The following is a 72,089-nucleotide window of genomic DNA, read 5'->3' as shown; positions in this document are numbered from 1 at the left end:
ATGGTTTTAAATCAGGAACCTCCTTGATTTTATTTATGGAAAGACATTAAAGAGGCTTACTCTTTATTTTGCCACTGTACCCTCAGGACCTTGGGATCTTTTCATCTGACTTGCAGCTGAAGCCTTCCATATATATATATATTTGCCGTTAGATTTTGAGCCTTTTGGGAGTAGGGTCTATCTTATTTTTCTTTTTTGCATTTCTAATGTTTAATACAGTGTTTTGCTTTACATAGACACATACATATATGTAAAGATGCATATATACATATGTGTGTATATATATATACACATATATGAAGCAATTGATCACTAAGCACTTATATGACTGCTATCTGCTGGCACTATGCTAAGTAGTGAACATAGAAATACAAAAAAAGAATAAAAATTGAAATTTGCTTTAAAAATTCAATCTTGAATTTAATTCTATTAACAATTTAAAATAAATTATTTTTATTTAAGTTCTATGCTTAAGAAGCTTACATGCTATCAGGGTAAAAACATGCATATATATTCAATATACATACATGCACATAACAATCTAGATGCATGCATATATTCACCCTCTAAAGCCTCATGTCTGTCTCTCTTACCTAGGCATTTGGATCCCTATTCACTCTCTGAGTTAGCTTACTTACTCCAACTTGCTTTCACACGAGGTTCTCAGTAGTAGACCACCACCATAGGATTAGACTCAAATTCTCTCTGTGTTCTAGAAATAACCCTGTTGAAAGGGAATATAGTCCCCTCACCACTTCAACTCTCAAGCCCCCAGCAATGAATTCTATTTACTCAAACAAGCGAATCAAAATAATTGTACTTTTAGTTCTTAAACATAACCATTTACTTACTTAGCAATAAGGCAAGAGGAATAATAATGACATCACACATACTCATATATTAAAACCAGTGAATGGTAAAACATTTAACAACCTGGATCATTCTCTCTCACCAATAAACTCATTATCTATGAGGTAAGAGTGGGTACATACTCTTAAATCTGGTAGGGATAGACATGAGATGGAGTAAAACTTCCATGCCCTGGGTAACTCCAAATTCTGGTGGGAAGCTTTGATGTCATTTGTGTCCCTTCAAGACTATATCTGCTCCACTTGAAACCAATTTTCTGCCAATTGTTCATCTGTTTGTCCTCTCTGCTCTCCAGCTGGGCCAATCCTCTTCCTTTCTATATTCATACTGTTGTAGCATTTACATGCTCTTTCAATTTACAATCATCCTTAAAAAAAGGGCATTGAAAAAGTGTTAACTAGATAGCAGTTACCTTTAATCCAGATAAAGTTCATTCAACTGGCTATTTCAGGGCACTCTAGATCAGTCCTTCACTCACTAGGAAGCTACTGTGAATCAGAACAGAATCCCCAGCAAACAACTCAGGTTGACTCTTTGCTAAAGGTAAATAAGCTAAGTCAGTTCTTCAGGTATTTTTGCCTTTATGCTTTTATTGGTCGGTTGGGTGGTTGTTGTCCTTAGTGCTCAGAGGGCCAAAATGACACCACTCTGTCAGGGTCAATGTACAGTGTGTCTGACTGGCTGATCAGACCAATATGAGCTTGGAAGGCTCCATCATAGATTGGGCACAAATAGTCTATATGAACATTTGCAGTGGGTATGTGTCTAAATTTGCACATCTTAATGTTTCTTTTGAGCCACAGCAATTCTGCTTTGCTCATAAAGTACTGAACCTTCTTTGACATGGGCATGCCATGCTGGATGGTCCTGTGCCAGTGTCTCCCATGTCTCATTTTTTATATCTCAATGCAGAATGGGAAGAAAAGAACATTACATTTCTCTGAGAGGCTTTAAATTTCTTAAACTCTAGGTGGCAATGAAGATCGCTATTTGAAACTGAAGCTCCTGCCCAATGAGGTTGAGCCTATCTCCAACCAATCAGCAATAATATAACTGAAGCCCTCTGTTATCTAGCTGTGTCTGCTTTTGGTTTCTTCAGATATATCTCAAATGGTTGCTTTTCCTGACCCCCTATTGTTTCCTCTTCCATCATGTTCTTCTGTCTCTTTGATCAATCAATCAATCATTCAATCAACATTTATTAAGCACCTACTATGTGCTAGGCACTGTGCTAAGTGCTGGACTACACTCTCCTGTCTCCTATGCCTTTCAATGGCTTAAATCAGAGATTCCTGGGTCTCCGACTTACCTTTTACTTAAAAGGTTAACAACCAACCAAATTTCCCCTATGAAATTAACCATGATTTTAAAAAAATCATGCCTCAGTCTCCAGATATTTATATGATTTCTTATTTTTTGTTCTACCCTCTTAAATTTTGAAAAGGCTATGTAAAATGGACCAAAGAATCATAATACTCTGCATCTCTAAGTTCCTAACATGGTTCACTAGAAGATTCTTTTGTATCCTTGTGTGTTGAAATTGTATCTTGCTATGGTCCCTCCAACTACTCCACCAGTCAGTATTGTGAATAGGTATATAAGTAAACAGTGTTAGGTAATGATAAATAGGAAATTGAAATTATGACTATAAAAGAGAACATAAAAGGCACTTGATGATGTGCTACCTTAGGAGAAACCAGAAAGGCTGCAACATATTGACACCTCTGTTGCAGTACCAGCCCCTCTGTTAATACGGGAAACCCAAGATGTCCTGGATAAATGTTAGGCAGCCCCCTACCATCAGAACCCTATAAGACCGGGACCCTGAAACCCTGCTCCTTGAGTACTCCTCTACCTGCCACGAGTCCGTGATGCCTGAGTAGTCACAACTCCCATGTACACCTAAGTAATGTATTCCTCTCCATTCCCTGTCTTTTCCTCATGCCATTCCTAAACTGAACCCTGGACATTTGTCTCTACACTCTGTGCCTTATTAAAGAGTGATTGATGTATTACTCCCCTCTTTTTTTTTTTTTAATTTTTGCAGGGCAATGAAGGTTAAGTGACTTGCCCAGGGTCACACAGCTAGTTAAGTGTCAAGTGTCTGAGACTGGATTTGAACTTGGGTACTCCTGAATTCAGGGCCAGTGCTTTATCTGCTGCACCACCTAGCTGCCCTCTATTACTCCCCTCTTGCTGCCAGTGTGATCTTTCCCAGCAAATATTGAAAGAACTGGGTTTGTTTGCTCTGCTCCAACCAGGATCCTGTTGTGTCACCATTTTCTTGAACCACATACTAAGGGCACCTGGGTTGGAACTTTTTGTTTGCAGTTGAACTTCAAAGTAGGTGAGATGAGTACCATGAACTCATTGAGAGAAAGAAAGGGTGGACAAGAAAACCCCATGCCCCACCTCAGATAGAGATCTTCCCTTAAAGTTGGGTCATGATAGAAGACCTTGCAACTATGCTTCTTCATACTCACTTTTTTTCTTCCAGTTTTTAATATTAATCAATCAAAAAACATTGATTAAGAATCTACTATGAGGGCAGCTAGGTGGCACACTGGATAAAACACTGACCCTGGATTCAGGAAGACCTGAGTTCAACTCCAACCTCAGACACATGACACTTACTAGCTGTGTGATTCCGGGCACGTTACTTAACCCTAATTTCCCCGAAAAAAAAAAAAAAAGGACTTGTTATATGCCAGGTTCTGTGATAAGCTCTGGGGATACAAAATGAGGTAAAAATAGTCCCTGCCTTCAAGGAGCTTACATTTTATTTGGGAGACATGTAAATAAATAGAAAGCTAGCTATAAACAGGATAAATAGGAAATAATTAATAGAGACAATGCACTAGAATTATGCAGAGATGGGGAAGGATTCTAGTAAGAGATGGTATTTTAATTGGAATGTAAAGGAGGTTAGGGGGGCCAGTATGTAGTGCAGAGGAGGGAGACCTTTCCAAGCATAGAGGACAGCCAGAAAAAAGCTCAAAGCCAAGAGATCTTTTGGAACATTTTGTTCAAGGAAAAGTGAGGAGACCAGTGTCACTGGATCAAAGATTATATGTTGGGGAGTAAAGTGTAAAACTGTACAGATAGGAAGGGATTAAGTTATGACAGGCTTTAAAAGTCACACAGAGCATTTTATAAATAATACATTTTATAACTAATAATTAAAGGTTCCTTTTTGCCCCATTTAAATGATAAATGTTCATAAAGAAATAAAGCATCATCTCACATTTTTCATAAGATCATTTAAATCTTTATATTTATATCACAGTTTATTTTCTGCCCTGAATCATATAGATGATGATCCAGCAAAGGATACTTGAAAAGGAATGATCAGAAACATAGAAGGAGAACCATGAGAGAATATTGTCAGAAAAACATGGGGAGGAGAAAGAATAGAGGAAGAGAGGATGGTCAATAGCATTAAAAGCAGCAAAAAGGTCAAGAAAGAGGAAGACTGAGAAAAGATCATTTTGAAGGGAGAAGTTTCAATGGAGTGATGAAACTGCACACTAGAATGCTAAGGATTAAGGGATGAGTTAGGGGAGAGGGAATGGAGGAAATAAGCAGAGATGGATTTTTCTAGGAGTTTGGCTGAGTAAAGAAGGAGAGAGAGGTTAATAGACTGAAGTAATGCTAAAGTGTAATGAAAGATTTTTTTTTTGTTGGGGCAATGAGGGTTAAGTGACTTGCCCAGGGTCACACAGCTAGTAAGTGTCAAGTGTCTGAAGCTGGATTTGGACTCAGGTCCTCCTGAGTCCAGGGCCAGTGCTTTATTCACTGTGCCACCTAGCTGCCTTGAAGGATTTTTTTTTTTAATGAGGGAAATTTGGACATTTTTGTGGGAAACTGACTGGTTTAAGGCTTGTTTGTTACCTTCAACCTGTTTTAACTTGTCTGTCAAGATGGTTCTTTATGAAGATGTGGCTATTGTTCATGCTATAGCTTCTCAGTGCCACAGGTGGGAGTTGAGTGCCAGGTGGATACCAAAAGTGGATGAACATTCCTGAAAAATAGTCTGGGAAGTGTTCACACAAGAGATGCTAGTCCTAGTTATGGTCCAGACTTTTTGTTTAAATAATCGACACATTTATGAAAAATGGCAAAATTCAAGGTAAAATCCAATTCATCTGTGATGAAAGCTTCTGTTTGGGCTCTGCCCAAGACATCCTCCATGAAACTAGTGAACATTTTAGCTAAGAATGTATCTCCTTGTTTTATGCCTGGATTGATATTGATATTAATCACACCAATGAACATTATACCTCTATGTTCATATTGATCAGAAAATTCTGCATAGTTCTTACTTGTGTAGCAAATGCTTTGATTGAAGAGAGATTTCAAAATGGTATTGTTTTGAGGAAAAAATTATGGATAAGTGTGTAGTACTTCAAAATTTGCAAGGAACAGGATAGGACTATACCTGTGATTTCATTTATATAGGCAATTCCTAAATGAAAATTTTCCCTCAAAAAATGCAAATCAATACCATTTCCTTAATTTATAGCATAGGAGAGTTGCCTAGGATACTGAGAGATCAAATGACTTGCCCTGAGTCACAAACTCTCTCTCTCATTTACACAAATACACACACATACACACATGCACACACACATATATGTATATGCATATACACATATGTATATATGTAGAAGTTGTATATGTATATAGTGTACATGGATGTAAACATGTATATATGTGTATCTGTGTATGAACACAACCCATATACATGCACACATATACATGTACATATGTATATAGAAACACACATAGACATACGTGCATACATATACATATACAAGGTATATACACATGCTATATATGTATATACACACATACACAACACACATGACACACATACACACATATATATGTACATATATATGTATATATATATATATATATATACATACACACACAAATGTATCCAACTCCTTTCACACACACACACACACATTTAGTTGAATCCAGGTCTTCCAGGCTCTGAGGTCAACTCTCTATTATTTAGTATGTCACACACTCTTTCATAAGTTTTACAAATAATATAAATATATTATATCATTTACACCTTTAAACAACCCTATGAGTCAGATACCACTCACATTTAACCCTTGAAGAAACTGAGACTCAAGTAGTTGAGTGATTTTCTCATGGTAATAGGAACATAAAATGAGAACTGGAAGAGTCCTTCAAGTCCTTCAAGTTAAACCCCCAACCCTCATTTTACAGATGAGGTAGCCAAGGCATAAAAAAACTAAGTGACTTACCCAGGATCACTTGAAGAGTATTTGAGGCTAGATTTGAACTCAGATCTACTTGACCCTAAGTTTGACACTCTATACAGTCAGGATACTATGATGATGCTATCCAGCCACTGATCCTGTATTTGAGAGCCAGACGGCTTGGTAGGTCTTGCCAGAGAATGTGCCTTGCTTGTGCCTTTTATTTCTTTTGGTGCCTCCTGGATTCCATCTGTGGATTCTTGAAAGAAAGAAATCTTTCTTGACATGCAGGTACATGGTTTCTGAGTATCCCACAGGCTCTTTATCACTTTCCTTTTAATCCTGAATTATACTTTCCACAATTCATACTATTCTCTTCTGCCCTTACTTTTACACCACTGTCATTAGTATCAAGGTATACGTTTACTTCATTTATAGATTGTGTCAGGTTCTTCATAGAAATTATCTTCTTTTCCATCACTTGCAACAGATAGTAGAAGATAAGCTTCAGCAAATCTTCATGACAGTCTGTTTGCATTCATCACAGACTCTGCAAGATGGATGAACAAATGTTTTGTGAAGCGATGCTTCTCGTTGCCTTTGGGGACACAATGAAATCAACCCAGATGAATCCATTGGCATGTGTCTAGAGAATCTGTATATATTCCTTTCAGTTAGCCACAAGTCCCTCCTCACCTTTTTCTGTCTTCAGATTTCATTTAAAATGAGAGTGTCCATATGGGCATGATTAAGTTCCTTAATTAGTATATTAGTTCCTAAGTTGTTGGACAAATAGTGTGTACTGAGTACTCACAGAAAACTAAAATGAAAAAAAAAAGTACACACAGCCAAATCTATGTTTGTAGATGTTCAAAGAACCATGGATTTAACACTATTTTCCTCCTTTTCTGCCATGGCCAATGTTGTTATAGAAGAGGAAGGGAACTGCACAGAACTGAGGCCATTTTGTATTTTTATCCAATTCATGGGTTGCCATATCCAAAGAATTCATTGGCTACATTCTGGGACTGAGCCTTTCTGTGCTGAGCCAGGCTGATCCGTTGACAGCAGACAGTCTGTCACTGGGTGTGGACTCAAAGCTTTTCCTATTTTATAGCTCCAGCCAGAGCTTCTGCTCTGTTGGCATAGCCATCAAGGATCACAGGTTACTTTTGAAGCATGGAGAGGCATCAGAGTGGGAAAACATTGTGGAAGAGAGTTAAAAAGAGAGTACCCTACAGGTACCCTACAGGAAGATGGCATGAGAAATTGAAAAAAAAGATGAGACCTCCTTATTTAAATTAGTGGCAGAGCATTATTGACTTTTAAGTTTATTTCAAAAAGAGAGAGAGAAACATTAAAAACCCTTTTCATAAACTGATTTGTTAAAGATTGCATGAATTTGGTACATTTAACTCTGGTCTTAATTATGACCTCTCTCTTCCTCTACATGTACAGGCCTATACATGTATATACACATCTAGTTGAACCACCTTATAACACGACTTGTCATTATAAAAATTCGGGTACACTGAAGTTCAAACAAGTCTCTTGAACCATAAAATATGGATAGATATATAGCATGGTTAGTTTATTAGTTCTACCCTGCAGCTCCAATATTATAAAGAGGTTCTAATATGCTGATGGACACTTGCTGGAACATCACTACGATGCTACACATTATAAAGAAGAATTCACTATAAGGTAGGTCCCGCTTGAACTCCATCCAAGGAGGATTAGTACCCAAAGCTTTTCTAGATGAGGTGATCCCATGTGTCAGAATATACCTGCCAGAAACTGCTGCTTCCCCTACCCACACATCAGTCACCACAGCCAGGTGATCCTAATTATCTGTTACCACCTGTGGGACCCAGCTAATCATGCTGGGATTCATTCCTACCACAACAAAAGCAAGAAAAGCTATCGGCTGCTTCATTTGTTTAGGAGTATAAGTAACAGGACATTGGATCTGTCTTTTACTCTGTCTTTTCAGCACCAGCCTTTCCCCCTCTCCAACTCATGACAATCCCATGGTCTGGCCATTTGATTCATCTTTCACCTGCTTCTCCAGTTTCCCTGCTTGCTTCTTGACCGCCTCCATTTATGGCTATGTCATGTAGACTTCCTGTTGGCCGACTCAGGGTCTGATTCCCTGTTGCTCAGCCTCATTGCCTGAGTTTCTGATCTTGCTTAATTCCGTCTGTCTCTTCAGTTTCCAGATTTACTGACTCACCTGATCCTTGCTACCTGCTCTTTCCTGACTCCTTCAGTTTCTGGCTCAAGGTGTTTCTCCACTGTAGAAGAGAGTAGAGTCACAATGAGAGTCAGCATGATATACTGGACAGAGGGCTGACTTCAAAGTCAAGAACTTGGCTTACAGTCTTGCATCTGACATAGCCTTATCAGTTGACCCTGTTGAAGTGACTTCATGTCTTGGTGTTCTAGGCAATTCTTTAAGATTATATATTTCAAAGAAGGTTCTCACATACATTGTTAGGGGGAGTTTACTCATCTATGAGTTCTCTATGCCAATAAATTCACAGATCCCTATAAATATAGCTACACATATACATATATATACATATATACACCGACTTTTATATATACTATATGTGTATATAGGTATATACATATTTGATATATAGTAATGTTTGATTTATATAGCATTATTGGAGAATGAGGTATTGATCAATTTTGGAAATCATAGCATTAATAATAATATTTATACAGGTTGTCCCCAAAGTCTTAGTACAATTTTAAGCTATTAAAACTTAAAATTATACTGAGAAATTTGGAATACTCTATATAAACTTTATATTTAAAATTTACAAAGCACTTTATACATTATATCATTGAACCTCACAACAACTCTGTGAGTTAGATACTGTAGATATAATTATTTCCATTTTACAGATGACGAAATATGACTTGCCCAGAGTCACCTGGCTATTAAATGTCAAAGGCAGAATTTGAACATTGATCTTCATAACTCCAAATCCTGCATTCTCTCCAAGATTCTAGAAGGACTCCTAGGTGTTATGCTAAAAGTGGTCTCTGAGTATTAGGTGGTTTGAATTCCTGCGTCTGTTATGGGTTAGATAGAAGAGGAGATAGAATTGAGAACACAGGTGGAATGAATAGTCAACCCAAAGAGATAATGCTTCTTAAACTTAATTATCATTTAACAAAAGAAAAAAAAATTATCGTTGACCTTCCCTTCTAAAGAAGCCCTCTGTTAGAAAATTTTTTCAACATATGATTGATATTTGTTCTTACCTCTATTCATATTATTAAAGGAGTTATGTGCTTATAGGTAATCAGCCAACACCTACAAAGAAAAAAACTCATTAGCAAGCAGAAAATCTGCTCTTACCTGATAGTATATTGTTGTTGTTATTATTTCGTCCAACCTTTTAATGGTCATATCTTAATTTTGGGAAATATTATATCATGATAAATAAATGGTAGATAATTGGCAATACCACATATTAATTTAAAATTGAATTTATACCTTGACTGTATTTAAAATAGCCTTAGAATTTAAAATGGGAATTTCATCTTTGAAAACTTTAAGGCATTCTACTACTTTCAGAATTGAAAGTTGGTCAATTTATATGTCCTTTATTTCTCATAATTATATTTGGAAATTTGAAAAGATCAATTCTCTCCTAGAACGAAGCCGCTATCATTAAAAAACACATTTTATATCCAAACCCTAATAATTTTGAATATTTTGCTAATTAAACCTCCACTGGGCTGAAGTTTTTCTGCAATTATCTTTGAAGAAAACGTTGTTAGACAAAACAATAGTGCAAACAGGAGACTTGGCAGTTTAAGGACTTTAGTAACATAATTTGTTTATAATCCACCCCATCCATTTCTTAAAGCAGACCTTAAATTGAAAGAAACTCTTTGACTTTTCAGTTACTTGGACTGCTTTATCCCTCTGTAATCATGTAAAGTACTGAGCTTTTACTGTAACCTGAAAAGTTCAATATGTTTATGCAGGACATAGGAAGATTTAATGGAATTCCATCTCAGATAATTGTATGCATTCTATCCCAGATCCACATATTTCTTGCTTTTCTAGCAATTTCTTGAGTTATAGAAACAAAGTGGTGTGATATAGGGAATAGAGTACTGGACGTGGAACCAGGAGACCTGGGTTCAAATTCTGCTTTAGATGCTCGTAGACATTTTAGATGGGCAAGATAGTCAACTGCACTAAGCTTCAACTTCTTCCTCTGTTCATTGTCTTTGTAAGCCCAAGGCATAACACAGGGGTTGGTACATATTGGTGCACGAAGACTTGTTGGATTGAATCTAATGTAATTTTTCTTTTTTTGGTAAGGCAATTGGGGTTAAGTGACTTGCCCAGGGTCACACAGCTAGTAAGTGTTAACACTTATGTCTGAGGCTGAATTTGAACTCAGGTCCTCCTGACTCCAGGGCCGGTGCTCTATCTACTGTGCCACCTAGCTGCCCCCAATGTAATTTTAAAATACTGACATTACCTATCTAACAAGTTTTCTGTGAGGACAACACTTTTGCAAACCTTAGAGCATTATATAAATTTAAGTTACAATTATTATACTGTTATAGACAAAAAATGGGTTGATTTAAATTAAATTGTGAAATTGTAGAGAATATGCTGACAAAAATTTCAAAAACCAGCCTTTAAACAGGGTTCTGTCCCAATCACTCTGCTGAAACTGCTTTTCCCCAAATCACTTATGAGTTCCTCATAGCTAAATTTAATGGTCTTTTTTTCGATCTATATCTGCCTTGAACTTTTTTGTAGCCTTTAATAGTAGCCGACATTTATATAGTGCTTGAAGTTTCACAAATCACTATACATATATCATTTGATTTCTCCCAACAACCATGAGACATTTTTTTTTAGGCCCCAAGAAGCATTTAATGATAAGTGCTAGAGAATTTAGGCCTGACTTCAAGTCCAGCTAGCTCTCTCGTATACCATCTAGTTCCCTAGTTCATCTAGTCTTGGGCACTGTTGGTCTCACTCTCTGTTTCTATGCCTCTTCTGCCCTTGGCTTCTGTGACTCTCCACTCTCATGATTCTCCTACTTCCTGGATTGTTCTTTCCCTGTATCTGTCCTTCTCTTTATTCCTCCCACACCCAGATGTCCCCAAAGGTTCCTAGGATATTAGATGTAGCATCAGAAAAGACCATAAAGCACATATATTCAAACTCCTTCATTTTATGGAATGAATAAACTGAGATCCAAAGAGGATGAGTGTTTTACTCAAGGTCACATAGGTATAGATTGAAGAGCTGCTATTAGAATCCAGGTCCTCTGACTTAAAATTTAGCATGCTTTCTATTGCACCATCAAGATTCTATCTTTGTTTCTCTTCTCTCTATATTTTCTTCCTTGAAAATTTTATAAATCCCAATGTCTTTAATTAGGATTGTATATAATTGTGATTTTATATATGTATGTATCCATGTGTGTGTGAATATATGTGCTCATACACTTGCTTGTGTATACCTTTCCAGCATGCCTTGTGTGCCTTGGCAACATGGTAATGTTTGCGATTTATTTATTTATTTATTTTTAGTGAGGCAATTGGGGTTAAGTGACTTGCCCAGGGTCACATGGCTAGTAAGTGTTAAGTGTCTGAGGCCGGATTTGAACTCAGGTATTCCTGACTCCAGGGCCGGTGCTCTATCCACTGTGCCACCTAGCTGCCCCATGTTTGCTATTTGTTGATCATAGTAGTTGGGGATTTGTTTGGGGAGAGAGCAAAGGGTCTGTCTGTGATGATGATACAGTCTTTTAAAGATAGTCCTGATTGCTGTTTTTATATAATATTTATTCTAAAACTCTACCCCCTCATTCTAAGGGTTTTTTTGTTTTTGTTTTTGTTTTTTGATGAGGCAATTGGGGTTAAGTGACTTGCCGGGGGTCACACAGCTAGTGTTAAGTGTCCCAGGCTGGATTTAAACTCAGGTCCTCCTGAATCCAGGGCAAGTGCTCTATCCACTGTGCAACCTAGCTGCCCCTAAGAAGGATTTTGAGAGCCAGAAACATAACACTTGGAATGGACCTCACCTTCCAACTTTTGAGTAAATAGCTTCCTTTAGATTCCATCAGGCACCACCTTGTCCAAGGGATCTCATTTCCTTAAGCTAAAAGTGATCTCTCCTTCTTCACATTTGGCCTGGATCTTCCCACTGTATTACCATCCTCTGTCCTGTACTTCACCTGAAGTTGTAGAAAGGGTACTTGATTTGGAGCAAAAGACCTAGGTCCTAGCTCTATGACTTTCCATCTGTGTGATCTTAGACAAATTCCCCTTAACTTTTTGCTGTCAAAAGAGGGGATTGGACTAGGTGAACTTTAAGGTTCACTTTAGATCGATCTAAATTCCACGATTTGTTGTTGTCAGTCATGTCTGACTCTTTGTGACCTCATTTGGGTTTTTCTTGGCAAAGATACAGGAGGGGTTTACCAATTTCCTTCTCCTGCTCAGTTTACAGATGAGGAAACTGAGATAAACAGGACTAAATGACTTACCCAGGGTCACATAGCTAGTAACTATCTGAGGCCAGATTTGAACTTAGGAAGATGAGTCTTCCTGACTCTGGGCCTAGCATTCTATCCACTGCACTACCTAGCTGCCCAAATTCCATGATACCCCATTCATATTGTCAACCCCTTTGAAGGAATAGATTTTATCTTTATATCACAAAGAAGGTATTAAATAAATGTTTGTTGGATCAAATAATTTCTTTTAAAAAAACGTATTCCTATATCTTATTGTTACATCACCTTGAAGTCCCCGTACATTGCTCTCCCTTCCTCACTTCAAGTGTCATCCTTTATAACAAACAATCAAAAAAGAGAGAAAGACAGCAGTTCACAAAACAAATCAACACATCAGCCAAGTCTTATGGTAAACAGTGTACAGCACTTCTGCAAAGGAGGGAGGGAGAAACATTCCTGTATCTTCTCTTCAGTGCCAAGCTTGGTCATTATAATTACAGAGCTCTCAGTTTTAATTTTTGTTGTTGTTTCCACTTACATTGTTATTGAATTTTTTTTTTCAGGACTACTGCTTTACTACTGAGGAAGGAGATAATGAAACACCGAGAAAGAGTAAGAAGCTAGGAAGAAGTTCACAAACTCTGATGATAAGTGGTATAGGTTTAGAATTTTGTAATGCTGTTTTTGAATTTCAGATGCTGCATAGGGGAGGGGGAACATGGGTATTGACAAAATCCACCAAAGGACAACTTGCTTTTAAGTGCACATTAGTGGGGGAGAGATGAAGCATTATGGATAGAACTTCAGAGTTCTTATCCTGGCTTCACCATCTACACATAGAGAGAACACTCAGCCAAGTCATTCTCTTATTACACTTCAGTCTTCTCATCTAAAATGAGTATCATAGGTTCTATCTACCTACCTACCTCACGGACATGTCTTGTAGATTAATGTGATGGTGTTTGAAAGGTACTATTTAAATACAATATACTATTAAAGTATTATCATTCTAGCTGTTGATGATTATACAGAAAGCTCTAAATTACCTGGTTATTTCCGGGACTCAGTTTTCATTTTAGGTTTCTCTTCCCCCCTTTCAAAGGAATAACACTTGTCACCCAACACGGAATTTGTCATTTTGACGTTTTGGGTCATGCTCAAAATGCAGTCTTTCACTACGTTAAGCACCCCAAGGATTGTGGGAGTCTCCAGTACTGGCTTGCTTTGCTGTTTGGGGAGAAGGCTGTCACATGGATTTTGTAACCACACTAGGTAGTTTGAACAGCCATTCACCTGGAATGCTGCATTTTGATGTGTATCAGGACAAAGTGTAAAATTGGGTCAAAGTTAATTTTAAATGTCACATCATCATTTATAATCAGATACTAGGAAATATGAGGACCCAAAGTACAGTTACATCAACTTTCCAGATGGCTTGTCTAGATCTACATGCACTCTTCTAACCACTTAAGGCATTTTATTCATTTTTTTTGGTCACAACCCCCCAGAAGGCTTTCTTTCTTGATTCTTTTTCCTTCCTTGGGTTTCTTCACTTGCCAAGTGTAAGCCAAGTTTACTGTTCCAGAATATTCTACACAATAAAAGGAGGAGGACCTAAGAGACAGGGCATGTCCTTTGCAGTCTGGCATGCAAGGGAATGTTGCTTTTTCCAAACCTCTCCCTTTTCCCTAAATCCCTACTGGTGTGTGTGTGTGTGTGTGTGTGTGTGTGTGTGTGTGTGTGTGTGTGTGTGTGTTTGACACAAAGGAATGTGATTAGCAACCTGTTTACTTTTGGGGATCTGAATTTTTCTAGCTTACTTTACCTATCAGCTTTGCATATCAGTAGACAGCTGGGCTTGGCCCTTTCTACTTTGTGAGGGGAGGGATCAAGTCCGGGAAAAGCAGTAGCAGGCACAGGAATTAGGAATCTTCCTCAAACTTAAAATCCTAGAAAATCAGAGTCACTTTTCCCTTAATATAATGCTATCTAGACATACCTCACAGGATTGTTGTGAGACTCAATTGTGATAATAAGTAAAGAGCTTTGCAAATTTTGAAACATACATAAATATCAGGGCTTTTGTTTTATTTTGTTTTTGGATTAAACCTGTGTTATCATGAATGTAAGGAACGCCCTATTTGGAAACACTCTGTACCAAAGATCAGCAACTACCCCATAGCAAATTGTTTTAAAGAGTTGCCTAGGGTACTCAGAGATTAAATGATTTGCCCAGGCACCTATAGTCTGAGGCCAGATTTAAATATGTTTCTGGTTTTGAGATTTATTCTTTATATACTATATAATACTGTCTCTCAAATGTCTATTATTATTACTATTATTAGTGTTAGTATTATGCACTTGTATAGAGTCAAAAGGACCACATCCTGTTTCATAATATACTGCCCCTCCCCAGTCTAAAGATTACTAGACTCACCAAAAAAAAAAAATCACTGACTAGTTTTCCTTTGTTTTTCGGTTTCTGGGATCTTTTCTGAACCTATAAGCTTTACTTCTTTGTCTAGAATTATACAGTGACTTAGCCAAGGTTTGATAGAGACATCCCAATGACTTCATCTGGGAACTCCATTAAAATTCATTTGCATGGCTGCCCCACTATTCTAAAGACAATTGAAAGTGAATGAATAGAAGTTATTCAGCTGATCTCTAAAAAAATCAAATACCTCCTAATCGCATATATATATATTTTTTTATTCTTCTGGCTCTTTTCTTGTTTTAAGACTTAAAAAAAAACAACCTTTGGTTTTATTAATATTCTCCCATAATATTTAATTTCTTCAGAAGCCCTCCCCTAAACTGAAATTCTAATTAGAAATCTTTGCCTGTTCTAATTAAAATGAAAGAAAAGGAGGGTCATTTTTAAGTAGAAATCAAGTCTGCTTTTATTTACACGATGTTTGGGGCACACAATGCCCCATACAAAGAAAGAGTACAATGACTAATAGTCCAATTTTAACTTCCTTAACTACAGCATACTGTACAATAATTCCCTTCCCTTATCTGCTGGGCAGGGCCTTCCTGTTGGAAATGCTTGCATTTTGTTTCACAGAGAATAGTGGGCATGTACATTAGGTAGTATGTTACTTTCACAGTGCTTCTCAAAAGAACAATAGAACACTGCTTTCTCTCTGTCTGTCTGTCTGTCTGTCTCTCCATTTCTCTCTCTGTCTCTCTCCCCATTTCTTTTTCTTTCTCTCTTTCTGTGTCTCTGTGTCTCTGTGTGCCTCTGTTTCTCGATGTCTCTGTCTCTGTCTTTCTCTCTCTCACCCTCTGTAGATGACTTGAGGGGTTATGGTGGAGGGGTTATTCCCTCAAATCATGTTCTTACCATAGTCATGTTTTCACTTCCCATAGTGAGAAGAAAAGAGAGAAAGCTCTGTATTCCAGCTATTGTTAAGAGGTTTAAAGTGGCTTATAGAGATTAATTTGAAATGACACCGTGGATCTCAACAGTTCATGATGGTTATTTTCATTTATTTGACAATTTTGCATGCTTCTTGCATGAAAAGGCTTTCTTGGGAAATTACTGTTCTATTGATTGTAACTCTAAATGAAATAAGTGTCAGAGCAAATGATGAGTGGACTCTAACTAAAGTATAAATTGCTGTGCAAGAGAAATTCTCAGTAAACAATTACTGGTGAGTGATCAAGAAATACAATCTAATAAATGATGTAATATTTGACTGGTAAATATTTTGCTTTTTCCATTTTTTTCAAACTGTTTTTTCTCTCTCTTCGCATGGAAATAACCATGTCAATGAATTAACACTCGCTATTTGGTTTAATTGGCATGCTCACTTACCAACTGTTGCCCATAAATTAGGGCTCATGGAACATTTCTAAAAAGCTGTCAAACTCTCCACTTTGAGCAGGCAAGAGTTTGTTGAAGCAAACCCGAATGCTCAGTTTACTATACAAGTTCAGACACTGAGAAGCTGGTGCAATGTCATACCAGCTGCTATGGTTTGCTATTTATTAGAAAATTGTTAGGATATGTGTGCTTTTAAAACTGTCTGTTCTTTTCTCAAAATATACTGTGTCTAAAAAAAGAAGTAGTTTATACCCTTGGCGTGAACATTTTGTCATCTTTATGTGTGACAAGCTATAAAATAACTAAATCTACTCTATTTTTCTTCCATGTCCTTGAGTTTCACCTCTCTCTTCTAGTCTATTCAAAACACAGCTTCTGGATTCATGCTCTTCCTCTACTGTTCTGATTACAACTCCACTCAACCCACTTATCCTTTCATGGGTTCCCTTTCGACCTAAAATCTCAAGCATCTCAACGAAAAAGAAAAAAAAAAAGAAATTTGGTCATTTGTCTATTTTGTGTCCATGATGCTTGGATCATACACTTGGTTTTTCATCTGAACATCAGCATCATTCAGTAACATTAAATTAGCACATTCTTTGTGCAGAGTGTTAGGCTAGACAGTATAGCCAGAAGGTAATATAAACATATCTTCACTCATTGCCTCCAAAGGCAGTTGCCATATAGTAGGAAGAGAGTCTGAAGAGCTGGGTTCTAATTCTACCTGGGTTCTAATTACTATCTGCTCAATCTTGGGATGTCATTTAATCTCACTAAGTCTCAGTTTTTTCATCTGTAAAATGGGGGTAATAGTCCTCATTATATTGCCTACCTCAAAGGATTTGGGGGAGAATCAAATGAAATTATAAATGTAAAGGCTTATAACTGTAAGCTCTCAATAAATGTGACCTTTATGATTATTTCTTTGTGGCCTTGATTTTGACTAAAAGTTATTACATCATTATTTTCCTATTTTTTTTCTTATTTCTGCCCCTGTTTTCTTGGATAAAAATAAGAGAACCATTTATTCATCTATCTTTATATCAATAAACCTGCACTGGGTGCAGCATGCTATTGTAGCATGCTACTCCTTACTATATGACCTTGGGAAAGTCATTGAATTTCTGTTGTCTCCATTTTCCTTATTGGTAAAATTGGAAGAGATTCTATCCAATGTCCTTCCAGTTCTAATTTTTTAATTAAAAAAAAAAAAAAGAAACAGCTCACAAGTATATAGCACTTTACTTTTGGAAAGTCACATTGGTCCTGTTAATTGCATTCTCAAACAATCATTATGCATGAGATAGTCTGGGGCTTGTATGTGGGAGCCCATCACTCACATACAAGCTCAAAACTATCTTGTGCATAGTGGTTGTAAGTGTCTGAGTCTGCATTTTGGAGTCTTCCTGATTCCAGGCCTAGTACTCTATCCACTTTGCCATCTAGGTGTTCTCATCTCTAAAAAGTTGGCTCCCTGGTTATGAGGGGTTTTTTTTTAGTCATAGAAATTCATAAAGACCATTTAAGACCATAAGATGATAGATTTTGAGCAGGATGGGCCTCAGAGACCATATCATAGTCCCCTTATGGCTTCATCTTAATGATGAGAAAACTATAGCTTAGAGATTTTAAATAATGTCCTCAGGCTCACACAACTAGTAAGTCATAAACCTAGGATTTAAGCCCTATTAGACAAGGAAGCAGCTACTATGTGCTATGGAATGTGCTAAGCACTGAAGAGCCAAACAAAGCCAAAAGACAGTCTCTGTTCCCAAGGAGCTCACAGTCTAATGGAGGAAGGCAACTTGCAAATAGCAATGTGCGAGCAAGCAATATACAGGATAAATTGGAGATGATCAACAGAGAAAAGGCACTAAAGTCAGAGGAAATCCAGAAAGGTTTTCTGTGAACGGTGGAATTTTATTTGGGATATGAAGGAACCAGAGAAACTAAGAGATGGAGATAAAGAAGGAGGATATTCCAGGCATGGAGGTTGTTCAAATCTACTGAGGCCTAGATGATTAAAATCTATGTTGGTGGAAAGAGTTCACATATATGAAATTGTAGATTTTTTAACTACTAAAGTGCAAATGAAGTATGAACAGGACCAAGTCCTTTAGATAATTTGCCAATAATCTAAAACCATGTTTCAAAATGGCACTTTCTTCATCAAGCCTGGATGGATGTGTCATCTCTCCCTATTAGACTCATCTTCCTGGGGTTAGAGTTAACATCTCATCTAAACTTGGAAGGGTTGAATGGGATAGTGATCATAGTGCTTACTGGCCCTGAATTCGAGAGACCTGGGTTTGAATCTCAGCTCTGATACTACATTGACAAATGAACGTGGGTAAATCATTTGTCCTCTCTGGCCATCTGTTCATTAATTGGTAAAATAGAGATGAATAATATTTGTACTTTCCACTTCATATTGTTATTGTTGGGAAGACACCTTATAAACATTCATATACTACATAAATATTAGTTATTACATATTATAATACTTCAGGTGCTAATCACAGTGCTTTGCTACTTTTTGTTGTTCAGTCATTTCAGACTCTTCATGATCCTGTTTGGAGTTCTCTTGGCAAAGACACTGGAGTAGTTTGCCATTTCCTTCTCCAGCTCATGTTACAGATGAGGAACTAAGGCAAACAGAGTCAAGTGACTTATCCAGGGTCACATAGGTAGTAAGTGTCTGAGGTCAGATTTGAACTCAAGAAGATGAGTCTTCCTGACTTCAGGTGCAGCACGATATCTACTGAGCCACCTAGAAGACACTACAGAAAGATTTGTTGAATTTAATTATTATCTCCCTTAGTACTATCCACGATGCATTGCATGCAGTAGATGTTTAATTATTATATATTGAATTGGATTGATTAAAATTGAATTTCTGATGAATCTTTAGAGTGTTCAATAGGCTCTTGCTAACTGTTGCCCATGGCTGATGAGATATCAATAAATGAATCAATAAGCATTTATAGTATCTATTATGTAACAGACCCTTTCTAGACACTGGAAATATAGAGTCAAAAATGCAACAGTCTCTGGCCTTGAGAAACATAATATGAGGAGACAACATATATACACATAAATACATTTTAAAAGTACAAGAAAATTTATACAAAATAAACATAGGGCAGTTTGTGGGAAAAGGAGGCACAAGCATCTTAGAAGTTCAGGAGAGATCTCATGTAGGAGGTTATATTTGGGGTGAAATTTGAAGGAAACTATGATTCCAAGAGATAGATATGAGAAGGAAGCTTATTTCAGGAGCAGGGAGCAACAGCCTGTTCATTGGCACAGAGATGGGAGAAGAAATGTTACCTCTTAGAAACAACAAGAAGACTGGTTTGACTAGACTGAAGAGTGTGTGGATAGATATTGATATAAATATACATATACACATACACATACATATACATATATATGTACACACAAACATCCATATATCTATCATCTCTATCTATATCACTAGATTGGAGATTGGAGCCAGGTTGTGATGGTCTTTAAATGACTGAGGAGTGAGTATCTGTTCTTGGAGGTGTGGATTATTGATAGAAATAGAGAAATTCCTAAGAGGATGGGGAGTGGGGAAAAGAAAATAAGTTCCGAATAAAAGAGACAAGAAGAAGATTAAGCTTAACACATTCTCGGGTAAAGTTGTCTCCAAATTTAGCTCCTGAGTCAGCAAGAACAGGAACCCACTCAACTAGTCCAATGACGGGATACAGGGAGAAGTGGGTGCTGGGTTAGAATACTTCATGTTAGTGGAACCCCCATCTGATTGGGCTCTGACAGACTACAGAGTTGTTGCAATCTCAGGACAGAGTTCAGCTTCCACCATGCAGTCAAGTCCTCCATGCACTGGTCTTGAAGACATGAAGACTTGAAGTTCAAGTCCTGTTTTAGTCACTAGCTATTTGACTCAGGGCAAGTCACCAAACCTTTCAACCTCAGTTTCTTCATTTGTAAAATGGGAATAATAATAGAAACTACCTCACAGGATGCTTGTGAGAAGGAAAAGAGATACCATATAAAGTTAGCTATTATTTTGGAGCAGTGGGCTTGGAAGTAGGAATACTCATCTTCATGAGTTGAAATCTAGGTTCAGATACTCACTAGCTGTGTGACCTTGGACAAGTCACTTAATCCTGTTTGCCCAGTTTCTCATCTGTTAAATGAGCTGGAGAAGGAAATGGCAAACCCCTCCTGCATCTTTGCCACAAAAACCTCAAATGGGGTGATAAAGAGTCAGACATGACTGAAATGACAGAACAACAGCTATTATTTTAGTTTTGATTATTTAATGTTTGTTTATACCATATAACATTTATTTTAATTAATCATTAATAAAATAATAAATCAGTATTATTATAATTTTTATGAAAATGAGAGAAATCCCATAGTCACCAATTTCTATGCTCCAGGTTACATAGCTTAGGAATTTAACTGTGTACCTGTCAATATTTTATTTAATTTATCTAAATTTCTTTTCTTACAAATTGAGCCCATTTTTCCCCCTTAATCTTTCCTCACTGGGAAGTTGTCATATTAAGCAAGCTTTCATTAGTTTATTGATAGCAAAATTTTTCTGGACATGTTTAGTTACTTTTCTTCTCTGATCTGACCCTCTTCAGTGATTCAAGTAGATTGTGTCAGTGAAAACTGTGAAACACTTGAATATGTTTCTAAGAGACCTGGCAGAATTTCCTCTACTACTCAGTTGCAACCATTGCATAGAATCTCATCTCTCCAGACTGGAGACAGGAGGATTTACTAGATGAGCCAAGCAAGTTTCTTCTGTCTTTGTGATTTTGGCTGCATCTACTTAGGAGGACTTGGGTATGTTACAACCAGTTGTATAATGGTGAATGTTTGGCGACCAGTTCTCTGCTGGGGGTGGGGGTGGGGCAGGGAATGTAAACACAACACACTTTTAAATTTAATCAACAGCATTGACATTCTCTCCATCACTTTTTTAAATTCTAGAAGAGCTACAAAACAATAAACTTTGCTACGATTATAGAACTTGCTTTACCTTAGTTAAAAAAAACAAAACTATTTTATTCTGAACTTAAAAAAAAAAAACAAGCATTTCCATGACATAGTAGAATAGGGGGGAAAAGATAATTGCAATAAAACAGGAAATTGGATCAGATTGTTTCTCAAGATTCCTTCCAGACTGAAGATTTCTATGATGTTCACTTTAAGGATCTGTGACTGTCAGTGCTCAGTATTCCTTCCACTGATGTAGAACCCAATCCCTCTGTGACATGGGAGACCTTTTCTTGAAACCTTTCTTTTAAAAAAATTATTTGTTTAATTTTTAATTTATGGAATGAAACAAGCATTTCCATAACACAGTATAATAAAAAAGATGATTGCACATGAAATTAAAAATCTATTATGTAAAACTTGCTATTAATTTAAAATATTCCTTTTAATAAAATGTTTTCAATAAAATTTAATAAAGTATTCCTTTTAAATATATAATAAAGTTAGCATGTAACTTTATTTCCTCCCTTTTTTCTCCCCTCCCCAAGATGGCAACCATTAGACACAAATATATATACATATATATATATATACACACACACACACACACACATTTTGTATATATACATATACATATATATGTATAGTGTGTGTATATATAAAATCATTCTGTACATACTTCTATTTATCAGTTCTTTCTCTGGATATAGATAGCATCTTCCTCCATATGTCTTTGTAGTTAAATCAGGTAATTTTAATTGTCAAAATGACTTAGTCCCTTAAAGTTGTTCTCAAACCAATTGGTGTTACTATATACAGTGTTCTCTTGGTTCTGCTCATTTCACTCTTCACTATTTTGTGCAAGTCTATCCATGTTTTTCTAAAATCAATGCATACATCATTCCTTATAGCACAGTAGTAGTTCATTATGACCACAACTTGTTCAGCCATCCTCAATTGACTGAGGTATAAATGCTCATACTGAAAATTTAACAAGTGACCCTTGTGAGTTGGTTCAAGCTGCTTCTAGGTCAGAGCCCAACCTAATTGGGCAGCTAGACTGCCCAATTTGAACTGGGTCATTTTAGAGTAAGTCATAAATTTGTATATTTTTGGAGCTAGCTTTAAAAATTATCTGGTCTGAGCAATATCTGACATAGTGAATAGATAGCAAGACTGAGTGGGGAGTACTTACTTGGGTTGAGCGGGGAATACCTGGGTTCCAGTGCTATCTCTGAAACTTCCTAAATCTCTGTCTTCTAGGCAACTTATTCAGACCATAAATTGTGGACCTAATGCCAGACTTACATTGGTAGTGGGAATTTCCTTACTGGGTATTTCCTATGCCAGTGAAATCTCAAGTCCAAAAGTCCCAAAGTAATGATAATAATCACGATAATAAAAACTAGAAAAAAAAAAAGGATCTGTTCCAACTTCCTCATTTTGCTCATGAAAAGGTTGAGGCCCAGAAAGTCCAAAGGTCTTGTCTGAGTTCACACACCAGTTAGGACTCTAATACAAGTTTTTCATCTGCTAATACAGTGCTTTTTTCACTTCTCCAAGATGAATCATGTAGAATACATTTTTCTTTAAAAAGAAAAACACCCTCAACAAACAGAAAACATACTAATCTGTATTCACTCAGGGTCATGGAAATTCTGATCTTTAGAACTATTAGGTTTAGGGATAGACATGCTTGAGCTAACTCTGGCTTTTGAGAACTGATTGTTAAATTTTCAGTGTGAGCATTTATACCTGGGAAATCCACAAACACTGCCAAGCAGGGCTTGATTTATTGTTTTGTTGACTCACTAGATTAAGTGATTGAAAATGTTAATAAAGTGGAATTAATTTAAAAGAGGTGTCCTGTGGTTTTGGAGAGTTGGTTGTTAAAACACATACTAATATAGCACTTATTAGGTAAAAAACATCATCATTATCTGGTGGCAGATTATTTGACTTGTAGGTGCAATAAACAGGGTCTTTTGTAATCACCCTGCATATTGAAACCTCTGTGACTACAAATTTTCAGAGAACCTAATATATCTGTGGCATTTTTTTGGGTCCTCTCCAAAGTAACTTCCAATATCTATTTAAAAAGTGTGGCATCACTAACTAAATGCACTTTAAGAGTTGAGATTTTGTCAGTAATGAGTAAAGGGAATTACTTTGTGAGTCTTATGCATATAAGTGAATCATAAATCTACAAAAATCTCTTCTTATTTGGCTTAATGCCTATTCCCAAAGTAAATGGTAAATTCTTTTAAGCCAACAAAATCGGTATAGCTGAGATTTGACTGCATTCTCATTGGTATCTTATTTATTATAATTGATTGTATTGTCCTATTTTGCTACAGTATGAGGCACAGAAAGCTAATTGGCTCCGGGTTGGAGAATCAACTGGAGCAAGAAGGGAAGTCAATCCAAAAACATGCAAAAGGTGAACCGATATTAAAGGTGAATGGTAATTGATTCAACACTTCATTTTGCTGCATCTTTTTTTTTTCCATCACCTTTTTGCTTCCCACATTGTTCAAAAGGAAGACATCTTTATTCACAGGACATAATGAAAAGCTTCATGAAAGAAATGGCTTTTGAGGTAGGATCTGGAAGGGTTAATTTTGAAATATCCAGGGGAGACTCTCTTAAGACTTTGGACTTTTCAATTCCTTCAGGTTAAGAGAAATGAATGAATGAAAAAGACACAGAATAGATTTCAGAAAACCCTTGTTTTACCATAATGTAAGAGAAAATAACCAATATGATTTTTCATAATTGATATTTCATGGTATCTTAGGTAATATATTTTAAAGCTGAGAAAATTTATGTCCTCTTTCAAAGTGGCCTGCATATGCTTTGAAATCTACATTTTTCATTCTTTTTTTCTTTTAATCTCTTAAAATTAGAATGATTTTGTGAGATTTATTATTAGTAAAATAAAATGAAAATAAAACATTGAAAGAAATTCCCTCTTGATGAATATAGTGCCACAAACCTTGTGATGGAATCAAAAGCACTCAGTTTAGATTTTTGTCTCTGTCACTTACTACCTGTGATACCTCAGGCAAATCACCTCATTTTCTCATCTGTAAAGTGAAGGGGTTGGACTAAATGACCTCTAAAGGTCTCTCCGGCTCAAAAACACTATAAATAGTGATTATGTAGGTTCCAAGTCAATCCTTCTATTTTACACCACAAAGCAATTGTCCCAAGGGTTCATAAATGTTTTATGACTCCATTACTAAATGCCACTTTCCAATTTTTATTTGGTTTTCCATGAATTCACAATTGCCCCCAACAAACATTTTTATGTGCATTTCTTAAAATTCATATTGAGTCTTATTATAATTTTTCATTGAGCATTACAAGTATCAGATAATAGCTGATTCCTATTTATTTTATTTTATAATTGGAAGATAGCCAAATGACTAACAGACCCACCATGAAAGTCCCAGTTTAAAGTTGATTGTTAATGAAAGCTCCTATGCACCTGGTTTTATGGTTGGTAAGAAATGATTTCTCTCTAGGGTACAATTACAATAAACCTCTTTTAAACCAGTAAGAAGATAGGATATGGGCAAAACTCAAATTACACCAAATATTTGGTCTAGAATTTGCTTTTGAAATCTAGTGGAGATTAGGTATAAGAATTTGAAATCCCTTGGGTACAATAGGTTACTATTAAATTTGTAGATGTTTTAAAAGGCCTTAATTCAGGCCAAAGCTTCCTTAATTTTTCAATTTATATAATATACTTAATCCTGAAAAGCTAACTATTCAATGGCAATTTCCCTGACCAATCAGAGAAAAAGGATGGTGTTTTCTTTAGCAAAGTTTAATAATGCTAATGGTTCTTATTCAGAGTGGGATTTAAGAAAAAAGTAATTTAGTTAGTTGTTCAGTAAGCCATTATTCTCTGAATTTTATTTAAAAGGGCCCTGTTTATTGATTTTCCTATAGACACATAGGTGAAAATAAGGCCACACAGGTCCGTATGTTTCAGGAATTAGTCATTGTCATTTTAAAAATAGGTAATTTGTAGCACTGAGTTTAGATTAAGTCCCCACATATTCAGATTTGAATTTGGTTTATTCTGAATTGAGTAGAACTCTGCCTTTGAAATAGAAAAAAAAAATGTTTTGGGAGAAAGACTTGTAAAATTTCTAGCGCAGCCTAAAGAGCAATGTGTGAGGGAATCAGAAACACATGGACTCCAGTTTCCCTGAAAAACACATGGTTATGTGCTAGAGAGAACAATTTGGGGTTTTGCTGAACCCCAACCTTCAGAAAACAGTTTCATATGTCTTGCTAGGCTCACAACAGAGTTCATGTTAATTTATCCCTCTTAGAAATCCTGGTTTGATTGTTTGTAGTTAATACCAGTATACTTAGAGAATAGAGCATGGCGTAAATTTATTTTTTTAGGCTGCATGTTGATGATCGTGTTGATTAGAATTAATATATGTAGCTAAAAGACAAGGTGATTTGAGAGGGAGGGCACAAGTGATTTGAGGAACAAGGAAAGGCTTCATGTAGAAGATGTCCAACAGAGGGACTATAAAGTAGGAATAAGGAGAGAATATATGGGATTTAGAGCATTCTTTGTGAGCATAGGTTTATGTAAGGCTGGTCTGGCTAGACTGTAGAGTACAGGTAGAGAATGTCCTTAGAGTATGGAAAGATAAGCTGAGGAATGTTGGAAATACTTAAACATAAGTATACTTCATTTATCCAGCATGGTTAGGAAATGGAGTGTTAACATGGAAGGGACTATTGCAGAAAATTGACATCCATTTAGATGCCAGATTAGGGCAACACAGTGGATGGAGTGCTAGCCTTGGAGTCAGGAGGAGGACCTGAGTTCAAATCCAGCCTCAGATACTTACTAGCTATGTGATCCTGGACAAATCACTTAACCCTGTTGGTCTCAGTTCCTTATCTATAAAATAAGCTGGAGAAGGAAATGATAAACCATTCCAATATCTTTTTGAAGAAAATCCCAGATGGGGTCATGGAAAGTTGGCCATAACTAACATGAGTCATCAACAACAAAGATACCAATATTAAAAATTATCATTTTTGAATGTAAATCTTTGTAAAATATATTCCATGCATCCATGTTTTTTTTTTTCTTTATTGGGGTATATTAAACAGAACTGAACACAGTGGGTATTATTACCTTATTGTCATGAATTGGAAAATGGTGATGTTCTTAAAGGTTCCTGAGAAGTGAGGTACTTTGAGACTTATTAGGGGCATTGTTGGCCCAAATTTGCTTGATTTTGTAATTCTGATTTTTATAGTTCTTTTGCCTCTCCCCTCTGTTAGTATTTGTGACTTCTCACAACTGTCAGTGTTGCATAATTATCAGTTACGATGCTTGGGACCTTAGTCAAAGGGGGAAAATGTATTCAACTTGGTATGTTTCTTTGATTATGGCCAAAAAACCACCTAGGCTGAGACTAGATGTTCAGAGTATCCTAACTATCTAACTAATCATTGACTGCCTTAAAAAAATTTCTACCTGGCTAATGTGGAAATTTTTTGCATGACTGCTCATGTATAGCTTATACTAAATTGCTTGAGTTCTTGGGGAGGGGAGTGAGGGAAGAAGAGAATTTGGAAAACAAAGTTTTAAAAAATTTTTTCTAAAAACCTTTGGAACTAATTACATAGAGATATTCTATATTTTCAATCTCTTTCACAGAAATTGCTCTCAACAGTTCAACAATTAATGGTTTAATTCACTTTGAAGGTGTAATGTATTTGAAGTTGTAAGGATTGGGAGGAAGAAGATAGTCACTGATGAGACACCAATAAAATACAGTAATGTATGTGATGTTGATCATTGCTATTTTGCATGACAGAATCAGTATTAGGCTAGAATGATGGACTCAAAAAATTGAATTCAGATTTTAACAGGTGTAAGAGGAGGTATCTCACTCAAGTTGGTTTTAATGTGGGAATTAATATTCAGTTTGTATCTCTATTTCACTCTTTATTAACAGAGGAAGAGGGATCACAAATCAAATAGCAAAGTATTAATTGAGACAGAATATCAGGAGGAAAAAACAAGATGAGGAGGGTGAGGAGAAACAAGAAAAAGAAGTATTTTTGGCCTCTGTATATAAATGGATGCAACCCTCTTCCCTTGTCCCCACAATACCCCCCCTCCCACATACATGGTAATTGATCCCTGGAAAACTCATTCTCCCTTCTGCCTTGTGTTATGCCTGTGACAAACTCTCCTTGCCTTTCCTATACTCTTCTGTCTTCTGCCACTGCAGCTAGTGCAAGCCCTCATCACTTCATGTGTGGACTCTTGCTATGGCCTTCTGTTTGGTCTCTATCTGTAAGTCTCTCCCCTTTCCAATACAGACTTTACTTTAAGGTTAGATCACTCTCAAAGTGATCTTCCTAAAGCACAGGTCTGACCTTGTCCACCTCCCTACCTTACCTATTCAATAAACATCAGTGGTTCCCTTTTACCTCTCAGATCAAATACAAGATACTGTTTGATTTTTAAATCCCCATAACCTCACTCCCTTTTACTTTTCCAGTATTCTTATATCTTACTCCCTTTCATCTACTTTATGATCCATCAACATTGGCTTCCTTGCTGTTTCTCACACAAGACATTATCTTCTAGCTCTATTATTTTTCACTGGTTGTTCCCTATGCCTGGGGTTTTCTCCTTCCTCATCTTCACCCCTTAGATTCCAGCTAAAATGCCACTTTTTGTGGGAAACCTTTCCCTATCCCCTTTAATTTTAGTGGCTTCATATTCCAGATATTCACTAACCAAGTGAAATCCCAGGTCCAAAACCATTCTTTTTCTTGTTTTTTCCCCTCTAACATCCATGATCTACTAACCATTTTACTTATTTCAGATTCACATTTGCAAAGTAGGAGCATCATGATGCCTTCTAACTCATGGGTTGCTGTGAGAAATCATTAAGTATGTCTGTGTTTATGCACTTAGCATAGTACCTGGTACATAGTAGGCACTAATAAATGTTGTTGTTGTTGTTGTTGTTGTTGTTGTTTTTAGTGAGGCAATTGGGGTTAAGTGACTTGCCCAAGGTCACACAGCTAGTAAGTGTTAAGTGTCTGAGGCCGGATTTGAGCTCAGGTACTCCTGACTCCAGGACCGGTGCTCTATCCACTGCGCCACCTAGCTGCCCCTCAAATGTTTATTGATTGATTGTAGAAAGCTTCACAGTTCTCATTAGATTATATAAACTGGTAGCATGGACTGTATTTTCCTCATCTTTTTATCCCCAGTAGTGAAAGATTTTAGCTTAAAAAGGCCAAGGTTTCCCAGTGCATCCTGGGCTATCACCAGTTCTCTCTCTCTCTCTCTCTCTCTCTCTCTCTCTCTCTCTCTCTCTCTCTCTCTCTCTCTCTCTCTCTCTCTCTCCTATATATATATATATATATATATATATATATATATATATACTGGACTCCAATGACTCTGGAAGAGAGAGTGGGGCTAATGACTTTGCATAGCTCTGCCTCACTTAAATCCTCACTTGCAAGTCCAGACATCCAATAACACTTGGTGTCATTGGTCTCCAGTAGTACCTAGTCATTTGTACACATTCAAATATTTGTTGATTCAAAGACTTCTTTACCTTATACAAGATGTGTACTCAAAAAATTATTGAATGTATGAAATGATATAGAGATAGGGCAGTATAGTTATGATGAATTTTTCCAAGTAAAGGGAAATTCAATTTGGATGAGAGTCCAACTTGCAACCAGGAGATAAAAATAAGTTTTTTGTTTATTTTTTTGTTTGTTTGTTTTTTTTTAGTGAGGCATTTGGAGTTAAGTGACTTGCCCAGGGTCACACAGCTAGTAAGTGTTAAGTGTCTGAGGCCGGATTGGAACTCAGGTACTCCTGACTCCAGGGCCAGTGCTCTATCCACTGCGCCACCTAGCTGCCCTAAAAATAAGTTTTTTAAATGTCACTACAAACAGCTTTTAGTGGTAGTTAGATAAATTTATTGGAAGCTAAAGTATAACCAAATATTAGGAATTTCATCTGGGTTTGGGCCTAGCTAGGGCCAAACTTTTTCATTCTTTTCATCATATACATAGTGCAAATACATACAGTTGTAGGAAACTATGTCTATGCATGTACAAACTCTTTTCAGCATTGAAATTAGCTTAAATGGGTGAATCAGTTTGTGCATGCAGATCCAGCTTAAGTGAATTTGTTGATGGATTTCATTTACTCTCAAGTGCTTAACAACTGGTTTCCCTGAGTTTCTGATGGAATTGGTCCCAATTTACAGAGACCAGACTTTGAAGTGACCTCATGTATATTGCTATGACTGAGAGATTTAGCAACATTAGGATTTTGAGTTTTGAAATACAACTTAAACATAAAGGACACTTCTCCTATGCAGTCAGTCAGCAATAAGATGAATTTTAGTATCGCTGCTGTAATAGTAGTTGAACTATATCAATTGCTTTTTGGGAAGTGAGGTCATAATGCTGTGGTTCAAAATGTGTCAGAAGAAAAACTATAGGGGATTTTGGGAAGATGAAAAGACTAGACTTCTGATGTGACCTGATGTAGCTGAGTAACTCCCAAAGTCATAAGTCGGTTTCTGACTATAAAAGAGACATCTGATCAGATTGTCATGCTTCATGTTTAATGGAGTGTTACAAGGACTTTGACACAAACCATTACCCACTATTTACTTATTCAAGGCAGAAACCTACTGGAAAATTGAGTGAAATTATCCATACTTTAACAGCTTTGAGCAGATTGCATTATGATCAAAATTTCTAAAACACGCCCTTCTGAACACACAGGTATTAAATACTATTGAGTTCTGTTATTGTAATTTAATCGTCATGTTTTACAAGATCATTTTAAGCTTCAGAATGCTAAGTAACATTGTGTAATCATAGGAGAATTTAGTACTGACAGTTTGGTTTGAGATTTGTCAGAAACTGTACTATTTGGACATATACTGGTAGCCAAGAAAAGAGGTTCATTTCCACACTATTTTTTTCTTTGACAGACCACTGTTTTGTTTTAAAATTTCTACCACTTGTTCTTAATTCTGGTTCCATGTCCAGAGTTCTGACAAAAAAGTATAAATATTAGAAATCAACTTTCATGAGAATCAAAGATTTTGAAAAAAGAAATTGCATTTTAAATAGCACATTCTGTGGAATCATTGACTCATATTATGTGGAAATATCTTCTGCCAATAGCTATTTGTAGACTGTTGTCATTATTGTTGAAATCTATGGACATGTTTGTCTAATGAGGATATCACGAACTCATTGCAGGGAATGAAACAGTAGACAATGTTATTTTATAAGAGAAAAGAAAAAAAAAAGCCTAAGCATCGTATCAGAAAAGCTGCTTTTTTGTGTTCAAGCCAAAAGGACTCAAATGCCCCAATTTACCTTTAACTCTCTACTACATGAGAATTGGTTCCTAATTAACAAGATGGCAATATAACCACAGGTTTTGATAACGATTCAACGTTTATCTTTTAGAGTAATTAAAGCTTGGTGGTTATTTTTCTTTGATTTTATAGATGGCCCAGAAAAGGGTTTTGCTAAATGAATCAATTTACTAATGCAGAGCCACCCAAGTTTTGAGATTAAATAGCCATTTTTAAGTTATTGTCTGTGCCTTGTCCCAGAAAAACCTCTTAATTTTGGAGTTTCCTTATCAGATTAAACTTCATTACAAAGTCAAGGATCAGACTATTTTTTCAATATACAATCTAGCAACATTAAGATGGGACCCACAGGTTAATCACATCAGCCAAATACCCAAACTGAGAAAAAATTCCACTGGAAAGCTCTTTGGATATCAGCAATGACAGTTGAAGTAATTGCACAGCTCAAGTGCCAATTTAAATAAAAAGGCTACCCCCCTCTGTTACATCCCAAATTCAACAGTTTAATAGTATAATGTTTAAAGCATCAATGACTTGTAAGGTGAATTCATAATGTGTTTTGTCAATTGCTCATATGACTATTGAGCTATATAGCTATAGAGGTAGATAGCTATCTCTACTGAATAATGCTATTTTCAATCTCCTATTTCTATGAAAAGGCTATTTCTAAACACTCTGAATCAAAAAATTCTCCACAAGCAACTCCTTTTTAAAATATTGCTTAAGGAGCAGTAAATTCAGTGGGGCCATTAGCTTTGGTTTCAGCCATATATCTTGGTTTCAAAATTATAGGCATAACAAAATTCCTCAAATGAGTTCTACCTAATGAGTCTTCAAATGGTCATTAAAGCCATATTGTGATCCACAATGTTAAGTTCACTTTATCAATTCAGTAGATTAAAAATAGATTACTGTCTTTTATTCTATATATTTATATTAAATTGGACTTGACAGAATGGGAAAGAACTGACTAACTGGATTTGCAGCAGTCTGAGTTTTTTGTATGAGGCAACCTAGTAGTTTATTTATTTATTTTTTAAATGTTTTCGAATCTTTATATAACTATACAAGAATAAAATTGAAGGATGAAATCATTAAAATCCTGGTCATATGTGCACAGAAATGTCATTCCTGTGCCCAAATCTTCCATTTGGAAGTTACTAATGAATTTTGCAGTCTAGCTAGTTAGAATTTGATTCAAGGACGATTATTGGAAGTATATAAGATACTATTACATAGAAGGCAAACCACAAAGCATAGGAGGTTAGGGGAAATGAGATGCAGTGCTTCAAGCATGTTGTTAGAAATGTGTTGTGTAAATATATACCTGTCACTTTGAATATATCTTACATCCCTATCATCACCAGAGGCAGGGAAAGCGCCCTTTCAAATTAAAGCTTATTGGCAAAATCCCTCCCCATCACTGTTGGCACTTGAGTGAGTGTCCTAGGTAAGACACTGGAGAGGCAAAACAATATATTCTAACTTTCAGGAAATTAAAAGGCTTAAAAAAATCTAATTATCACTAAATAATAACTCATTCTAGGAGAGTGACAGGGGCAGTGAGGAGAATCCACACAACTAATACAAGGGTGGAGAGATACTTTAGCAACTTGCTCCTATGCCACTGGGGCCATTTAAGTGGGATCTCTTGGTGTCATGTAGTGCTATAGGATCTAAAGTGGATGACCTCTCAGTTAAATAAATGAAAGCTCAATTTATAGTAATACTTGCTCTCAATAATTTTGCCTACTGTTGAAATCTGAGTTTTAACGTTAAAGTTTTACTTCCTCTCACTCATTAAGAAAAAATAAAATAAATTTTAAAAAATGTATCAAACAGTTCAGAAGCTTAAGGTTGATTTTAGTCTTTTCTTTGTACCCAAGGCTTATTTTAGGGAATCATGTCCGGGTATTGGCTTGTATCTGACCAATGACACTACATATTTTACCTCTTCCACCCAGACTATGCCTTTTAGACACCCCAGATACAATCTAAGTAATCCCTAATATATTCAACATGAAAGATGGGGAGGCACAGATGTGTGACAGAGGCAACATGGTGCATCAGGAAAGTTGCTGAACTTGGAGTCAAAGGAATTGAGTTTTCATCCTGACTCAACCACTCATGAGCTCTGTGACCCTGGGAAAGTTACTTAGCCTTTCTGATTCTCAACTTTTTCTTCTGTAAAATGAGCATGCTCTCTAAGGTCCCTTTCAGCTCTAGATCTATAATCATATGAAAAGAATATAGAGTGACTGTAGACCTCATGAAAAATGTCTGTCACCTAACTCAGAGTGGTGCTTGTGGCACTCAATAACCACTTTATGTTTTGAATGCTTGAGTCATTGTTTCAGGGGAAAGTGAGGAAGAGAAGGGAGGAGCCAAAAGGGGAAGAGGAAAGAATCCCTTTGCCAAACTATCTCCCTGAAAGTATATAGACTCTGGGTATGCAATCTTTTTTAAAAGATTGTCTAATAAAATGACAAACTTGAAGAATGACTAGAAAGAGGGTGTCACCAATATTGATAGAATGCAATGATTATCAGCCATTTTCGACTGAGATATCATTTCTGCAACCGTTTTAAGTCAGTGCTATACATAAGGTGAAACCTCCTATGGAAATAGCTGATAAAGGAATAAACCTGCTATGGAACAAGATTTACAACACTGCCAGGCAATGAACTGAAAGGTCACTACTGAATTAAGTTACCTTTGTATGACTTTTCTGTTCTGGGTATGAAAATATACAGAATGGTGAAACCCATTAAACCAGAGCTGACAGCAGGGGTGGCTCATTAATTCAGCAGTAGGCTAGGTACACCCCTCTACTAAAGCCTCTTGGGAATTATATGAGCATAGCTTAGTCCCTGCAGCCAAATTGACTGAGAAGGCAACACTTTTCTTCTGTATTTGATGGAGCAGAAACTTGGAATTCAGAGCTTCTGCTCTAAGACAATCCATATCTGAAAGGGTCTCTGCAAAGCACATAGGGAGAAAAAGTATTTGTGACACCGAGTCTGGACTTGGATAGGATAATCCAAAGCAGAGATCAGATTTATCCCTTGTTGCCTACATCTTCCTTTCCTTACAACACAGATAAGTTAACTATCAAACAGGCAGAGCTGGAAGAATTAAAATAAGCTTTGTGCTTCAAGAAGTTTCAAACCCTGATTTGTGAATTTTAAAAACAAAACAACACCCAAAACAAAACCCTAGGCTCTGATTTCTGTAGCTGATGAAATTTCATTGGTTGGGTCAAAGGAAGGGCAAAATGTTTGAAAGATATAGTCAATTCAATTTACTAAGACTGGTCCTAATAGCTCTATGACCACTGAAGAATTGGGAAACACTTTATCTGACCCAGCTATTCACAAGGACACCATAATGAAGCTAATTAAATGTGCAGCTCTCCTCCACTGAGCATGGGTAAATGCAGCCACTGTGTAGTCCTGGGGAGGGAGAATCAGGAGGTTTCTCCAGGGCTTTAGCTATTCTTGTCATTGTCTCCTCCTGGTGTTTCATCATGACACAGAGGTGCCAGGACTTCAATTTCCCAAAAGTGATTCCTGCAGAGAGAAAGTTAGCCTTCTTACTCAATCTGACAGTGAAAGAACAAGGATGGAAAGATAGGAATTCCAGTTCTACCAAAACTACTGTTCTCACTTTAATGTTACTAACATCTATGACCTTCAGTTTTCCTATCTGCAAAATTAAAATAATAATACCTTTCCTTCCCTACCTCAGGGGGATATGCTGAGTATTCATAAGATAAAGCCCTATTAAGGAAGGCAAAACACTTTGATATTCTTAGAAAAAAATGAATTATAGTCATCCAGACAAGATAGTATTATTATCATCAATTTGGTTGTTTTTCAAGGAAAGAAACTGTTAGAAACTTACCCTACTCTTTACCTTGGAGAAAAAAGTAAGGCTACTTGAACTGATGGGGGTTGGTGGAATAAATTATACCTCTCTACATTTTGCACTTCTCTTACGTTTTTCTTCTAAAGAAATTAAACGTTTTAGAGGGAATAACACTTTCAATCTCAACATTTCCTTGCTTACAAATATAATAAATATATACTTTGTAGTGTTTCAAAAGATCCATTATTTCATCTATTTGGCTCTCTTTTTCAGTGATGCAGATAGTGACTACCTCTCCACACCTTGGCAAACAATCAGTCAAGAATCATTTATTAAATGCTGACTATCTATTAAGCCCTGTGCTAGGTGTCATGGATATAATAGAAGGCAAAAAATAGTTCCTGCTCTCAAGAAGCTCACAACCTAATGGAGAGACAACATGCAAACAATGATGTATAAACAAGATGCATACAGGATAAATTGTATCTAAGGGGACAGCTAGGTGGCACAGTGGATAAAGCACTGACCCAAGAGTCAGGAGGAGCCAAGTTCAAATATGGCCTCAGACACTTGACACTTACTAGCTGTGTGACCCTGGGCAAGTCACTTAACCCTCATTACTGCTCAAAAAGAAAGAAAGAAAGAAAGAAGGAAAGAAAGAAAGAAAGAAAGAAAGAAAGAAAGAAAGAAAGAAAGAAAGAAAGAAAGAAAGAAAGAAAGAAAGAAAGAAAGAAAGAAAGAAAGAAAGAAAGAAAGAAAAATTGTATCTAGTCAACACAGAGAAGGTACTAGCGTTAAGGTAGACTAGGCAATGTAAAGGCAGGTTTTTAGCTGAGACTTGAAGGAAGCCAGTAAAGTAAGGAAGTAGGGATGAGGAGGGAGAGAATTCTAGATGTGTGGGAGATAGTTTCAGGGGATGCTAAATGGTTCAAAATGGAAATGCCTTCAGTAATTTATTGAAAGGCAACATATATAGTATATAGAACAGGCTCTGGATTTGGAGTTAGAAAGAACTAGGTTCAAATTCCTACTCAGAGATTAGCTGTGCGAGCATTTAATTGCTTTTTCCCTCAGTTTCCTCATCTGTAAACTGAGGAGATTAGATTCAATAGCCTCCACAGTTATTTCCAATTCTAAATACATAATCCTATGATTATATAAATCTAGAATCATGCTAATTGTACACTCTTAAACTGAAATATATCTTTAACATATTGCCTATAAAATATTGTCTATTCTTCTCAACCATCAAAGTTTTGCTTGTTGAGCCAGAAAAACAATTCAGCTTGTTGATGCAGAAAAAAAAAAATGATTTAGACCTTCCGCTGGTGTTATGTTGTTCAATTATAGCCTTGACTTTCTGTCTGTGTCTGGGAATGAATCATGGAAATTGTTTGTTAGACACATGAAGAAAAATAGTAGAGAATTCCCTTACCCCCTAGCTTTAACTGCCCCCACAATTTCCTGTATCCCTAAATTGTGTCAGAGAAACCCCTCGTAGGATAATGGGATCACCAACTGATTATATCACAGTGGAAAAGATGGACCATAAATATGGACAGTCAACCCCTCTTATACTTTGGCATCATGCCCATGTTTCAGTATGGTAATTTTTCCTATCTTATGACACTCAAAACTTGTGTAAAGGGTTAGCTGTCAGGATTTGGGGAACTTAGGTACCCTGCTCTCCAACAGTTCTTTCTTTCTTATTTTATTGGCCTAGATTTTCATCTGTTTGGCATTGATTGGAGGATAAAGGCAGAGGGAACACCTTACCAAAACAACAATGCCTTCCTGAAACGTCACACCGACTTCTGGAATGGTGTTGTTTTGGCCCAACTTGGGGACATTCCATCCTGAAAGGAAGGCAAATCAATGTTTTCAGGGTGCATCCACCTCATTACTGAGCTCAGACACCCAAAAGGATGACTGGAGGTCAACTGCATTTGGAAACTGAAAAAATTGTCCCCTTTGGTGCCAAGTACTAGTTGCTGAACCACATAAGTCGGAGTATTCCTTTACAAGGCTGTTTCCAATTTCTGCATCTCCCTTTACTAGTTTGGTTTTGTTTAGAGAGGGGAAAAAAATGGTTTTAAATATTTTGGACCCTGGGGCTCTTTGTGGTGCTCTTGTGTGTTCTCTCCTTTCACTGAAATAGAAAACAATCCATGATTGTTTGCTTGCACAACTTTTTCTCTGTTTTATAAATGCAGGCAAATAGCACATAATCCAACAAATTGCTTTTCTCCCTGATTCTGTCAGGTTTCTTGTCATGCAGAAGATGTGGTATAGACATGAGAAAATTTCAATTCGATTCTACAAATATTTATAAAGTAACCACTTTGTGCAAGGCCTCCACTGAAGTCTTCCTGTGTTGCCTCATTACGGGTATGGTGATGGTCTTAGGTTCTCAAAATCTATGCGAGCAGTGTACAGGTTCTTGCAAGCCCTATAGATCTAGACAGACTCCAAGTGGACACCCAGACTGCATGTCTACTGTCATGTGATCAGCTAAGCTATGTTCTGAGAGGCTCATCATCGGTTTGTCTGCAGAATGACTAATTTCTCAGTCCCCAAAACTCTGAAAATGTCTACTAAGACATAAGGAGGTGGAATACATGGAAGGATATTTATATATTTATATTTTCTCTGAATCCTTGAAATATTGAAGTGCATAGGGACAAAGCTCCTCATTCATTGGTGGGTAGGTGGGTGAGGGAAGCTGATATAGAAAAAAGGTCACTTCCTAAGATGGACTATCTTGAAGAGCTGGTATGTGAGAAAAAGGACGAGTCATTTGAATGTACAAGTTAGACAAGGTGCAATTAGTGCTAACTCACCTGCCTCCTACAACTGTAATAAGACATGTCTAGTAAACTCTAATTATGCCATGGCTTTAAGGCATTACTGTGTGACTCTCACAAATGGGCCTACTGGTTCTGTCAAAAATCAAATCCAGCCCACATCTCAGGCTGCTCTTTGATCCCACATGCAACCCACACCTATTAAGCACGAGATCAGCATCCTGGTGAAATGGTTCAAAGCCTTTTTCTCTCCCTTTTCCTCCTCACCCCCCTTCTCCCCCTTCACCCACACAAATACACCTGTTGCCCCAACCTATGTCCCCTTGCCTTTGATCTGAAAACATCTTGGAAACTATCAGCTGTGACAGACTTGTGCTAGGCCTCATTGCTTTGGAATGCAAATCTCATGGGCTCTGCTAGTGGAAATTTGATAATGAAGCAGTACAGTTTCCAAGCAGGGCATACTGCAATATGGTGGAATGTTTGAAGGGTCTATGCCAGGATTTTATGCTTCTCCAGGAGGGATGGAGCAGTAGTTAAGTACCAGGCCTGAGCTAGGAAGAGGCAGAAGAGGCTTTCAAAAGCTGGTGTGGAACCCAGTCCCAACCCTGATTGATTAATTTTTGTATATACATATCATTGTTTTTTTCCTCCCTCCAGGGTTCTAAATTGGTAGGATTACCTCCCTTTTGAGCAGGTGGGTGATCTGGAAAAAAGTTAGGGTTCCAGGCACAGTGAAAAGTTAGAAAAAAATGTTGAAAGAGAGAAAGTAATCCATTTGACTCTCCTTTGGACCGAAACTCCTTTAGCATGGAGGGTGGGAATGGGTGGTGTTGAAGGATTTTTCTTTCTTTTTTTTTTTTTTTTTTTTTTAGAATGGGCCACCTAAAATGTGAGCATCGCAGGCCAAAAGCTACATCTGCCTCAAATCAGCCAATCTGTGGTGTGCAGCCCGTGCATGTAAAACAAAATCCAAATGCAAGTATGCATGCTTTTATGTTATTCAACTAAAGCAATCCGTATCTGATTTGTGTTATATCTTTCATGTCTATTATATTATGTCGTCTGAAATGATTACATTGGTTTTATTTAATAAAAGTTTTTTCAAGTCAGTTGAAGAATCTGGAGATGGAAAGGCAAAAGGGAATTGAGTTTTTTCCCCCCACATCTCCACTTTTATGTTAGAAGCCTCTTATGTTTAAGTTCTTAGTCTAAACAATTTACAGTTTTCTGGATTAAGATCATGTGGGAGAAAGATGGAAATCTCCAAGAGTAACATTGCATAAATACTCCTGCTACTCACGGGTAAATAAAACATTTGTGAACTATAACTCCTGGGGACTAAGTGAACTTCATCCATTGGGGGACTGGTGGGAATCTTTAGGGAAGTCACTGGAGGCACACAGATTAAATCTGGGAGACAACCCGAAATGCCCACAGATGCAAATATGGGTCCCGTCCAACAACAAGGAGTGAACAGAGAGCTTTCAAGTTGTCTGAGAGAAAACAAACTTATATAATTGTCCATCTGCTGATAGTGGCTCTGGGAAGAACCTGGGATGCTGACAGAGCAGTTCATGGTTAATTCAATTATTATTTCAGGTCTCTAGCTTTTCCTCTTTGGTGGGAGGATATCAAACATTAAGTCTCTGGCAAAAAACATAGAAAAAAACAAAATTCCCCTGATGTTGTCATGAGCAGATAGTTCCCGACTGTCCTTCCAAATTTCTCGTTCTTGGCATCCATGAACTTTTTGAAGAAGTTAACCCTTATCTCAATGTACTAAAAAAAAAAAACCCAACCCAAAACAAAACTCATAAAACTTAAGAAATGCTGTATATTATAGGCAGTGCCTTAAAAGCAAGGAACTGTTCCAAACCCTTCCCAGGATTTGGAGACAAAAGGATCTGGTTTTGAATGCCAGTTTTACAACTTATTAGCTGTGTGAACTTAAACAAGTCACTTCTCTGAGCCTCAGTTTCCCCATCTATAACATGATGAGGCTGGGCTAGATGACCTCTGAGGTCCTTTAAACCTATGGCTTATGAGTTATGATTTTATTAAGAAATAAACAGACATCTTTACCCTCTGCTAATATCTGGGCATTAACTTTGATTTCCCATAATGACCATGGTAAATCAAATTACCCACACTTTGGGGGAATATGAATTAAATATCTCTTTTAAAACATCTTAGGGGCATGAAGAATATATTGAATATCCTCACTGTACTAAAATCAAGACAGCCCTTTGGCTTTGGCTGGAGCTTCTATACCCTTGCCTTTGTTACTTGTGTTGTTTTATTCATGACATCACCCCCAATGTCATGGTCCTTTTTGAGAATGAAGGACAAACAACAACTTGTGGTGATAATGTGAGAAGAGTCCATGTTATACCCATTTATTTTGCTAAAAAAAAAGTTTTTTGGATTGTCATCTGCTAACTTAGTCTGCCCATGTTATTGCCATGTGAAAATGTGCTAATGTCTCTAATCTAGGAAGAAACTTTAATTAGTCTTTGGAATAGAAGACTAAACAAAAGAAAGACAGTTCATGAATTTGCTAATTTATTTTTTCCTTTTCTCTCTGGGCATATATCTTCAAGCCAGGAAAGGTACACATGGAGTACCTGAGTGAAATGTAAAACTTGTGAAATTCAATGGCATTTCCATTCATTAAGGGCTGTATTCAAAGCAGAAGCCCATGACAATGAGCCTTGAGCATTATTTGCACTTCCCTGAAACACTTTTTATGTATTATTTGGTATTGAATTATATACATCATATTCCCATGGAAGCTTGATGAAGGCAGGCAGAGTACCTGATTCAAATGAGCCTAGTTTCTCCCCTAACACCTAGCACAGTACTTTGTCTATTTACTCTGTAAATATTTTTTGAAAGGCATTGCAATGAATTGAAGGCTAACATAATTCATGAATGTACTATTTGTCTTCCTACGACTGGTTAAAGAAGTATTCGTTCTTTACCCATAAAACACATACCCACAATTTTACTTATTTCTTTCTTCATGATTTAGAGAACTGGTTCAGTGCAAATACCTTTATCATATACTGAATTTCATTCATCTGTCATAGTGTTGTTCAGTTGTTTCAGTTGTGTCTAACTCTTTGTAACCCCATTTTAGTTGTTATTTTTTTTGGCAGAGAATTTGGAGTGGCGTGCCATTTCCTGAAGTTGGGAGGATCTAAATTCAAATCTCATCTCAGATACTTACTAGCTGTGTGACCCTGGACAAGTCACTTAATCCCAATTGCCTTAAACATCCAGGACTATCTTCAGTCATCCTGATCTCTCTGTCTCTCTGTCTTTCTCTCTCTCTCTGGACCTAGATGGCTCTGGAGGAGAGACTGAGGTTGGTGACCTTGCACAGCCCTCCCTCACTTACATCAAATTCAGCGCAAGTCATGACATCACCAATATGTCATGGTCCTCTTCAAGAACGAAGCACAAACAACAACATAGATGAGGCAAACAGGGTTGAGTGACTTGCTCAGGGTCACATAGCTAATAAGTATCTGAGATCAGATTTGAACTCATGAAGACGTCTTCCTGATTCCAGACCTGACACTCTACCCACTGTACCACCTAGCTACCTATCATAGGACTCCATGTACAATATATTCCTTCTAATTACATGCTTGCCTGAGTATTTTAAGATTCCTCTCTATTAGAATGGTATCTTGGTGCACACAGAAGAATATAAGAGTAATGTACTGCTTGCTAACCACACTTCTAGGACAATAAATACCTAGGAAGTTCGCACAAAATTTGTCAATTTCTGTCCACCCCAGTTAGGTTTTCTTATGTTCAGAGGAGGGATGGAGGTTAGTACTAGGGTTCCAAAACCCAACTGTGCCTGCTGTCTGAGAAAAAAAATCTTACTTTCTTCTACGGTTTTTCTTTATATAGCACTTTAAGGAGGGAGAAAATACTATACACATGTTATTTCAAATATGCTTTCAAATTTCTTACCTCTAAATCTTTGTTTATGCATTCCTCTCCTCCTAGAATACCCTCTACCTATTAAAATCCTGTCCATCCTTTAAGACACAGTGTGAATGCCACTTTGTTATGAAACTTTCATTCACAACAACTGGATGTGACCTCTCCCACCTATGAACTACACTGTGTACTTCCCTTATCGTACTTTTTATTCCCCTTGGAACCCCCATATCACTTTGTTTTGCAGCTGTTTTCATGATACTATGTACTGTAGTTAGCTGTGTTTGAATTTGGCTAAGTGAACATCATTTTCACCACTTAATAAGGCCCTTTCTCCATTCCAGCATAGAGGTGCTTAGTGCCTGCTTTTACTCCAACTCATTCCCACAGATTATTAATCCACAAATTCAGCAGATCCTCAATAATAATGAATAAATAAATGAGTGAATGAGTTTTGCAGATTTATACTTATTTTTTTATCTTGGTCTCTTCTCAGTCTTACAGTCATACCGAAGTGATGCATGTGGTTAGCTAGTAGGATCAGGCTTTGAAAATGACTAACTGCTTGGAATTCCATTTTGGTCCCTTCTCTCCCAGAAGAATCAGAAAGTTGTGTAGTACTCTCTATAAAGCAACAGAAGGGGAATGGGGCTGGGAAGGACAGAAAGGTTGAGTGATCAAAAAGGGAAATCCATGGTGTTTCCTTCTTTTTAGCACTCATGAACATGTAGCAAGTCCTATGTGTTTTTTAGGCTCTCTGAAGATTGATGTTGTTTCCCTTTGGCATTTTCTCCCGGGTAGATTGACGAGATGAAGTAAATCTCAGGAGGGAAATCCCCTTAGGATTGCCCAACAGGAGACTCCAACTACCAGGAATTCATGTACCAAATTTTTACATGAAAAGCCTAGCCTTCCAACCTACTCCCCTGTGAGTATCTGTCTATGCCACAGAATTGCCTGCCACCAGCAGCATCTGTGTGATAGGCAAAGAATAAAATAGACCTAAGATTTGTATGAAAAGGCTTGTTTGTATCTCATTTCCATAATCACCAAAGCTTAGAGAAATCGATGGATATAAAGATGGAAATTGTCAAAAACAACCTTGGCTTAAAATTTAGGAAGAAAAAAAGCCCTATCCTTGTGAAACAGTGCTCTGGAGGGTATTTGTCAAGGTTTTTACAGAAACTAAAAACAACAAAAGAAAAAGTGCATGAAGACTTCCCTTTCAATTTCATAAGCTACACATCATACATTATAATTTCCTTAGTGTGATGCCATTTTTTTATCTGAAAATCTTTTTAGTGCTTTCCTTATATTATTCTAAACAGAATAAACAAAATTAGGTCCAGGATGGTTCTGTTGAGGCCTCAATTCATCAAATTCAGTTGATTGCTCTTCATTATAAAAGTATTGGATGGAGACTTGTTAGTATACTGGGGATTGTCACAAATGAGGATTTGGCAGGAAATGCTAAGATTACTAACATTGATTTTAAAAGGTTACTGTGCTTTTAAAAGACCTTTTTTCCTTCTTCAAGCACAGTGATGCCTGTGCTGATGTATTTAGAGGAATCAGTTGCTTTGGCTGCTTCTGACTATGAATGTAATGTTGACCATCCCATATTCATGGGAAAAAATAAAACCATAGGATGGAAGCAGTATTTCTATCTATTTAAGAAACCAAAGATTGCCTCTATATTATCAGTCATAAAGGAAATACTTGGTAAGTAGACTTTTTACTAACCTGGTATTCCTGCTTATATAGTTGGAAGAATCTAATGCAGGGGTGAATGACCTTATATCCAGAGTGGTGAAGGTGAAGATGTCACCAGATTGTGAGAATTTAAAGGAAGAAGTGTGTGATAAGGGAGTAAGTAGCATATATATATATCATGTTCTCAAGTAGTTGACTTTGAAGAGTGGAAGAGAGGTAATAGCTTAGATGAGCTGAAAGAACAAGGGAAGGTTTTGTTTGTTTGTTTGTTTAAATGATTGGGAATACTCAAATATTTTTAGAGGCTGATAGGAAAGGGCCAATAGGGAGAGGATGACAGTCACTGCTCCCATATCCCTTTCCTTTACAATTTGAAATGCCTAGGCCTGCCACTATTACTGACCACCATCATTTCTGCCACTGTCTACACAACCAACCCCTTGAGAGAGTCATCATGATAATAAGTCCTATATTCTTGAGATCCACATTCTATCATCCTTCTTTGGTGCTTTCTAACTTTATGACTCCCCTTGTCTTCTCTCTCTAGTACCCCAAGAACTTAGGATACTAACATTGTAAACAAAAGTCGTATGTATAAGAAAAATATATTTTGAGCAAACCCTTCTCTCTTCCTAAGCCCCATTTGCAGCCTACATTATATATTTTAAAAGAATGGATCTTAGCTGTATTGGGCTTGTAGAAAAACTTTGAGATTTTATGTACTGTAATCAAAGTTATTCGCTTTCTCTTCTATGATCCTTTCTATAGAACTGTAAACTAAGGAGGTAAATAATTGGGGGAAGAGTGGAATAAGTTGTGGTATATGAATGGAATTACTATTGTGGTATTAGAAAGAAGAAAGAGATGGTTTCAAAGGGACTTGGGAAGACTTGTATTAACCAATGAAGAGTGAAGTGAGCAGAATCAGGAGAACAATTTAGGCTATAATATCAATATTGTAAAAATTAACAGCTCTGAAAGGATTAAGAACTCTCATCAACTAAATAATCAGTCATGAAATATGAGAGATTAGTATGCAGAGTAAAATACAAATTTTTGGAAGTGGCAATGTAGGAATTTGTTTTGATTGACTATGTTATAAGACACAAGGGATCTTTTTTTTTTCTTTTCCTACCCTCTCCCCTCCCCATTTCCTTTCAATCACATCTGATGATATTCCAACTTACAGATATGAAAGGGTCAATATATCAAAGTATTAGATTATATTCTTGAGGAGGATCCCAGAAGAGGCTTTGTAGCTGTGCTCCTCCATGGTTGCTTCTCCATCAGTTCTCAAAGTAAGTAAAGAAATGGTGTAGTTTCTTGGCTAGAAGCCTAGAAGAGGCCCGGACCCTAGTATAGTCGACTGTGGCTGCTAGCCTAGCAGGCAGAGGGATGAAGTGCTTCCTGATTTCATATTTCTCCACCACTTTTAGTCAAAAATTTTTATTGTTTATTCACATAGTTGTGTATGACTCTTTGTAACCCCATATGGGGCTTTTTTGGCAAAGAAAGATACTAGAGTGGTTTGCCATTTCCTTTTCCAGTGGATTAAGACAAACAGAGGGTAAGTGACTTGCCAATGGTCACACAGCCAGTGACTCTCTGAGGCCAGATTTGAACTCCTGACTTCAAGCCCAGTGCTCTTTCCTAGTACCTAGCTGCCTTGCCTTCAGTCAAGAATAGTGATGTGCAAAGATATCTGATGATAAAATACTTTCTTTTTCCTTTGTTGGCATCTCTGCATCCTGCTTCTCATCTCTTCTGAGGGTTTGGGAAGCAGAATCTCATTATCTTTATAACCTCTCAAAATCATATAAACTAGCCTTCTGGGTACTTTCTGATATTCCTACAAATCCCTATAGAATTGAGATTAAATGCCTTTCCTTCCCCATTCTCCCCCCAACCCCAATCCTGTGAAATAAGAAAATCTTCCTGTGTCTTTTTCTTAACCTTATAATAGGCCAAGCTCTTGACAAAAAGTCCCAAGTCTGGTTTTGCACTATGGCCCTATGAGTCCAAATTCAGTGCTCTTTCCTATCTCTATTTCTTTCAGTCTCTCATGGTGCTTTGTTTGGATATCTCCCATTATACTTATTGTGATGTAATATCAGTCAAAATTGTTTGGATAATTTTTTTTCTCCCTTATTCGATTGCATTTGTATTTCAATCACTACAAAGAGTTAAGACTAAGTATCCATTCAGGAAAAACCAGTTAGAAGGAAACTAACTGCTGGCTAGTTTCTGCTATGCAGTTGGATAGAAGCCCATCAATATGGCCCATCAGTATATATATCTATAGACACTATTGAGGGACAATGGATTAGAACCAGATTTGAGCAAGGTGGAGAGAGTGGACTAGGTTGCATTTGGGGAATTACACGGCACATCTAATGCTCCCAGGTTTCCTCTAAAACAAAGGTTCATCTGTGTTTCAGGACAAAGTAATCTTCTGGTATACTATATAGCTGTGTCATAGAATACCACAGTCTCTGAAGCATTGAAGTTTCACATGACCTGAAGGATAATAGAGAGATGTATGGTAGGTATAAATAAGATGCAATGTATTACTGACCAAAAATTGAGTGCCAGAAACCATAGCTATATTAAAGATAAATATGTGTGTGTGTTTGTGTATGTGTGTGTATGGGTATACACCTATATATGTGTGTGTGTCTGTGTATGAGAATAGGATTATTATTATATATTGTATAGAAAAAAGCTAGAAAAATTATACTAAAATATATCATACTAGAAAATAAATTATACTAGAAATTATATTATACTAAAAATATATTATACTAGAAAAAAAAGCTATGTTGATTCTTTAAGGAGATCAAGAAATAGTTAATGGGTAGTCTCTGTGTTCCTTTGCTATCCCCATGCTGACGAGAACTAGAAGGGCAATAATACCATGTTGAGTGGACTCATGCTGAATAATTTATTGGGAAACATGGACAAGAGGCTAATAGCATGAGAGCATGGGGATAAGATGAAGTTTAAATAGGAGGAAGAAGTCCCCCATGTCATGATATTCAATCCTTTGGGCATAGAAATTTCAAAATTTCAATATTCCTTCAGGGCATAATTTGCATCTCAATTCAACTTGTAAAGCTATGATTTGACAAGCATAGACCCTCATGTTTATTGGATTGAATTTTAAAATGTAGAAGACATGATTTCCTCTAAAGTAAGGAAATTCAGGGCAGCTAGATGGCGCAGTGGTAAAGCACCGGCCCTGGATTCGGGAGTATCTGAGTTCAAATCTGGCCTCAGACACTTGACACTTACTAGCTGTGTGACCCTGGGCAAGTCACTTAACCCTTGTAGCCCTGCAAAAAAACAAAAACAACAACAACAATAAAGTAAGGAAATTCCTTGCTTTGGAGCAGTTATGACCATTCAAGTTCTGGCACTGATATTTGTATTCTGTGTTACTTAGACAGCCCACCTTACCCTCAGAGGTTCTGATATCTACATATCACAAATGTCAAATTCACTATTGGTTAATTTTCTATGGATCATGTCTGAGCTGGCTTTGTGACTATGTGGGCATCAAAGCCCTAGAGAACTTGTGTTCCTGCTTTTCAGTTCTTTTCTCTTTGCCAGAAACTTCATTGTTATATTGTTTTCTTCTATGTCATGTACTCAGACAACATGGCTTTGATCTCCCTCCCCCCAAAAAAAATCAAAGTGGAGTTAATGAGAATATTGGAGAAGAATGAATATGAATCATATAGTGGGCCAAAAATTAAATATATTATCGATCACTATCTTTTGTTTTAGTTTCACAGGAATCCAGACAGGTAGTCTATATAAAAATGTGGCAAGTAGGTGCTTCTGTTCCCTACAGTGTACTGTGTGATAATGAACATTTTGAAGAAAGCTGAAGTTGAAATTCTATATGTTTCTAACCATACTCCCATATTTGATATTATGTTTGTTTTCAAAATGGACTCGTGCTTTCATTGGTACAGGTATCTCTCCATGAAGAATCTGTTTATATCAGTGCAGCTCCAATGTGTGGACTACAACCTATATGCTTAGAGAGTTTCTTAGGGCACTGAGAGGATAAGTGACTTATCCAGGGATACCAGGTCACTAGGTGTCAAATGTAGGATTTCAACCCAAGTTTTTCTGACTTTGAAGTCAGTTCTAGACTCATTCTACCCCACTGTTTATCTTTGTATTATGAAGACATTAGTTTGGGAGCTGATTTTTAAAAATTGTCTAAATGGCATTTAGACCCAATTCTTCTTCTTTTTTTTTAAGTTTTCTTTTTTATTAGCTGAATATTGTGAATGGGTCAGAGAGGCAGCCTGCGGTACTAGAAATAGGACTGGCCTTAAACTCAGGAGGATCTAAGTTTAGTCTTTCCTTTAACACATGCTATAGTGTTCTATGACCTTAAACCCATCACTTAACCTCATAGTAAGCCAGGAAACTCTCTAAGAATATTAGCTACATGCTAGCTGGTGACTCCATTTAAAAAAATTATTTTATTTGTGATATATAATTATATTTTATCCATACATCAAACATAGGCATAATATACACAGACACACAATGACATATATAATGTAAATTTTCTAAATTATTACATTTAGATATATAGGAAATCATAGAAAGAAGAGATGGATCTACCTAGGAGTTGACATGAAAAAATCTGGTGTGAATAATCCATGTAATTGGGGACCATACAGAACTTTGGAAACCTCAGTGAGCTTCAGGAATGATTCATGAGGCTAGTTTGTGATAAGATTTTTTTTTTGTCCTGTTTCCAGAACTGTTTATCTTCTTCATTTATAAACCCAATTTCCTTAGTAAAATTTCTGGGCCACTGCAGCTGCTCTGAGGTTCAGAACTGAGGTCAAATCCATGATCCTATGACGCACAAAGATGGTTTTCAGTAGATGAATTATAGAAGAATAATACATTCTCTGGTATAGCTGAAATTTGTTTCAGTTAGTTTGGGGCAGAGTAAAAGTAAAAGGGAAAGGGAATGAGAAAGGGAAAGATAAACACAACTGAATGCAAAATTCTAGAGAAGAGCCAGGAGAGATAAGAAGGTTTTCTTAAATGAACAATACAAAGAAATAGAAGAAAACAATAGAATGGGAAAGACAAGAGATCTCTTCTAGAAAATTATATCGGGGCAGCTAGGTGGCACAGTGTATATAAAGCACCGGCTTTGGATTCAGGAGGACCTGAGTTCAAATCCGGCCTCAGACACTTGACACTTACTAGCTGTGTGACCCTGGACAAGTCACTTAACCCTCTTTGCCCCACAAAAAAAGAAAAGAAAAGAAAAGAATATCAAGGGAACATTTCATGAAAAAAAGGTGTGATAAAAGACAAAAACTGTAGGGACTTAACAGAAATAGAAGAGATTAAGAAGAGGTGGCAAGAATATAGAAAAGAACTATGCAAAAAGATCTTAATGTCACCAATAACCAGGATGGTGTGGTTATTGATCTTGAGCCAGGCATCCTGGAGAATGAAGTCAAGTGGACCTTAGAAAACATTGCTAACAATAAGGCTGGTCAAGGTGATAGAATTCCAGTTGAGTTATTTAAAAAATCCTAAAATATGATGCTGTTAAAATGTTGTACTCAATATGCCTGCAAATTTGGAAAACTTAACAGCGGCTACTAGATTGGAAAAGATCAATTTATGTCCCAATCCTAAAGAAGGATAATCCCAAAGAATGTTCAAATTACCGAACAATTAGGCTCATTTCATATACTGACAAGGTTCTGCTTAAGATTCTGCAAGATAGAATTCAGCAATATGTGAACTGAAAATTCCCAGAAGAGCAGGGTGGTTTTCAAAGATGCAGAGGAACTAGAGACCAAATTGCTAACATTTGCTGGTTTATGGAAAAAAAGCAAGGGAATTCCAGAAAAAAAAAATCTGCTTCATTAACTACACTAAAGCCTTTGCCTGCATAGATCACAACAAAATGTGGCAAGTCCTCAAAGAGATGAGAATATTAGATTATCTTACTTGTCTGCTAAGGAACGTGTATGTATGTCAATGAGCAACAGTTAGAACTGAATATGGAACAACTGCTTGGCTTAAGATTAGAAAAGGAATATGACAAGGCTGTATATTGTCACCTTATTTATTTAACTTATATGCAGAGTACATCATGTGAAATGCCAGGTTGGATAAATAAAAACCCTGGAATTAAGATTTCTGGGGGAAATATCACAAATTTCAGATATGTAGATAATACTACTCTCATGGTACAAAGTGAAGGAGAATTAAGAAGCCTCTTGCAAGTGAAAAGGAAGAGTATAAAAACTGGCTTGAAGCTTAGCATAAAAAAAGCTATGATCATAGCTACTGGTCTCATCACTTTCTGGCAAATAGAGGGAGAAGAAATGGAAGCACTGTCAAATTTTATACTCAAGCTCAAAGATCACTGCAAACAATGACCACAGCCATGAAATTAAGACACTTGGGAAGAAAGGTATGATAAATCTGGACAGCAATACTAAAAAACAGAGACATTACTTTGCTCACAAAGGTCTATAAAGTCAAAGCTACCCAGTAACAATGTATGGCTCTGAAAACTGGACTATAGGGAAAGCAGAGTATGGTAGAATGGTAGAATGATTCTTGGGTTTTTTTTTTTGTTGTTTGTTTGTTTTGTTGTTTTGCAGGGTGATGAGGGTTAAGTGACTTGCCCAGGGTCACACAGCTAGTAATTGTCAAGTTTTTGAGGTCATATTTGAACTCAGGTCCTCCTGAATCCAGGGCTGGTGCTTTATCCACTGTGCCACCTAGCCACCCCCAATGGTAGAATGATTTTGAAGAAGACTTTTGAAAGTCCCTTGAGCAACAAGGAGATCAAATCAGTCAATACTTAAATTAACTGAGTCTATTTATTGGAAGGTCAAAAACTGAAACTGAAGCTTAACAACTTTGGCTACATAATGAGAAGACAGGACTCACTAGGAAACACCTTGATGTCATGAAAGATTGAAGGCAAAAGGAGAAGGGTGTAGCAGAGGATGAAATGGATAGACAGTGTCATGAAAGCAATGGACATGACCTTGGACAGACTTTGGGAGATAGTGGAGGATAGGAGGGTATGGAGTGTTATGGTCTATGGGATCATGAAGAGTTGGATTGAATGACACAACAACAACAAAAAGTAATCTTTGGGTTTCTCTTTCTGTCTCTGTCTCTGTCTCTGTCTCTCTGTCTCTCTCTGTTTCTCTCTCTCATTTTTCTCTCTGTCTCTCTCTGTCTCTTTCTGTCTCTGTCTCTGTCTCTCTCATCTCTCTCTGTCTTTCTGTCTCTGTCTCTGTCTCTCTCTCTCTGAAGGCTAGGTTAGCCATATGCTTCCACAGTTCATTTCAGTAGGGCCTCTGGTCCAATTGGGGATAGATATTTTAAAATTTAAAGCTACAAATTTTAAATTTTATCTATAGAAATATAGAAATGAAAGATAGAGATAAACTGAAAGAGGTAGACAGATACCTAGACTCAGAGACAGACACAGAGAAGTAGCCTATTATCAGTGCATAGAGACCTGACCTCAGAGACAGAAAGAGGTTCTAGCCTTAACTCTGGTATATACACTAGCTATGTGGCTCTGGCAAGGTCAGTTAACCTCTTGGTGCCCCAGTCAACTTTTTAAGATTATAAATTAGAGAATATTTGGGGAACCTGTACTAGTAGAATGTGTTTGCTCTCTGAGAGTTTCTTATACCAATAAAATCACTAGACCAGCTTGCTCCCTCTATTTGGCTTTATGATTAGAAGGCATTTTAAATATGTCTTCTTACTTAACTTCCCAATTCTGAAACAGTGAAACTTTTATTATTCCCGTTTTACAGATAAGAGTACTGAGATCTAGAAAGTTAAATGACTTACTAGTGGTTAAACAGCTGGTGAGTGGCAGAACCAGGATTCTATTTCAGGTCTATGTGCTGGTTCAGTGCTCTTTCCCTTGTACTATATGACTTCTTAAAAGAGTTGTGGATATTAATAAATATACTTTCAAAGGGAAAAACATATAGAAAGGGGAAAATCCTTAAAAGCTATGTGCTAGGGGAGATTTTTGGATTGAAAAAAAAAAATCTGCTCATTTTCAAATTGCTTAGGACCCAGTGTTTTCCTTTTGAAAACACATTGGGTCAATTTCCTGTTATAGCTTTATCAGTCAAGAATGTGAATAAATGAGCAGTCAGACATGCTAGAGCTGAGAAAGTAGGAACATTTAGTGACCCTCTCAACTCTCTTTGATAATTCTCGGTTGACTACTTCTAAAGTCAAACACAAATTCATTTGACATAATTTGGCTATTAATGATGAGTCAGCCCAATTTGGTGACTTTGCCATTACTTATATTTTAAGTTTTGATTTCACTTTGGAAAGGGACTGTGGAGTAATTGCTTTCTTTTTGCCCTAAAATTATCCCTTTATGTCTCCCCCCTTACTAGTAGTGCTGGTTCCCCAGTGGGGACTAAATAATCCAGTGGGGAAGATAGTAAACAAATTCTAAAAATTAGGGTATGGATGTATTGCTATTTCACATTATGGTTTTTTCTTTCTTTCTTTTTTTAACTTTGCATAATATCATTTGAGACTATGATTAAACTTATAAGGTGACTTTATAGCATTTTTTTTTAGTGGAGGAAGATTTTGCATTTTTAGTGCAGAAAACTTACAACCAGGAGATATATTTTATAGTATTTTTGTGGAAGAAGAATCCATAATGTTACAGTTAGCACCAATGATAAATTATTTCCTACTTTGTATGTGTCAGCTTTCAGAAATTCAAGTGAAGCCAATTCATGCTTCATCCTTATTGTGTCTAAATATTGTGTTCAATCCTTCCTTCCTTTCTTCCTTCCTTCCTTCCTTCTTTCTTTTTTATTTGCCTTCCTATTTTAAAGAAACCTTAAACTGATAATATTTGCAAAGAATATGTGACATGGGCAGCATATTCAGAGCCATTTGAAAGAAGAGATATTATTATACTCATAATAGGTGATGCCTTCAAGAAAGTGGGGCATGATGATTTAGTTAAAAAAAAATTACCAAAGCTCTTCTTTTATGTCAGGAATACTAAACCACTTAATTTACATTTGGGGGGGGAGGTATAGAATGAAATGTCTTTGAACCAGATATTTAGTTTGTTGCAGGAAGTTATTATTTTGATCAGGCCGTTAGTTTCTAAAGTCTCTTGGCAATAATACAAAAATAGCTTTCTCTTGTTAATAAAGAATGACCTGCAAAAACAAATTAGAAATGTGTTAAGAACAAAATAAACAGACATTTTATTTTTCAAACTTGGGAATCTCTGAATTCACAGACTTCTGGAATCTGTGGGGCTCCACCCAACCACTTTACGTTTTACTACCCTTTTGGTAGTATACTATTCATTTTTCTATTTTAGCAAGAGAAAAATCATTTTCCAAATGTTGGTACAGTGTAGATTCACATTTTTTCCAGAGGAAAAACGTTTCTATCTTACGTCTTAAATCCCTAATAGAGAAATAGTGTCTGTATCATTCTCTCTGTTTTATAGTGGAATTTGAGAACCAAGGGGAGAATGGCATATCAGTTTATAGTGGAACCCTACATATGGTGAAAGGATTTCTAAATTTGTGTAGAAAACTCAATCCACAGAGCTAGATTCTCATGATCTGAAATCCCATATATTATAGTCCCTCCAGGCCAGTCAGTCACCTGGGATTTGTTGATATAGGACTTCAGTCTAGCTTTTTTTGTTGTTGTTGTTATACATTACACACACACACACACACACACACACACACACACAGATAACTGCTTTGTAGAGTCCAAATATAAGACAGTCATAGAAATATTGATTAGCTTAGAATTGATTCTAGGTGACTAGAAAATAGGACAGATTTAATATTCTTCTTTTGGAGATGCTAGGTTGGCAAAAACAATTTTTTTTAAAAAAGTGGGCTGTCTATTTTTCATCCCTACATATATTCCTGATAAAACATTGTGCAATGGAAAGGAAGCACTCTAAAAAGTTTGTTCATTCATTTATCCAGTGTACATTAAAGAAAAGAATAAACAGTATCTGGCTTCTCTTCAGATGTTGTAAATTGTCTGCAATGATAAGCTAAATTGTAATTTCACCTGGGTATTTGGGGAAACAGAATAATCATAAAAAAACAATACTTATAGGGTACTTTGGAATTAATAGAGTGCTTTCCTCAAAATAATTCCATGAGATAGGTGGTAGAGAAAAGGTCTAGATTTCTGATTTTACTGGTACTACAGGTAGGTAGTAATTAGTCCTGAGTACCAAAACTCCCTCTGTTAATGCAAGTAAGTGCCTTCTCTGAAGCTTATCGTCTTAGAGAATTGTCTGGTGCATTGAGAGGGTAATTGTCTTTCCTGGATTTCGAAGCTAATCCTCTGTTCTACAACTCCATGCTACCACTCTGGGCAAGTTACTTAACCCTATTTGACTCAGTTTCCTCATTTCTAATATGAGTTGGAGAAGGAATGGCAAACCACTCCATTATCTTTGCCAAGAAAACTCCATAAGAGGTCACAAGAGTCAAACATGACCTAAAAACACCAAACAACATGTTGTTGCCTCCTTTAAAAATATAATTGCATCTGGCATTTATACAATGATCCAAATATTATAAGACCCATGCTACAGATTAGGAAATGAATGTTGAAAGAGAGAAAATAATTTGTCACACAACTACAGAGTGGTATAGCCGAGACCAGAAATCAGGTATTAACACTATGCTACTATATACCATACTACTTGTCTGTGCTACCACAGGTGACTCAAAATGGTATAGCCTTTGGCCAGACCAGAATGTGAATGTATGACCTTTTAATACTCTATTGGTCTCTAAGGATAATTATATTAGTACACCTGTAGGATGGAAAACAACTTTGTACATTTAAAAGCATTTTCATACAAATTACCTCCTTTATCTTTCATGACCACCCTGAGAAGTAAGGTAGGTTTCAAACTGTAGGGACAAAAGTTCTGAGTTTCATTAAAAAAAAACTTCTTCTTTGGTATTGTATTATTTGCCTTTATTCATGATTGTTAAGTTCAAAACAAAAAGAAGGCATGTTAACAACAACAACAACAACAACAAAACACAACAAAACTTCCTTTATAGAAAGGGAGGCAGAATTCTGGATTTCATGTTAGAATATCTAGGTTCAAATCTACTCTCTGACACTTAACTAGCTAAGTGTCCCTAGGTAATAATAGCTAACGTTTATAGAGTGCTTATTATGTGACAGGCTCTGTGCTAAGTGCTTTACAATTATTATCTCATTTGATCTTTACAATAACCTTGGGAGGTAGGTGCTATTATTATCCCCAATTTACAGATGAGGAAACTGAAGCAAAACAGGGTGACTTGCCCAGGGACAGCTAATAAGTATCTGAGGTTGGATTTGAACTCAGGACTTCCTGGTTCCAGGCCTGCATTCTACTTAACTAGCCAAGATCAGTGGTGCCAAGGCAGAGCTAGAAGATTAGTTTCCTGTTCAAAATGATTCAGCACCAAGGTTTAGGACCTCAGGCTGAGGCAGCATAGGACTTCTGAAACAATATCAATGACAACAAAACCCCAAAGAAAACAAAAACCCAACAACAACAAAATGCCAGAAACAAGAGTATCTGGAGGTCTTTAATACTTGGCTGTATCTAGTGATATTTGCTCTTCCATTTGATACTGCTATGTAGATTTCAGCCAACGCACCCAGCCCAACCTGAGAACCCTCAGGGAGACTGAAGAGCAAATATCACTAGACAGAAGTTCTCAGATTCTGACACTGTTAGTCAAGGTGGTGTGGAAAAGATCACTGGGACATAATGACCAATGGGGGGAGCTCTGCTTGATTGAGAAAGACTACTTTGATAGGATAATTTGTTTTTTTGTTTTGTTTTTGAGGGGCAATGGGGGTTAAGTGACTTGCCCAGGGTCACACAGCTAGTAAGTGTCAAGTGTCTGAGGCTGGATTTGAACTCAGGTACTCCTGAATCCAGAGCCGGTGCTTTATCCACTGTGTTGCCTAGCTGCCTCCGATAGGATAATTTGTGGTAACTGAGGCAGAGGTTATGTCATTTGCCCAAGGTCACCCAACTAGTAAGTGTTTGAGGTAGAGTTTGACACTCTATCCACTGAGGGCTAAACAACACCATAGGTTGTTGTTGTTCTGTCTTTTTAAATTTGTGTCTGGGGGCAGCTAGGTGGCACAGTGGATAAAGCACTGGCCTTGGATTCAGGAGGACCTGAGTTCAAATCCAGCCTCAGACACTTGACACTTACTAGCTGTGTGACCCTGGGCAAGTCACTTAACCCTCATTGCACCTCCAAAAAAAAAAATTGTTTCTGACTCTCTGGGTCCCCATTTGGGGTTTTCTTGGCAAAGATCCTTGAGTTGTTTGCCATTTCCTTCTCATTTTACAGATGAGGAAGCTGAGGTGAATAGGGACTTATCTATTAAGTCACAGAGCGGTTCTGAATTGGTTCCCATGGTGAGTCGCACATTCTTATGTGAGAGTATTGTAGAGATGAGAAAATGAGGCTCAGAAAAGTTAGGTTGGCACAATGAATTAGTATCCTAGCATAGCTAGCACTCAACACAATGCAGTGTTAGTTCTCAGTAAGTTTCTGTTAATTTAATTTGTTTGAATTGACATCACTTCAGGATGCTTTTAGGTGTCAATATGCCTAAGGTATTTGAAAGTGCTATGATACAACATCTGCTGCACAAGTGTGTTTTCTTAGGTTCTTCTATGCAGATAGCGAACCACTCATCCTTCATTTTATGACAGGAGACATGTTCTCATTCATGGATGACATCCGTGGTTACCGGAATGCTTTCTCTGTGAGTGAACAAACTGGTTTCTTTCTGGCATGACCTCCCTACTTCTACACATCTCCATTTCTGCCTCTGTTCTGTATCTGCATTTTTTCTCTCTCTTTCTTTTGTGTCTCTCACCCTGGGTCCTTCATCTCCTCCTTTCCCACCCTCCCTACTGAGCTGCCTTTACCTCTTTTTTGTCTCCTGTCTGTTTCCCTGCTGCCAGCCAGCCTGCCTGCTGCTGATGTGGCTGTGAGTGCTTTCTTCATATTCGTCATAGCAGGGGGGGCCCTGACTCAAAGTACCACTCCTGCTGTGAAAGACATGAACAGTGCATTGTTAGGTGTATCAGCGGCATGCATTCCATCCAGCTGGGAACAAGGAATAAAGTTAGAAGCTCTGTGATGAAGATGACAGGTCACAGAGGGGTGAAGCAATTGAGAGAAGAGATTTACTGAGTTTTGAATTCTGTCTCTGGGGAGGTAGGTATGGTTAATATCATAGATCTAAAGAATGAAAAGGACCTCAAGAGATTAGCTAGTCTAGCTCCATTCTTCAGTTAGTTTAGCTATTATTATCCCCATATTACAGATGAGATAACTGAGGTTAAATGAATGAGACAATATTCCAGTTTGTAGCAGTGCTGGAACTATTTCTTTTCGTTCGTTCGTTCGTTCCTTTTTCTTTTTCTCTCTTTTTTTCTTTAGTCCTCTCATAATTCAGACTCATCTTTTCAATGAACAGAAATCTATTTTCTCCCCTTTCACATTGCCCCCCCCCACATTGGGAAAAACAAATTCGTGTAAAGAAATATGTAGACTCAAACAAAACAAATTCCTTCCTTGATCATGTTCAAAAATATGTTTCATTCTTTAAACTTTTTTATTTTAAAATAAGTTGCTATTCATGTCTTTTGTTTTATTTAGATCTCCAAGTATCTTCTTCCCTTCATCATAGAGAGCCAACATATATAACAAATAGTATTTTTAAAAACATGAAGAAAAGAGGCAAAAAATAGCATAGCTGATCAATACATCAGTTACATCTGAAAATACATTAATGCATCTGAATAGATCAATATATATAAATATATATGCAATGTGCAACACTTGTGGACCTTCCACCCCTGAAAAGGGTGGTATGGGACTGAATTCTTATATATTTTCTTTCAAGCCATGCTTGTTTTTTTTTTATAATTTTGCACAATCACTTTTGATTTTTGTGGGTTTGGGTTAGAAAACTCACTTCCTCTTACACACACACACACACACACACACACACACACACACACAACACTCACACCTTCTGAGGAAGGGACCATCCAAGACCCTTTTTCTGAATCAAGTTCTAGAAGGCAGCTCCAGCCTTGAACACCCACCCTGGAATCCCCTGGGAAAGACAATTTGTTCAAGTGGTAGAAGTCTTCCTTGTGTTTCTCCTTGTCGTTATTCTTAAATACCACGATACTTAAAGTATCTGCCTACAGCAAAAACCCAAGTTTTTCTTCTCCAGTAAAACTCCTATAAAAGTCAAACAAAAAGTGAATAAGAAGATGAAGGCAAATAAATTATGCTTTCTTTAGTATCATTGCCTGTTGCTGTTTCAGCCAACCCTGATTTCATTCTATGACTGGCCAACCAGGCCACCACTAATTTTCATGGTGGATGTAGATTTAGATTTCATTGACTCCTCAAAGGATAATTCATAATCTGTATAAATAAAAAGCATTCAAGAAACACAAAGGACTTTCACAATCCTTTATTTACAAGTCCCAAATAGTAACATCTGGACAAGATGGAAGGAGATCAGGAAAAAGAGTCCTGTAGAAAGAAGGCATCAATACAGATGCCTGAGAAAACAGGCTGGTGAGGTTCTACTTTGAGAAAGGGAGAATTTTTTTAAAAAGTGTTTTCCACTTTAAAATTTCACCAAAACAAGGTCCAGTCCAAGCTTATTCAATGCACATTTATTAAGTGCCTACTATTTGCAACATACTGTGATATGGGTTGAGGATAAAAAGCCAAGATGGAAAATGGTCTCTGCTCTCAATAAGCTACAAAGTGGAGTATGCTGTAGAAAGACAAAACATGTGGGAAGAAAACTTTCCACTTGTAAAAATAGTCAGAAGAGATTCTGAGGAAAATTCCAATATAGTGTGACTGCTTTATAAAATGGAGTAACACTACAATCCATGGTAACTAGAGGCAAAAGCAGAAGGAAAAAAAAATGGGTTCAATTGTGTGCCCTATGCTGTGGGTGATAAATATAACCTGCTAGATATAAAAGGTGCTTTCTGTTTTCTCTCTCTTTCTCTCTCTCTTTTTTTTCTATCACAAGGATGTCCTCTTCTTGTTACTGATAAGATAACATTTAAAACACAGCACACAACTCTGGGTAACATCATCCTAGTTGTAGCCAAGAAACAGAATTAAAGGTATTGATTGATGCAGAAGATTAGAAGAGCTGAAATAATTGTTCTAAACAAGATATTTATAAGGATAGTAATATGTGGTTATTAAATTTGTATTAAAATTTTAATTTATGGAATAAAACAAACATTTCAAAACAGTATTTTTTAAAAGATGATTGCACATGAAATTGCAAATCTATTATGGACAACTTGCTATTCCTTTTAAATATGTAATAAAATTATTATATGAATTTTTCCCCTTTTTTTCTCCTCTCTCCCTGACCCTAGAGATGGCTATAATTAGCCACAAATGTGTGTGTAGTATAAAATCATTCTATATATACTTCTATTTATAAGTTCTTTCTCTGGATGCAGATGACATCTCCCTTCATATGCCCTTTTGTAGTTAATTTGAGTATTTATAATAGTCAAAATGACTTATTTGCTCAAAGTTGTTCTTAAAACAATATTGCTGCTACTGTATACAAAGTTCTTGTGGTTCTGATCATTTAGCTTTTCATTATTTCATGCAAGTCCATGTTTTTCTAAGATCATTGAGCTCATCATTTCTTATAATACAGTAGTATTCCATCACAATAATATACCACAACTTGTTCAGCCACTCCCCAGTTGATGGCATCCCTGTAATTTCCAGTTCTTTGCCACCACAAAGAGTGTATGTTTAGAGGTTGCAACACAAAATCAAGGGCTTTTGGTTCAAGGGACATTTTGGGGGGGGGGGGCGGTAATAAGCTTAAATTGGAACCAAGGAAAATATCAAGTGTATGTCAAAGCAAAAGGGAGGTTAATTAGGCTGTAGAATGGTTTCCCAAAGAAGTAGACATTGCCCCAATGACAACTAGACTGGACATAGCATAATTGTAGGATAAAGGCAATATACTTTCTTTCCTTCTGTGACTCACCACTTTAGTGTAATACAGCAGGCATTCTATACCATTGTTCATAACTAATATCTAAGGTTTGAAAGAGGAAATAAGGAACAACTTTTCCATATTAGGAGGTTGGTAATTGAGGAAAAGAGCATGACTAGCACTTAAAAAGAAGGGTAGGGGACTTGTTATAATAACTAAATGGTTCTCACTCACCTGCAACTGAGTGCTTCCAATACCACAGTGTCCCCTTGTGCATGGCATGGAGAAATGATTATTATACAGTATTTTTTGGCATATCAATTACATTCATCTAGCATTTTGGGGGCATTATTCTCCATGTTTCACAATCACCCTAGGTTACAGTTCAGCATGGCTTTCCTTTTAAAAAATAGTTTAGCATTAGCCTTTTGTTTTCACATTACAGTCATTTCTGTTTCAACAACCGCACCCCATTTTCTTCTACCCTGCCATCCATCCCTGCCCAGTGGACAAAAGAAAACAGTTAAGTCAAAACCAGCACAGATACTGCCATGTCTGACAGTACATGCTACATTCCACAACTTGCAGACCCCACCTCTCTCCCCAAAGTAGGGAGATACATTTCATCATCTATTCTCTGGAACCAAGACTGATGATTATAATAATTTGGAATTCAATTTCCTTTTAAGTATTCATTTACATATTGTAGTCATTGTGTATATTGTTTTGTTGCCTTTACTCATTTCAGTCTGAGTTACTTCTAGCGGGTTTGCTGGTAAATATTTAATAACAATCTCTCCAGAAAAAAAATAATATTGCCTCACATACTTTAAAATTTAATCCACATTATTAACATATTCTTAAATTTAGACAATTAATAAAACAATCAATCAAGCAGTGATTTGTGGCTTTGCCAATTTCTGAGGTGTAAATGCTCAAACTGAAAATTCGACAATTGGCCCCTATAAGGTAGTTTGAGTTGACTCTAGCACAGCCTTGGTTACTTCACACAAGTCTTCTTATGTTTCTTTGAATCCCTCATAATCATCATCTCTTATAATACCATATTCCACTACATTCACATGGCATAATTTATTCAGTCATCATCTAGTCAATGGGCATCCATTTTGTTAGCAGTTTTTGTTGCTAAAAAAAAGGGGGAGAAAAAGCTTTTGAGGACGATTCGAATGATCTTTTCAGGTATATATGGTCACTAGTGAAATCACTAAGTCAAAGGTTATGACTAGTTTGGGGAATTTTCTGTCATAGTTCAAATCTCAGGTTTTGGAATGATTAGACCAGTTTGCATCTCCACCAACAGTGACTTAATGCAGCCCTCCTTTTTGAAGGAAGTCAGCCAACAACTCCATTAGAAACAGGTCTGATGCAAAAGGTGCCTTTGTTTAAGTATTACCTAGTCTGGATGCAGCTTAATTTGTAAGCCGTGATTTTCTCCAAGGCAAGGACTTAATCACCAATTTGTAAGGAAAGAATGGAGCCTAGTACAATAGTAGGCCCTTAATTGGTATTTTTTGAATTAAAAAAAAAATCATATTGTTTCTCCTTCAGGTCCTGTTCCTTGTTTCTGGATTTCAAGACTCCGTTTCTGCCACTTCCTTCAGTGCCTGTGGCTTCCTAACCCTGGAAAATCCAACTACATCTGTGGTCTTTTCAATAGGAATATTCCAATGTGCAACATGCCCTATTATCCCATTGATGAGTTTTTCCTGGGACCTCCATTTTGTGGAGGGGCCCAAGCTAGCCTTCATTCCTTTCTCAGCCCTGTTCGTGGTTTCTGGACTTTATGCAGCTACACTGGGTACCCTTATTACCTACCACCCCCTTTTTGAGTATTGTCTTCTTCCTATTGGATTGTAAGCTCCTTGATGGTGAGGAGAGTATTCCTTTTTGCTTTCAATTTTACCCCCATCACTTTGAACAATTCTTGTGTGATAAGTACTTATAAATCCTTGCTTCCTTCCTTCCTTTATCTCTCCTACCCTACCTGAATACTGTTTTTCTTTCCTTCTCTACTTCCTTCCTTCCCCCAGCCTCCCTACTTTCTCTCCTTCCCTCCCTTCCTCCTTTCTTTTTCCTTTCCTTCCTTCTTTCTTTCTTTCCTTCCCTCCTTCTTTCCTTCCTTCCTTTCTTCCTTCCTTCCTTCCTTTTCTTTGACTACCTTATGAGTCTTTATGAGTCTCACAAGTTATAAAGGAAAAACAAATCACTGGAAACTCATTTTAAAGACAATTTATTATATATAATATAGAGAAGTCATCAATAGGAAATAGAGCTTTGAAATTCAGAAATAAAACCTACAATCAACAGGGAGAACAAATCAAGCATTTGCCTTTTTGTTGTAATTGTTCCCAGCATTCACAATGTTTACTGTATTTATGGCATGAAGTTAATTAAAAATAGTGTCAACTAATTACTTTATGTAAAAAGAATTCATTAAAGTAAATGGTGTTTTGTAGAATCTTGGTTCCACTTGAAAATCATGGTCTAGGGTACAGATCAGGATCATCCAGGAGGATTTATTAAGTTATTTTAATTTTTGTTCAGATTTCTAGCTCTTTAGGAAGGAAATTGCCAGTCCAGAGTCCACATCAAGTAGCTTATAGAATAGGCTCCCAAAAGAAACAGGGTGAGAAACTATCAACTGCAGTCATTTAAAACTAAACTGGATAAAGCACTTGGGGCTAATCTATAGGGGACTTTCCTGCAATAAAGGATGAATCAGATGCCCTAACAGGCCTTTTCCATTTCTGGTTTTGTAATTTCCCATGCTTCCTATCCCAATTCCCGAGTTTTCTGATTGAAAAAGAAAGGCCAACACGTATCTATTTTGTTAGTACATATTTTATTTACATATTATGAAATCTACCTGAATTATAGAATAAAGATTAGTTTGGAAGCGCAGTCATTACAAATAAAACAGTATTTCTGAGGGGTAGAGTGGAAAAGATGACAAATGAAAATTTAGCCTAAGAATATTATGTTTTAAAAGTTGTATTTCATTTGAATAAAATATTCTAGTTCTCCTCCTTTACCCCCTTTTTATTGTCAGGGTCAGGTCTGACATTTGCACTCTGTTAGTTTGGGTTCAATTTTGGTAGGATATGAAGTACTCTTAAGTCACTGAACAGTAAACAAAAGGAAGTGGACTTTGACTAACATGGAAAGGATATATAGTCTAGGGTGCGGTGATTCAAATTATCTTTAGATATCCACTAGGTAGGAGGGGCCTGACTCCACATGGGAGGGATTTTTTATGACCTCCGGTGACCAGGAAGCTGCACAGAGGCAGGGGCTAATAAGGTTTCTAGGACAGGTTTGTCAACTTTTAGTGAGTCAGTTAATAATGATTTAAGTACTTTCTACATACCAGACACTGTGCTAAGTTCTGGGGATACAAAATAGGGCAAAAGATAGTCCTTTGTCTTGAGGTGTTCACAATCTAATAGGAGAGACATTATGAAAAGAACTATTTACAGTCTATATCTATAGACATTTATCCTGTGAATAGATATAGATATGCAGAATAAATTGGAGATATTCAATAGAGGGATGGTACTAGGATTAAGGGGAACAGGAGAGAGGTTTGTTGGAGATGGGATTTTAGCTTGGATTTGAAGGAAGTCAAGGAAGCCAGGATGCATGGATGAAAAAGGGAGTATTCCCAGTATGAAAGATAGTCATTGGAGATGCCCCAGGTTCTTAGAGAAAACTAATCCTCGGTTGGAGATGGTAGGACAAGGAGAACTCTAATAGATATTGGTCCAGTCACATATTTATTAACAAATTAGGATATATAAATGCACAAAATATTCATATGAAATTGTGCAAAAATCTCATGAAAATAATATATCTTCTTTACCAGCCATGTTCTTTTTTTAACCAGAAATTCTATGAAAGCAGAATTAAGTAAAAACTGGATTATACAGTATTTCAGGTTATTTTCTGTAGCTACAATGTAGAGAACTATTTTATAATAATGTCATTTTAGGTACTATACTCCATTATGAATGGTAATGTCCCTGGTGGAATGTGTGTGAAATAATAATTCTCAGAGAGAATACAATTTCTACTATGCCCTGCAATATTTATAATTTTTGCTTCCCTCAATTTTATCAATTTATACTGGTTATTTGCACACTTCAGTTGTGGTAAGAGTTCCCTGCCTAGAGATAACAGCATTCCTCTGAAGTATAAATAAAGATGACACATATGCATGCAAATATTTATTCTTACCCCACTCAAGGGTTTCCCCATTATCACAGCTAGAACAAGAAAGAAAAAAAAACCTGGAAGTTTTTGAATCATCAAATTTTAGAGTTAGAAAAGGCATCGACGATAATTAAACCACTTCATTTTACAGTTGGGGAAACTGAGGCTCAGAGAACACAGACAACTTGAGAAAGGTCACACAGCTAGCTTGTAGCAGAGCGTGGGCTACAGCCCAAGACTCTTTCTACCGCATCCCACTGGACTTACCTATTCCTCTAATTAAACCAGAACCCCATTTCCCGACTAAAATCAAGAAGAAAGATGCACTCAGCTACTGTGAATTGCAGAGCTATAATTTAAAAGAAAAAGGAGAAAAAACCATGCAAGCAAACCTTCCCATTTAAAATGTTTTGGATTCTAGTAGGACATACTGCTTTTATACCTTTGAGTGCTACCAAAGCTTTCTGGCAATGTGTAATTTGCAGTAAGTGCGTGGAGAACTCTCCTTCTCTGGCCTTTCCTCTCCTCCCTTTTGCTGAAGAATGACTCTTCTTCCTGTGATCTTCAACTATGCATTAGTGAAAGGGTCAGTGTTTCTTTAAGAGGAAGAGGAAGTTGATTCTGGAAGTGGCCTGAGCCATGGGGCTGGAAGCTCTGTTGGACCACTCATTAGTGAGGAGTGCTCTCTGCTGTGCTGGAATCATATGAGCCCTTTGTCATGGGCTGAAACATTCATATTTTGGCCTCTGCTCATGGTTAAGTTTTCCTATAGCTGTCAAGCTCAATCTAATTGAGGAAATAAAATACATATTTTGTAAACCATATAAAATTTACTTTTTGCTAATATTGCTACTGCTTGTCAGAATTATCCCTATAGTAATTGACTTTAAAATATTTTAGTTCATTTGCACAGATTGATTTTTTTAAATTGTGGCATGTAATTTAATCTTAGCTAGTTTGTTGGTTTTTGAGGGCATCAATCAAATAGTCATTGAGCTGAATAAACTGTACACAGACATATGCACACACATGTGTATGTATATGTATATGCAAGTACATACGTCTATATGCATATATAGGTATGTGTATATATGTCTATATCTATCTATGGCTATATATCTGTATCTATATCTATACGAGTAGCTAGGTGGTGCAGTGGATAGAGCATTGGCCCTGAAGTTGGGAGGATCTGAGTTCAAATCTTACCTCAGACACTTACTAGCTATGTGACCCTGAGCAAATCACATAACCCAAATTGCCTTAAACATCTGGGGCCATCTCCAGTCATCCTGATATATATCTTGCCACTGGACCCAGATGGCTCTGGAGGAGAGAATGAGGTTGTGACCTTGCACAGCCCTCCCTCACTTAAATCCAATTCACTGCAAATCATGACATCACCCTCATGTCATGGTCCTCTTTGAGAAAGAAGAACCACTACCACCAACAGTATGTATCTATAAATCTATATCTACATAACAGTAGGCAAACAGCAAGTCCCTGCCCCTATCAGCAGGCTACATGTAGCGCATTAGTGTTATAGGGGTCTGAAAAGCAGGGGGGAGGAAAGCTCCTCTCATGATTAATAAATATTTGTGATTATTAAAAAAGCTTGAGAGACAAACATAGTTTGGGGGTAATTTAATCATTTTATTAATAAGGCCAGCACATTATTATTAAAAGGGTGGTCATTTGACCATCTCTCTTAGACCAAAGATAATCATGGTGGCAGGCTCACAGTTCTTATATCCTTTAAAGAGTAGGTGTTCCTGAGGGGTGACAATCAACTCTGATTGGATAACACAGTGGAAGGTGACGTATATTAAAATGGAGGGCTGAGATTGACACCATGTCAACTTTGTACAGAGAAACTATCTCTATACTCATTCCACCAACAGCCTTGGCCCATCTATTCAAAGAATGTATACCTCACCCAAGTCTGAGAAGAACTCAACAGCTTCTACCAGGGTGAGATCTTGAAAAAGAAAGTAAGTACAATCTCACTATCAGCTATGTCCTTCAAGGACTTTGGAAGAAAGGGAGAGCTCTGGATCTCCCCAAGATATTGGCTGCTAATAATCATTTGTCTCACTACCTTGGAGCCACTTCTAGTGGGCCACAGGTCCCACTGATCAGGGGGACTCATCTGATTGTCCCCATAGCATGTAGTTTGAGAACGCAGGCTTCAGAGTGTTCCATTCTGACTAGAAAAATGTAATATCAACAGTTCCTCTGACAGACAGCCATGTGATAACTTGGGAAGTATGCTATAACCTTAGTGTTTCCCATTAGACTCAGTTGCCCCCTCCTTTATTCCTGTGAATGCTGTCCTATTTATATTTCTTATCTATACTGTAAACTAGAGATGGTGTTTCCAAGCAGACATTTCTACACTGTCATAGGAAAAAAAAATCTGTCAGTTTGTGGCATCAGGAACTGCTGTAATCTGCCATGCTGACAGGTACACTTGTTAATGGACTGATGCTGTTATTGTAGGAGGGGCCCAAACCAGACCATCTATTCAATCATTGGCAAAGTAGCCAGACAACTGACAATGAGAAACAGGATGGAAATGTGATGACTTTTTTTGCTTGACAGCACTGTATTCATTTATTATAATGTAGAGTCTTAATGTGCATTGGGGGGAGGTTGGTAGAGGGAAGTCTGAGTCATTGGGAAGTGAGAGTGATATTTTTAATGAGTATGAATAAAAAATATTAATAGAGTAGAGATTGGACTTGTGATTTCATTGATATAGGAAACTCCCAGATGAAGACACTTTACCAATGGAAGATATCACCTTTTCATTTTAGAGAGTGAGGAGGCAACTAGGTGGAGAAGTGGATAAAGCACTGGCCCTGCATTCAAGAGGACCTGAGTTCAAATCCAGCCTCAGACACTTGACACTAGCTGTGTGATCCTGGGCAAGTCACTTAACCCTCATTGCCCCACAAAAAAAAAAAAATACAACATTTTAGAGAGTGAACAGTAAAGGATCAAGTGACTTGCCTAGGATCATACAACCAGTGAGAGCAGGGCTTGAATTATCTTCTTGGCTTCAAGGCTAACTCTCTCTCAATTATATCATGGCAGAATCATATATATATATATATATATATATATATATATATATATATATATATATATATATATATATATATATGTATATCTGTCTGTCAATCTATCAATCTATCTATCCATCATCTATCTATGTTCAGTTGTTGCAGTTGTATTACCCCAACTGGGGGTTTCTTGGCAAAGATATTAGAGTGGTTTGCCATTTCCTTCTTTAGCTCATTTTACAGATGAGGAAACTGAGGCAAACAGGGTTAAGTGACTTGCCAAGGACCACATAGCTAGAAAGTGTTTGAGGCCAGATTTCAGACCCAGTGCTGTATCCGCTGTGCCACTTAGCTGCTATGTATTGTTAAGGGCTAAAATTCTAGCTAAACTGTCTAAAATATCTAATGAGTGGTCGCCAATAAATTATAAACTTTAGCAAGAGTTAGACTTTTAAGCATTTATTAAGGAGAATAAGAATTTGGTAAAGAGAGAGAAGAAGGCCTAGATTCCTATCTATTAAAGGGAGAGCACATTTCTAGCTCCGCTCTCCACCAGAGTCCAGAGGAAAGAGCGCGAGACTGAGCGCCAGTCTCTTCCTTCCTCCTCCCACTAGTCCGCGTCACTTCCTGAATCCTGAAGAAAAGACTCCTGGTCTTGCCCTCAAAGACCTTCCCTTCATGGGCAGAACTCTTCTACAGTAAGTATCCAGCAGGTGGCATTATTCCAATCGTTACAGTATATAAAACAGCATAGCAAGCCAACTTATGGTACATTACATTTTTTTCCTGCTGGCTTCTTTTCTTCCTGAGTCACTTAGCAAATGAGTATCCCAAGCATAGGTCACACTGTTCTAGGTTCTTTGAGGGATTGAAAAGTCAGTATTGTAAGCAGATGCTGTCCTTTCTTTGAAAAAAAAAATCCTCTGGGGCAGCTAGGTGGTGCAGTGGATAGAGCACCAGCCCTGGATTCAGGAGGACCTGAGTTCAAATCCGACCTCAGACACTTGACACTTACTAGCTGTGTGACCCTGGGCAAGTCACTTAACCCCAATTGCCTCACCAAAAAAAAAAAAAAAAGTAAAAAAAAAATCCTCATTATCTGAGTGAGAAGAAAATAAGATAGAGGTAAAAATACTCAGCAAATAAATCGATGAGTTACAGTCAGATGTATACCAAAGAGAAGTAGGGTTGTAATAGAAGGGCAATAGAAGTCAAGTGAGATTTCAGTCACAGTTGGTTTTATATAGGAAAGTACAGTGGCTCTAAGGTGGCGGTGGGAAGGAAGAAAAAAAGAAAAAAAGAACATGATAACTTTATTATATATTTAAAAGGAATAGCAAGTTGTACATAATAGATTCACAATTTCAGGTACAATTATCTTTTTCCTTATTCTACCATGTTGTGGAAATGCTTGTTTCATATCTTAAGCTTAGAATTAAATAAACAATATGAAAGAAAGAGAAAGGAAGGAAGGAAGGAAGGAAGGAAAGAAAGAAAGAAAGAAAGAAAGAAAGAAAGAAAGAAAGAAAGAAAGAAAGAAAGAAAGAAAGAAAGAAAGAAAGAAAGAAAGAAAGAAAAAGTGGAAAGAGCCTTGGATTTGCAATCAGAGGATCTGGATTTGAATTCTAACTCTCCTACTTATTATGTGGTCCTGGGGAAGTCACTTAATATATCAGTTTGTCATATTATCATATTAGTTTGTCATCATAAAATGGGGGGATTGGATTATGTGATCTTTACTCCCTTCTAGTTCTAAATCTATAATCCTATATGGTTTGAAGGAGGAAAAGGGTATGGTTTCATGGAAAAGAAAAGGGAGGAAAAACCAGGACAGGAAATACTTGGGAGTCTTCTTAAAGGAAAGTCTTTCTGTTAATGGGAAAGACTTTTTTTTTTTTTTTTGCAGGGCAATGAGGGTTAAGTGACTTGCCCAGGGTTACACAGCTAGTAAGTGTCAAGTGTCTGAGGTCAGATTTGAACTCAGGTCCTCCTGAATCCAGGGCGGGAGCTTTACCACTGTGCCATCTAGCTGCCCCTGACATTTTTTTTTTTAAAGTTTTTTTCTCCTACTGACATGACAAGATTTTTATTCTAAACAGATATGGTTACAAGATAAAGATTCGGTTTTCTATCCTTGATTTGGGAAATCCACCATAGATTTCAAAATGTGTGGTTTTAAGTGTATATGAATGACTACCTGCTTGAGGTTGCTTCCTGCCTCTTAGTACCTGTTTCTACATCGTGCATTCTAGGCATATTTTCTTTGGTAGAAGGGACATAAATAGGTCATGTAACGATTGGAATAACGCCACCTGCTGGATACTAACTGTAGAAGAGTTCTGCCCATGAAGCGAAGGTCTTTGAGGGCAAGACCAGGAGTCTTTGGTATCAGGAAGTGACGCGGACTAGTGGGAGGAGGAAGGAGGAGACGGAGGGGCTCTTCCTTTTGGACTCTGGCGGAGAGCGGAGCTAGAAATGTGCTCTCCCTTTAATAGATAGGAATCTAGGCCTTTCTTTTTCTTTACCAAATTCTTATTCTCCTTAATAAATGCTTAAAAGCCTAACTCTTGCTAAAGCTTATAATTTATTGGCGACCACTCATTAAATAGTTTAGACAGTTTAGCTAGAATTTTAGCCCTTAACAGTCATAGAGGTGAAAAGGTACTTATATATCCTCTAGTAAGGGAAGCCGAGTGGTACTGGTTCTGGAGCAAGGGGACCTGGGTTGAAATTCTACCACTGAAGGGGCAGCTAGGTGGTGCAGTGGATAGAGCACCAGCCCAGGAGTCAGGAGGACCTGAGTTCAAATCTGGACTCAGACACTTGACACTTACTAGCTGTGTGACCCTGGGCAAGTCATTTAATCCCACTTGCCTCACCAAAAAATAAAAGAAAGAAAGAAAAGAAATTCTACCACTGACACTTATTGCCTATGTGATTTTGGACAATTATTCTTTTTAATAATAACACCAGCAGGGGCAGCTAAGTGGCACAGTGGATAGAGCACCGGCCCTGGAGTCAGGAGGACCCGAGTTCAAATCCAGCCTGACACTTGACACTTACTAGCTGTGTGACCCTAGTCAAGTCACTTAACCCCAATTGCCTTGCCAATAATAATAATAATAATGACAATAATAAAGCCAGCAAATTATTTTACTATTATTAGAGGATATAATTATTAATAACAAATAAAATAATAAGTAATAATAAACATAGCTAAATGCTAACATTTATATAGTGTTTACTATGTGCCAGGTTTTATGCCAAGTGCTTTACAAGTATGATCAGATTTGATCATCACAACTCTGGCGGGGGAGGGAAAAAAGAGGGGAGGGGAGAGGTACTAAAATTATTTCCATTTTACAATAGAGGAAACTCAAGCAAAGAGAGGCAAAATGACTTGCCCAGGGTCACACAAATATTGAATATCTGAGGCAGGATGTGAACTCAAGTCTTCCCAACTAAAAATCTAGATCTCTCACCCATTATGCTTCCTAATTGTTGGATCTATGATCCTGGTTCAATTCCTTCATTTTATGGACAGAAAAACTGAGGTCCTGAGTCGTCCAAGTTTATATTGGTTTCCTGACTCTCAGTTTAACTCTCTTTTTCTGACATTATGTTAAAGATATAATAAAACCTATTTATGGCTTTCTCCTTGACATAATCAAAAGAACTTTGGTTCAATAATGATAAGGTATCTGCTTGTTGGTATAACAGATGAAGTACTAGACTGGAGTCAAGAAGACTCATCTTCCTGAGTTCAAATATGTTCTCTGCCTCTTTCCAGTTATATGACCCTTGGCAAGTCACTTAACCCTGGTTGCCTCAGTTTCCTCTTGTATAAAATGAGCTGGAGAAGGAAATGCAAACCCAGTATCTTTGCCAAGAAAATTTCAAATGAGGTCATAAAGAGTCAGACACGACTGAAATGACTGAACAATCATCTGAAGGGATTTTTTTTGGGGGGGGGGGCCAGGGCAATGGAGGGTTAAGTGACTTGCCCAAGGTCACACAGCTACTAAGTGTCAAGTGTCTGAGACCAGATTTGAACTCAGGTCCTCCTGAATCTAGGGCCGGTGCTTTATCCACTGTGCCACCTAGCTGCCCCCATCTGAAGTATTCTGTGTCAGGAATGTTGAGGATATTCTCTATACCTTTCCCCTCACATAATTATTGACTAAGTCATGGTCCCAAGTACAAACTAATAAGTACTATTTTTCTCTCTGCAATAACTTATGTTTAAATGATCATGGGCGGGAAATGAAATAAGATGTCATTTAGCTTCTTTCATGAGGTCCTGAACCTTTTAGTAAACTTGCCAATTAAATCTGAGCCTGTGGATAAGTCATCCCAGTTTGCTATCTTTAACCGAAACAATGTCAAAGCCATTTCTCTGCCCTAATTTCAGATGACCCTAATTTCTGGAACAAGGAATAACATGGCTCCTGTGAAGATCAAAATTGCTTTAAATATAGCAAGGCAAAAGTATGTATGAAACGGACCTCTGTTTCAGTTTTTATGGATGAAAATTCTGCCATCCAAGGTGCAAAAGAGTTGTGATTTCATCTAGCTTTTTTATTTGCCTATAAGAGTAATTTGCAGACTGTACCTCAGGCCTATTATCCTGGAACAATTTCTCTTGCTTCACTCACAGAAATTCCATTGACTTCAAAGGAAACTCCACTTGCAGATAGATGTCAGGAGAAATGGACCCCAGATGGGGATGTTATCATTGTGCAAGTGTGTGCATCTCTGGAAATGTGCATGGTTTAAAATAGATGAGGGAAGAGGCACCAGTCACCTTTTTGGAGTGCTCTTTGAGGTGTATAGTTCAACTATTAATTCTCAACTTCAAAGAGCTTGCTATTCACAAAGGCAGCTGCATGGCATTTAAAGTATTATGCCGACCACTGTGGTCTCTCCCTTCTTTGTTTTTTTTTTTCCCTCCTTCTTTAAAATGATCAAAAAATTCAAACGTAAAATATATTTTTATAAAAGATAATAACATTTCAACACTCCAAACACTAATCTAGCCTGTGATTTAGTACTGGAAACACTGAAAGTTATGATTTTAAATAGAAGATAACTTCCTTTTAGATTGTATTTTTGAGATTTGACATTGTTGTCATTTACGAAACTATTCAAATTTGGCCCCCCAAATAAAATAACCAACAGAGACTTTAAGAGATAGGCAATCTGGGGGCAGCTAGATGGCGCAGTGGTTAAAGCACCGGCCCTGGATTCAGGAGTACCTGAGTTCAAATCCGGCCTCAGACACTTGACACTTACTAGCTGTGTGACTCTGGGCAAGTCACTTAACCCCCATTGCCTAAAAAAAAAAAAAAAAAAAAAAAAAAAAGAGATAGGCAATCTGAAAAGCAACTATTTCTTAGATCTCTATTCATATAGGAAGTCAGTGAGTGGGAAGAA

This window comes from Dromiciops gliroides, chromosome 3 (assembly GCF_019393635.1).
Source record: "Dromiciops gliroides isolate mDroGli1 chromosome 3, mDroGli1.pri, whole genome shotgun sequence".
Taxonomy (NCBI): domain Eukaryota; kingdom Metazoa; phylum Chordata; class Mammalia; order Microbiotheria; family Microbiotheriidae; genus Dromiciops; species Dromiciops gliroides.
Note: the sequence above shows the minus strand (reverse complement) of the source record.